The sequence below is a fragment of the Mobula hypostoma genome, chromosome 3 (genome assembly GCF_963921235.1).
Source record: "Mobula hypostoma chromosome 3, sMobHyp1.1, whole genome shotgun sequence".
Classification (NCBI taxonomy): domain Eukaryota; kingdom Metazoa; phylum Chordata; class Chondrichthyes; order Myliobatiformes; family Myliobatidae; genus Mobula; species Mobula hypostoma.
Window position 1 is genome coordinate 230,654,115 of NC_086099.1, and position 71,412 is coordinate 230,725,526.

The 71,412-nt window shown below is 45.2% G+C and overlaps 1 protein-coding gene across 2 annotated transcripts; it reads right to left on the reverse strand.

Moving 5' to 3' along the window:
- Positions 1 to 38,165: 38,165 nt before the first annotated feature.
- LOC134344613 (fucolectin-like) lies at positions 38,166 to 48,293 on the reverse strand. 2 transcript variants are annotated; one of them, XM_063044727.1, is made up of 5 exons: positions 48,077 to 48,293; positions 46,630 to 46,697; positions 45,788 to 46,070; positions 42,378 to 42,550; positions 38,166 to 38,640 (listed from the first exon to the last, which is right to left on the reverse strand). In XM_063044727.1, the coding sequence occupies exons 2-4, from the start codon at positions 46,694 to 46,696 to the stop codon at positions 42,391 to 42,393; spliced, it is 510 nt and encodes a 169-aa protein (XP_062900797.1). In that variant the 5' UTR covers position 46,697; positions 48,077 to 48,293; the 3' UTR covers positions 38,166 to 38,640; positions 42,378 to 42,390. The 2 variants fall into 2 exon arrangements, with proteins under 2 accessions (XP_062900797.1, XP_062900798.1); XM_063044728.1 differs by lacking the exon at positions 48,077 to 48,293 and adding an exon at positions 47,077 to 47,110.
- Positions 48,294 to 71,412: the final 23,119 nt, after the last annotated feature.

Genomic DNA, 71,412 nt, shown 5'->3' on the forward strand with positions numbered 1-71,412 from the left:
TCTACTAAAACCAAGACTTCGGCTAAAGACTCTCTCTGGACACCAATTCCACGCCCGCTACGGCCATAACGCTTCCCGACTCTGCCTCCGCGCCTGTGTTTAGCACTTGGGTTCGTACTACCGCCACGTCCTTGCACCATATGGAGCCTTTTCCTGTTGATCTGGCATAGTTCAAACTACCAGAGTGAAAGAAGTTACGGATAGCGAGTAGAAGGTAAGCACAATAGTCTGACACTACACCAAGCGATCACCCACTCGTTTATATCTCCATCTAAAGCCGGCTCCTCCAGGCACAAACCACTCTGTTTTACAAAAAAATATAATGCATATCTCCTTTAAGCGTTCTTGTCTAACAATGCGTATGCTCTAGTGCTTGCCATAATAGATGTGCCTGAAACTAGACGACACACATTGAAGTAAGTGCGAGCTGTTTTAGGTGAGTGTGGAGTAAAGGAATTTAGCTATCAACCCTCCCCATTTTTATTATATATACACACATAAGATTCTCCCAGGTCCACCCTCAGATGCTCAAATCCAGGAAAAACATCACAAATATGTCCATCTCCTCAACTCATATCCTGTAATCCAGGCCCCACCCCACACAAACACACACAATCTCTCTCATTCACTCTTTCTCACTCACATGCACTGTCTCACACACATAATCACTCTCACAGCCACACATACACATGAGTCACTCTCACACAGACACACACACTCAGTCACACACACAAGTACTCTCACACACACATTCTCTTCCACACACACACACCCTGACATGTTCACACTCACACTCAATCACACACAAACTCACCCTCACATATGCACACTCTATCCACCTTATGTATTTGCTGGAGGTTCTTGGGGAGCATGGGACTTGGACACAATATCTCACTGTATCCCTATGCTGCTAAGGATCTTGACATATTTTACTTTCTATTGGAACAGCCTGTAAGGGGTTTCTTCTTTTATGTTACTGCATATGTTAATCAAAATAGCTTCTTTGTTATGTTAAATGCTGATAACCTCTCTAGTTAGCAGATTGCTTGGGTTATATTATTGATAACAGTAAATGAACCAGTGGGTCTCCATGTTATTCTTTCTTGGGGTGATATGCTGTCTCATATGGCTGGGAACCAGGGGTTCCTGGCGGGGAGTTGGAGGAGAGACCGTGAGGACGACGGACGTACGGGAAGTGCTCCGGTTGATCACTTCGGATGGTCCCGAGCTGTGAGTCGAAGGGGTCAGTGTGGATCGCAGAGGGAAGAAAGGAGGTCCCGAGCTCCAACGTGTGCACGAAGAAATTGAACTTTGATAAGTCTGGCGCCTTTTCCATTCCTTATTGTATTGTACCTCTATTAATCTCATAGACTTAGTAATATCTATACAGTGTAATTGGTAAAATGTACAGTGTGTGCTGGCTGATGATTGATGTTTGTAGCCGAATCAGGTGGCATTTGTACAGGAACCGATGTAACCGGGAGACAAGGTGAGCGGCGGACGGGGTTTCCCCTAGATAAATACGAGCCAATATAGCTGAGCGTTACAGCCCAAAAGTGCAACATCTCAAACCAGCTCAGATTAATTTCCGTATTTCATTTCTACGCTCATATCCGTAACTGATCTAGAAAATAGAAAACCTACAGCACAATACAGGCCCTTTGGCCCACAAAGTTGTGCTGAACATGTCCCTTCCTTAGAAATTACTAGGCTTACCATAGCCCTCTAATTATCGAAGGTCCATATACATATCCAAAAGTCTCTTAAAATACCCTATTGTATTGTTGCTGGCAGTTCATTCCATGCACTCACCACCCTCTGTGGGGGGGTGGGGGGGAACTTACCCCTGACATCTCCTCTGTACCTTCTCCCCAACACATTAAACCTGTGTCCTCTTGTGGCAACCATTTCAGCCCTGGGAAAAAACCTCTGACTATCAACACCATCAATGCCCTCATCATTTTATACACCTCTATCAGGTCACCTCTCATCCTCCATCACTCCAAGGAGAAAAGACCGAGTTCACTCAACCTGTTTTCATAAGTCATGCTCCCCAATCCAGGCAACTTCCTTTTAAATCTGCTCTGCACCCTTTCTATGGCTTCCACAACCACTGAAGTAAGACCATGATCCAATGGTTTCCACTGGTAACTGGTAAATCTCCCAGTGTTGCCGCCGGATGTGCTTCCTCATAGCCACAGTAAATGGCTGCAGACAAATCAGGAGTTGCAGGAGCCTTGGGTCCTAAGTAACCAGGTTGACATGACTTTGAATACGGTACTCAAGGTGCTGTATCCAAATTCATGTAGTGTAAGAAATAAGGTGGATGATCTTGTTGCACTATTGCATATTACCAGGTGTGATGCTGTGGCCATCCCTGAATCATGGCTGAAAATTCATTATAGTTGAGAGCTGAATGTACAGGGTTACACGTTATATAGGAGGGATAGGAAGGTAGGCAGAGGGGTTGGTGTGGCTCTGCTGGTAAAGAATGGCATCAAATCAGTGGAAAGATGTGACATGATCAGAAGTGTTCCAAGGTTGTCAAGCCGAGGGGTGGTAGTGGGGACAAGCTCCCTCTACCTAAAAGTACTCCTCACAGCATGCACCTCAAATAGCCTCTGACAACTAAGTCCATCTCCTGGCCTTCTCCTGTGGCTTAGCCTCTAAGCCTGGCAGAACTGTTTCTACCGACAGGAGAAGGGGCGAAGGCGGGTCCTGGAGCCTTAAAAACCAGTGCTTCAGGTAGATGGAGCTCGTCAGCCTGGGAAGGCAGCCATCAAAGAGGGAAACTCTGATTTCAAACCTCTGCTGACTTGCGACCATACCCACTCATGGGAAAGGCTTCGGGAGTAAACCCTGAGGACAAATCCAGATCTGGAGTCCCTAAGGCAGTCCAACATTGCCTTCAGCATCGTTCTGGGAACTCCTGTGATGACACTGGTGCCAGGCTGTATCGGCCCTTGCCCTTCCTTTGGATGACATTGGTGTCGTGGAGAGGGGTGACTTGCAGCACGGGCAACTGTCGGTCATCCATACAACCTTGCCCAGGCCTGCACCCTGGAGAAGACACTCCAGTGTCGCCTCACCGCGACAGCACAACTAAGCAAGACTTTCCAGGCGCAGATCCATGGTCTCGCAAGACTAACAGGTGCCACCACCATGATCAGAAGATGTTGAATCCTTGTGGGTTGAGATAGGAAACTGTAAGGGTAAAAGGAAGTTGATGGCAGTTATATACAGGCCTCCCAACAGTGGCTGGGAGGTGGACCACAGGTTACAACAGGAAATAGAAAAGGCGAGTCAAAAGAGCAACGTTATGGTAGTCATGGGAGTTTTTAACATGCAGGTCAATTGGGAAAATTAGGTTGGTAATGGATCTCTAGAGTGAGATTGTTGAATACCTAAGAGATGGCTTTTTAGAGCAGTTTGTTGTTGAACCTACTAGGGGGTCAGCTAGACTAGATTGGGTGTTATGTAATGAACCAGAGGTGATAAGGGAGCTTAAAGTTTTATATTAAAAAAAAAACAACTTTGGAACCAGTGATCACAATATAATTATGTTCAACTTGAAATTTGATAGGGAGAAAGCAAAGTCCAATGTAGCAGTATTTCAGTGGAGTAAGGGAAATTAGTGGTAAGAGAGGAGTTGGCCAAAGTAAGTTGGAAAGAGCTGCTGGCAGGGATTTCAGCAAAGCAGCAATGGTGTGTGTTTCTGGGGTAAATGAGGAAGGTGCAGGACCTATGTATTGAAATAATGAAGAAATACTCAAATGGTAAGATAGTACAACCATGGCTCACAGGAAAAGTCAAAGCTATTCTAAAAGCAAAAGAAAGGGCATACAACAAAGCAAAAGACAGGATTGGGAGGTTTTAAAAAACCTGCAGAGAGCACCTAAATAAGTCATTAGAAGGAAAAGTTGAAACATAAAAGCAAGCTGTGAGGAAGGCCGGTCACTGACTACGGACGGCACATGGCTCACTTGGAAAAACACTCATCCCCAGCAGTAACAGTCACTGGGTCTGAACCAGAGCTGCTGCATGAAGCTGTCTCATAGAGGCGGCAGCAGCAACCTGCACAAGTGTGCTGATGGTGGAGGATACCATCTTTAATTGGATAATTGAGTTAATTAACTTTTGGTTAGTACAGGGGGAGGGGCTTGGTGGTTATAAGCCTCAGGTTACCAAGGCTTTGGGGTGTTAGTTTTCTTTTGTGTTTAGTCTGAGGGTGGCTATAGATAGATAGATAGATAGACAGACACAGACACAGAACCATTAGAAAATGAGGCTGGAGAAATAATAACGAGGACAAGGAGATGACTGATGAACTGAATGAGTATTTTGCATCAGTCTTCACTATGGATGTGTCAGTTGAACTGTCTTTTTGCGTGTCTCCCCCAGCTGTCAGTCTGTAGTTTTGTATTGCCATGTACTCCTGTCCCTGCTCCTGCTCTACTCCAGCCCCTGTATTACTGAGTACTGTCTCACCTGTTTCTCAGTATTACCTGTGTTGCTGCCACCTGTGTCTCATTGTGCTCCACCTATCATCTGCCTCTGTATTGTCAGTGTATGTCAGTCCTGTGTTTTCACCTGTTTGTTGCCAGATTCTGCTAGTGAATTTTCCTGAGCCTTTCCAGCAGTCGTATCTGTAGTCTGTCCGTCTGAAGTCCAACTCTACCTGCTTCCCAATTCTGGTTTTTGAATTTCTCTGAATGTTTTGATCTCTGCCGAAACTTTGATGCCGACTTTGTTGCCTGCCACCACCACACCCTCCCCCTCTTCTCTTCTCCCCCCCCGCCCCCCCCCCGGGATTTGCTACTCAGTAAATATCACAGTGCGCACAGTACTTAGTCTGCAATTGGGTCCATGCTTCAGCGTCCTGACAGGAAGACACCAGCAGTATGCCTGATGAAGGAACTGAATGGGCACAGTCTCTATTACAAAAGAGAAGGTGCTCAAAAAGCTAAAAGACCTAAAGAACTGCACCTTAGGGTTCTGGAAGAGGTACCGTTGGAGACTGTGATGGCATTAAAAATGATCTTTCAAAAATCATTGGACTCTGGAGTGTTCCAGAGGGCTGGAAAATTGTGAATGTCACTCCACTCTTTAAGAAAGGGAATTGTAGAACAGTTAGCCTGACCTCAGTAGTTGGGAAGATGGAGTCAATTGCTAAGGACGAGGTGATGGAGTACTTGGTAACATAGGACAAGATAATGCTGACTTTGTACTGTTTCCCCTCAGGGAAAATCCTACCTGACAAACCTGTTGGAATTCTTTGAGGAGATTACAAGTAGGATAGATGAGGGGATGCAGTGGATGTTCTATATTTCAGAAGGCCTTTGACAAGGTGCCACACATGAGGCTACTTGCCAAGTTAAGAGCCCATGGTATTACAGGAAAGTTACTAACATGATTAGAGCATTGGCTGATTGGCAGGAGGCAGTAAGTGAGAATGAAAGTTTCAATTTTTGCTTGGCTGCCAGTGACTAGTGACATTCCACAGGGGTTGGTGTTGGAATCATTTCTTTTTATGCTGTATATAAATGATTTGTATGATGAAATAGATGGCTTTGTTGCCGAGTTTAAGATGATATGAAGATTGGTGGAGGGGCAGGTAGTGTTGAGGAAACAGAAGGATACAGAAGGACAGATTAGGAGAATAGGCAAGAAAGTGCCAAATGAAATACAACGTTGGAAAATGCATGGTCATACACTTTCGTAGTAGAAATAAATGTGTGAACTGTTTTCTGAATGGGGAGAAAATCCAGGATTCTGAGATGCACAGGGACTTGGGAGTCCTTGTGCAGAATACCATGAATAATGTGCAGTTGAGTCTGTGGTGAGGAAGGCAAATGCCATGTTGGCATTTATTTCAATAAGTCCAGAATACAATAGCAAGGATGTGATGCTGAGGCACTGATGAGGTCTCACCTTGAGTATTGTGAACAGTTTTGGGCCCCTCATCTTAGAAAAGATGTGCTGGCATTGGAGAGGGTCCAGAGGAGGTTCACAAGGATTATTCCAGGAATGAAAGGGTTATCATACGAGAAACATTGGATGGCTCTGGGTCTGTACTCCATAAGACCATAAGACAAAGGAACAGAAGTAGGCCATTTGGCCCATTGAGTCTGCTCCACCATTTTATCATGAGCTGATCCATTTTGTCCTATTTAGACCCACTGCCCTGCCTTCTCACCATAACCTTTGATGCCCTGGCTACTCAGATACCTATCAATTTCTGCCTTAAATACGCCCAATGACTTTGCCTCCACTGCTGCCCGTGGCAACAAATTCCATAGATTCACCACCCTCTGACTAAAAAAATTTCTTCGCATTTCTGTTCTGAAAGGGCGCCCTTCAATCCTGAAGTCATGCCCTCTCGTACTAGACTTCCCCCATCACGGGAAACAACTTTGCCACGTCCACTCTGTCCATGCCTTTTAACATTTGAAATGTTTCTGAGGTCTCCCCTCATTCTTCTAAACTCCAAGGAATAGAGTCCAAGAGTGGACAAACGTTCCTCATACGTTAACCCTCTCATTCCCGGAATCACTCTCGTGAATCTTCTCCGCACCCTCTCCAATGTCAGCACATCCTTTCTTAAATAAGGAGACCAAAACTGCCCACAGTACTCCAAGTGAGGTCTCACCAGCGCCTTATAGAGCCTCAACATCACATCCCTGCTCCTATACTCTATTCCTCTAGAAATGAATGCCAACATTGCATTCGCCTTCTTCACTACTGACTCAACCTGGAGGTTAACTTTAAGGGTATCCTGTACGAGGACTCCCAAGTCCCGTTGCATCTCAGAACTTTGAATTCTTTCCACATTTAAATAATCTGCCCGTTTTTTTTTTCTGCCAAAGTGCATAACCATACACTTTCCAACATTGTACTTCATTTGCCACTTCTCTGCCCATTCTTCAAATCTATCCAAGTCTCTCTGCAGACTCTCCATTTCCTCAGCACTACCGGCCCCTCCAGCTATCTTCGTATCATCAGCAAACTTGGCCACAAAGCCATCTATTCCATAATCCAGATCGTTGATGTACACTGTAAAAAGAAGCGGCCCCAACACTGATCCCTGTGGATCACCACTGGTAACTGGCAGCCAACCAGAATAGGATCCCTTTATTCCCACTCTGTTTCCTGCCAATCAGCCAACGCTCTATCCACGTATGTAACATTCCCGTAATTCCATGGGCTCTTATCTTGTTAAGTAGCCTTATGTGTGGCACCTTGTCAAATGCCTTCTGAAAATCCAAATGTACAACATCCACTGCATCTCCCTTGTCTAGCCTACTGGTAATTTCCTCAAAAAATTGTAATAGGTTTGTCAGGCAGGATTTTCCTTTAAGGAATCCATGCTGAGTTCTGCCTATCTTGTCATATGCCTCCAGGTACTCTGTATCCTCATCCTTGGCAATCGACTCCAACAACTTTCCAACCACCGATGTCAAGCTAACAGGTCTATAATTTCCTCTTTGCTTCCTTGCCCCCTTCTTAAATAGTGGAGTGACATTTGCAATCTTCCAGTCTTCCGGAACCATGCCAGAATCTATCAACTTTTGAAAGATCATCGCTAATGCCTCCGCAATCTCCACAGCTACTTCCTTCAGAACACGAGGGTGCATTCCATCTGGTCCAGGAGATTTATCGACCTTTAGCCTATTCAGCTTCCTGAGTACTTTCGCTGTCATAATTGTGACTGCGCACACTTCTCTTCCCTGCCACCCTTGAGTGTCCGGTATCCTGCTGTCTTCCTCAGTGAAGACTGATGTAAAATCCTTCAGTTCCTCTGCCATCTCCTCATCTCCCATTACAATTTCTCCAGTATCATTTTCTATCGGTCCTATATCTACTCTCACCTGTCTTTTACTCTTTACATACTTGGAAAAAGCTTTTAGTATCCTCTTTGATATTATTTGCTAGTTTCCTTTCATAGTTAATCTTTTCTCTTAATGACCTTCTTGGCTTCCTTTTGTAAGGTTTTAAAGACTTCCCAATCCTGTCTTCCCACTAATTTTTGCTTCCTTGTATGCCCTCTCCTTTGCTTTGGCTTTGACTTCTCTTGTTAACCACGGATGCATCCTTTTTCCACTCGAAAATTTCTTCTTTTCTGGAATATACCTGTCTTGCACATTCTTCATTTTTTGCATAAACTCCAGCCACTGCTGCTCTGCCGTCTTTCCCACCAGTGTCTCTTTCCAGTCAACTTTGGCCAGTTTCTCTCTCATGCCACTGTAATTTCCTTTACTCCACTGAAATACTGACACATCAGATTTTGGCTTCTCTTTTTCTAATTTCACAGTGAACTCAATCATGTTATGATCACTGCCTCCTAAGGGTTCCTTCACCTCAATCTCTCCAATCACCTCCGGTTCATTACACAATACCCAATCCAGTACAGCCGATCCCCTAGTGGGCTCAACAACAAGCTGTTCTAAAAAGCCATCTCGCAGACATTCTACAAATTCTCTCGAGATCCAGTGCCGACCTGATTATTCCAATCTACTCGCATGTTAAAATCCCCCACAATTATCATAACACTACCATTCTGACAAGCCTTTTCTATTTCCAGTTGTAATTTGTAGTCCACATCCCTGCAGCTGTTTGGAGGCCTATAAATAACTGCCATCAGGGTCCTTTTACCCCTGATATTCCTTAGCTCAACCCATAAAGATTCTGCACCTTCTGATCCTATATCACCTCTTTCTAATGATTTAATATCATTTCCTACCAATAAAGCCATGCCTCTCCCTCTGCCTACCTTCCTATCCTTCTGATACACTGTGTATCTTTGGACGTTCAGCTCCCAGAGACATGCAAACTTTAGCCAGGTCTCAGTGATGGCCACAATATCATACCTGCCAATCTGTAGCTGTACAACAAGATCATCCACCTTATCCCTTATGCTGCGTGCATTTAAGTACAACACCTTAAGACCAGTATTTGATACTTTTTGCTTTGATTTCACTGCAACTTTATCGCACTTCAACTCATCCCAATGGCTACACATTTGCCCCATTACCTGCCTGTCTTTCCTGACATCTTTACTGCTCACTATCTTAGATTTATTTCTGTTATCCCCTTCCTCTGCTCTGTCATTCTGGTTCCCATCCCCCTGCCAAATTAGTTTAAACCCTCCCTAACAGCTCTATTAAACTTTCCCACCAGGATATTGGTCCCCTTCCGGTTCAGGTGTAACCTGTCCTTTTTGAACAGGTCATACTTTCCCCAGAAGAGATCCCAATTATCCAAGAATCTGAAGCCCTGCCCCCTACACCAGTCTCTCAGCCAGGCATTTATCTGCCTGATCCGAGTATTCTTGCCCTCGCTAGCACGTGGCACAGGTAGCAATCCCGAGATTACTACCCTGGAGGTCCTGCTTCTCAGCTTCCTTCCTAACTCCTGGAAATCTCTCTTCAGGACCTCCTCCTTTGTCCTATCTATGTCATTGGTACCAACATGTACCAAGACAAATGGCTGCTCACCCTCCCCCTTTAGAATATTCAGGACCCGATCCGAGACATCCCATACCCTGGAACCTGGGAGGCAACACACCACGCGGGTATCTCTGTCAGGCTCACAGAATCTCCTGTCTGTTCCCCTGACTATGGAATCCCCCACGACTACCACATTTCTCTTCTCCCTCCTTCTCTCCTGCACAACAGTGCCAGGCTCAGTGCCAGAGACCCGGTCACTGTGGGAGTCCCCCGTCAGGTCATCTCCCTCAACAGCATCCAGAACAAGATATTTGTTGCTGAGGGGGACAGCCACAGGGGTGCTCTCCACTATCTGGGCATTTCCCTTCCCTCTCTTGACAGTGACCCAGTGTTCTGACTCCTGTAGCCTAGGGATGATTACCTCCCTGTAGCTCCTGTCTATCACCTCTTCACTTTCCCTGATAAGCAGTAGGTCATCAAGCTGCAGCTCCAGATCCCTAACACAGTCTCTGAGGAGCTGTAACTCGGTGCACCTGGCGCAGATGTGGCCATCAGGGAGGCTGGAAGTCTCCCAGGATTCCCACATCTGACACCCTGAAGAAAGCACTAACCCTGCAGGCATGCTATCTAATTCTACAGAAATGAAACAAGAAAAATAAGTCTACTCACCCACTTCCTCGCCAAACAGACAAACTTTTTAAACCGTTAGCTGTGACAGCCCTGCTGTTCCTGTCTGTCTGGGCCGATTCACGAAAGGGGTGGCGGTGGGGCGGGGGGGAGGAGAGAAAAAAGAGTTGGCGCTATGCTCTAGCCTCTTCCCGTTTACTGCCCAAGCCCCTTGAAGCCAAAGCCCTACACTCTGCTACCGCTCACTCCGCTGCCCGCTCCGACAGCTGCCCACTGTATAGGGTGGTCTCCTTTTTAAGCTCTCTGCGTGGTCCTGCTGATGTCATGCGCCTGCGCAGTCTCGCCCTTCTTGCACTCGAAGAAGTTTTTAAAAAAACTGCCTTTCTTCACAATTCAGCTCCCACGACGCTCTGTAGTCCCGATCCAAAGGAGAGCTGTTGGTAGCAACCTGCCTTTTTAAACTCTCCGCGTGGTCCTGCTGACGTCACGCGCCTGCGCAGTCTCACTGGAATTCAGAAGGATGAGGAGGGATCTCGTTGAAACACTTTGACTGTTGAAAGGCCTAGACAGGGTAGATTTAGAAGGATGTTTCCCATGGTGGGAGAGATGAGGACAACAGGGCACAGCCTCAGGATAGAGGAGCGCCCATTCAAAACAAAGTTGTGGAGAAATTTCTTTAGCCGAAGGGTGGTGAATTTGTGGAATCTTTTGCCATATGCAGCTGTGGAGGCCAGGTCGTTGGATATATTTAAGGCATAGATTGATAGGCTTTTGACTGGAGATGGCATCAAATGCTATGGGGAGAAACCCGGTAACTGGAGTTGTGGAGGAGATCGAAACAACCGATCAGCCATGATTTAATGGTGGAGCAGATTCGATGGGCCTAATCCTGCTCTGATGTCTTTTGCTCCTACAGTTTATGATCTTACAAGGCAGCCCACTTGATTGGTACCCCTTCCACAAGCATAAAATCCCTCCGGCATCGATGAACAGTTGCAGCACTGTGCGCTATCTGCATCAAAGTTCCTAAGGGAGAACCTTCCAAACCCATGACTATCAACATCTAGAAGGACAAGAACACCAGATACTTGGGAATATTGTCACATGGAAATCCCCCTCCAAGTTACTCACCATCCAAACTTGGAAACATTACCATTCCTTCATTGTTGCTAGGTCAAAATCATGGAATTCCCTCCCTAACAGCACTGTGGGTGTCCTCTGCATTCTACATGTTTCCTCAACACTAATTTTCCACCAATCTTCGTACCATCTGCAAACTTGGCAACAAAGCCATCTATTTCATCATCTAAATCATTTATATACAGCAGAAAAAAGTGGTCCAAATACTGACCCCTGAGGAACACCACTATTCACTAAAGGATCCATTTATTCCCACCCACTGCCTTCTTACAATCAGCCAATGATCTAAGCATGTTAGCAATTTTCCTGTAATAACATGGGCTCTAAACTTGCTAACCTACCTCATGTGTAGCACCCTGTCAAAGGCTGTATGGAAGTCCAAATATACAACATCGACTGCATTCCCTTTCTCCATCTTACTTTTAATCTCCTCAAAGAATTCCAACGTGATCGCCAAGGAAGATATTCCCTTTAGGAAACCATGCTGACTTTGTCCAATGTTGTCCTGTGTCACCAAGTACTCATGACCTCGTCCTTAACACCTCAGAGACTGCAGGCGTTCAAGACAGCATCTCATCACCACCTTCTTGAGGACAACTAGGGACAGGCAATAAACAGGAAGTAACTTCATTTAAGATGCCAAGTTGGTAAATAATTTATGTAAAAAGTAGTTGATAATTAGAATTGCATTTTTTTTTAAGGCTCAAAACATTCGCGTCCATAAATCAAAACATTATACTGCATTTTCATGTCAGGTATTCAGAGGTGCTCTTAAATAGGCTTTGAACAGTGACGCGTCATTCCCTTATTTGTATTCAGACACAGCATGCAACATTATCTACACAAGCCATGGCTATTAATAAAACCATAAGACATAGAAGCATAATTGGACCATTTGGCCCATCGAGGTTGTTTCTCCACTCAACCATGGGTGATCTTTTTTTCCTCCTACTCAACCCCATTTACCGGCCATCTCCCCATACCCTTTGATGCCATGTCCATTCAAGAACCTATCCTTCTCTGCCTTGAGTACACTCAATAACCTGCCCTCAACAGCTACACGTGTCAACAAATTCCACAAATTCACCACCCTCTGGCTAAAGAAATTTCTCTGAATCTCTGTTTTGAATGGTCACCCCACTATCCTGAGGCTGTACTCTCTTGCCCTAGACTCTCTCACCATGGGAAACATCCTTTCCACAGCTACTCTGTCTGGACCTTTCAACATTTGAAAGGTTTCAATGAGATCCCACCCCCCCCCCACCCCATCCTACTAAATTCTAGCGAGTACAGATCGAGAGCCATCAAACATTCCTTGTGTGATAACCCTTTCATTCCTGGAATCATCCTTGTGAAACTCCTCTGGACCCTCTCCAATACCAGCACAACCCTTTTAAGATGAGGGCCTAAAACTGTTCACAGTACTCGAGGTGAGGCCTCAGCAGTGCCCAATGAAGCCTCAGCATCACTTCCTCGCTCTTGTATTCTGTACCTCTTAAAGTGAATGCTAACATTGTATTTGCCTTCCTCACCACTGACAAATCCTGGAAGTTAATCTTTGGAGTGTTCTGCACAAGGACTCCCAAGTCTTTTTTCATCTCAGGTTTTTGGATTTTCTCCCCATTTTGAAAATAGTCTGCACATTTATTTCTACTACCAAAGTGCATGACAAAATTGTTTCATTAGCCACTTTCCTGCCCATTCTCCTAATATAAAGCACTGGTGAGGCCTCACTTGGAGCATTGTGAGAAGTTTTGGGCCTCTTACCTTAGAAAGGATGTGCTGACACAGGAGAGGTTCATGAAAATGATGCCAGGCTTGGCATATGAAAAGTATTTGATGGCTCTGGGCCGGTCCTAATCTGTTGAAGTCCGTCCTTGTTCATACGAAGTTCACAGAGAAAGCAGTATTAACGTAACAATTGCAGCAACAATCAATACCACGGCAAGCACAAGATAGCAGAACACTGCTAAATTGTAGTGGAAAGCTGAAGGAGTGTGAAAATCAATGGCAAGGTAACAAATTTGTATAACTGAGAGCAAAGTTACTGGAAGTTGGCAGCAGTGCCAGGAAGGGGATGTGAAAGGGCTGACTGATTCAGAAGTCTGATAGCAATAGAGGCAAAAAAAAAATTGTTCTTTCATGCTCCTGTACCATCTTATGGTCTTATTGTCTTATAAACACAATGATGAAATGAGGAGGTTTTTCAAAGCTTTGGGGAGACTGTTAGAACATAGGACATAGAAAACCTACAGCACAGTATAGGCCCTTCAGCCCACAAAGTTGTGCTGAACATGTCCCCACCTTAGAAATTAGTAGGTTGACCCATAGCCCTCTATTTTACTAAGCTCTATGTACCTATCTAAATGTCTCTTAAAAGACCCAATCGTATCTGCCTCCACCACTGTTGCCGGCAGCCCATTCCACGCACTCACCACTCTCTGAGTAACAAACTTACTCCTGATATCTCCTCTGTACCTTCTCTGTAGCACCTTAAACCTGTGTCCTCTTGTGGCAACCATTTCAGCCCTGGGAAAAAGCCTCTGACTATCCACATGATCAATGCCTCTCATTATCTTGTACACCTCTATCAGGTCATCTCTCATCCTCTGTCGCTCCAAGGAGAAAAGGCCTAGTTCTCTCTACCTATTCTCAGAAGGCATGCTCCCCAATCCAGGCAACATCCTTGTAAATATCCTCTGCACCCTTTCTATGGTTTCCACATCCTTCCTGTAGTGAGGTGACTAGAACTGAGCACAATACTCCAAGGTGGGGTCTGACCGGGGTCCTATATAGCTGCAACATTACCTCTCGGCTCCTAAATTCAATTTTTGGATTAAATTAAGTGCTTGGAGTATTCTAAACAGTTTTACACCCCTTATCTCAGAGAAGATGTGCTGCATTGGAGAGGGTCTGGAAGAAGTTTGAGAAGGAAACCGGGAATGAAATGTTTACTGAAGGATTAGATTTTGATGGTTCTGAATCTGTACTCTGTGCAGTTTGGAAGAATGAAGGGGGTTCTCATTGAGATGTATCAAATATTGCAATGCTAGGATGGAGTGGGTGTGGTGAGCATGATTCATTTAGTGGAGGAACCCTTTTGAAAAGCACACCAGCTCAGAATAAAGGTGAAGGCAGGAGGACAGATGAGCGAGAGCTTGGTAAATCTGTGGAATTCATTGCCACCGCTTCATCAAGCTGTGGAGGCCTAGTAATTTGGCATACTTAAAGTGAAGGTTAATATCATTTTGATCAGTAAGGGTGTCAGAGGTTATGGGTAGAAGGAAGGAAAATGTGATTGAGATGCTTAATAAATCAACCATTATGGATTTACCAAGAAAGCCGATGGGCCGAATGGCCTAATTCTGCTCCCACATCTTGTGGTCTTGTGTAGAGACCCTGAAATTTGAAGCAGCTCACCAGTTCCACCACAGACCTGTCAATGAGCAGTTGTGTTTATTTTCCTGACTTTCTCTTCCTAAAGGCCACAGTCAGTTCCTTGGTGTTGCTTCATTGAGCACGAGAATACCAGTATGGCAGATCTCAGCCAGCTGACCTACCTCACCCCTGTATTCTTTCTCTATTGTGTGAAATCCGAAATTGCTTCATATGTCTGTAACAGGGTAGAGAATAAACAGGAAAAGATTGGGGTTCACTGGGGACCATAGTGCCAATCTCTGGGCCTGGTGGATGCAGGTGAAGTGTTAAATGATTACTTGCCTTTGCAGTCAGATAATCCGTGGTCAAGGACAGTGAACCTTTAGAATCGTAGAATAATACTGCACAGAAACTGGCCCCTTGGCCCATCATATCCATGCCAAACTTTTCCCCCCATCTGCACTGATCCCATTTACTTGCACGAGGACCATAATCCCCCATGATCCGCCTATTCAAGTATATATCGAAGCATCTATTAAGCACAGATTTAGCACAACTCCTCCGCTAGCACATGGATGTTATCATCCACTTTTTTTTTAAAAAAACAAAACCTTTTAAATTACCCCCTTAAACTGCTCTGAGACTTGTAAACTAATGAAATTTGATGCTCTTCCCATGAGAAAAAGTTTTGACAATCTACCCTATCTAGATTTCTCAATGTTATATATTGATTACTCATCAGCTTTGTTCGCGCCTGGGAAAACACATGCTGACACTTTTTTGGCATCTACATTCTTTCAGGCCCTAACGCAAACAAGAGAAAATCTGCAGATGCTGCAAATCTGAACAACAAGCCTGCTGACTTCCTCCAGCATTTTGTGCATGTCTCTTTTGTGCCCTGCCCTTTACTCTACAATATCCTGTCACTGAAGATTTCTCAGAAGGCATTGCATTAAGCTGGTTAGGATGCAATTTCATCTGCCAATGTTCTGTCCAAATTTCCACCTGATCTATACCCTGTTCAATTTTCCCTGCATACCATCTTCCAAATCACGTCCAAACTGTTGAAAGATATCGCAAACATCAAATGATCCAATACTGATCCTTATACTGCAGGACTAGTGTCAGTTTTCAAACTGAACAAAACATCCCTCCACCACCTAATACTGACTCCTTTCATAACCTAATTAGTAGTAGAATTAGTTAGCTGCCTATGCACCCTCAATCCCCTAACCTTCTGGACCAGCCAACCATCTGTTACCTTGTCAAACACCTTAACAAAATCTATAAAGACAACGTTTGCCATCCCGTATTCATCAGATTTCTTGATTGTCGCCTCAATTAATCGAAATTCGAAGGTCAATCGGGAGACCGTGCCCTAACACGAACAAGAGAAACTCTGCAGATGCTGCAAATCTGAGCAGACCTGCTGAGTTGCTCCAGCATTTTGTGTGTATCATTTGTGCCCTGCCCTTTACTCTACAATATCCTGTCACTGTACATGGCTGGAGTATCAAGGCTACTGAGTTTGTTGGGGAAGTTGAAGGCCCAGAGTCTGTGAGTTCAAGTTGACTGAAGGCTGGAGAAGGTTCGTCCTGGGTTGTACTGTATGTGTTTGTGGGTGGTGGAGTGGGAAAGATCGGGGTTTGTTTTGCTGTCGTTGACTTGTTGCTTATCGTGTGCTGATTTGTTGTGTCTTGTGTTCTGCCGAGCATTGTGGGCATCTTGGACAATGTCTCCCATCCACTACATAATGTACTGGGTGGGCACAGGAGTACATTCAGCCAGAGACTCATTCCACTGAGACGCAACACAGAGCGTCATAGGAAGTCATTCCTGCCTGTGGCCATTAAACTTTACAACTCCTCCCCTGGAGGGTCAGACACCTTGAGCCAATAGGCTGGTTCTGGACTTATTTCCTGGCATAATTTACATATTACTATTTATGGTTTTATTACTATTTATTATTTATGGAGCAACTGTAATGAAAATCCAATTTCCCCTGGGATCAATAATATGACTACTACTACTATGAGACCATAGAACATAGGAGGAAAAGTAGGCCATCTGGCCAATAAAGTCTGCTCTGCCAATCAATCTTGATCAACTTGTTATCTCTCTCAGCCCCATACCCCTACCTTCTCACTATAACTTTGACTAATAAAGTTACCATCAAGAAACTATCAACCTCTGCTTTAAATATATGCAATGACATGAGCTCCAGAGCTGCCCATGGAAATTAATTCCACAGATACACCACCCTCTACCTAAAGAAATTCCTCCTCATTTCGGTTCTAAAGGGCATGCTATGTTGGTGTCGAAAAATGTGGAGACACTTGCGTGATGCCCCCAACACATCCTTATCTTGTGGTTGTTGTTCACGCAAGCAGCACATTTTGCAGTATGTTTCGATATATATGTGATGAATAAATGAATTTGAATCTGAATCAATGCAAACTAGAAAAACAGGGCCCCTGGTTAATCTGTGCTGACTCTCCCTAATCAGTCCCCAACTCTCTAGACACACACAAGTCTCGTCCTTTAGCGTTTCCTCTATTATCTTCCATATCAGTACAGTAAGGCTCACCAGTCTGTAGCTACCTGGCTTATCACTGCTGCCCTTCTTGAATAAATGAGGGGCTTTGTTCTCCTCCAGATTCCTGGCACCTCATCATGGAAGATACAGTTGCAACAATTTATCAAGACCCAGATATCACCTGTGTCTTATTACCGCAGGGATAGATCTCATCCAGGCACAGGGAGTGATCCACAATTACGTGTTTTGTGAGCTCCAAAACTTCCTCCCTTTTTCCTTTCACTGGATGCCATTGCCCCAGCCCTGATCTGGCCTGCTTCAATGCCCTTCTCCTTCTCAATACTTATAGAATAGTTTGGGATTTTCCTTAATCCTACACCGGGCATATTTCATTTGCTTTTGTTGCCCTTTTAATCTCCTTCTTAAATACGCTCTGGAACCTGAATATTCCTCAAGGAACTGTCTTGACTGCAGCCACCTATAACCACAATGCTTCCTTTCCCGTTCTCATCAGAACTTAAATAAGCCTCATGAAACAGAAAGTAAGCAGATTTGAAGTTTTATATCAGCAGTCCCAGCCTTTTATAGGGCAGCAACTGAGTGCTCCATAGCTCCCAGATTGGGAACCCCTGATTTACTGTAAATAAAGGACTGAGGAAGAACACTTCAATGATATGAGGTTATGCAACTTAATTAAAAAAATAACTCAAACTTAGTAATTCAAAATTAATTGTATTATCAAAGTTCGTATACACCATTTACTACTCCGAGAGTTGGTGAAACAAAGAAGTGCAATAGATTTAATGAAGAACATCCAAGCTCAGACTGACAAGTTGAGATAATACAAAATGAAACAAGTGATAAACATAATAACGAGTAAATAAATAGACAGATAAATAAGTCGATCATGTTCAGATAACAAATTGAGTCCAATGTTGTTCAGTTATTAGTTCAGACTTCTGGTGAGTGAAGATGTCCATGCTGGTTTAGGAGCATGTTGACTGAAGAGCAATAACTGTTCAGGAAGAACAACAGTGCAACAAATAACTAAAATATCATAGGGCAAAGAGCTGATACACGACTCAGTGATGCCCACAGCAACCTACATGCCAATCCCTAACTGTGCTACAAGATCATCTACTTTATTCTGTACACTGCAGTATTCCAATATAACACCTTCAGTCCTGTATCGGTCACCCTTCTTGAGCTTTTCCCCCTCTGCACCACAGACTCATCCCACCGACTGCAATGTTGCCCTTTCATCTGCCTATCCTTCCTGAGAGTCTCACTGCACACTTCCTCTGCTCGAAAACCAACAGCCCTATCATCTGGTTCTCATCCTGCTGCCAAATTATTTTAAACCCTCACCAACAGCTCTAGCAATTCTGCCCACGAGGCTATCGGACCCCTCAGGTTCAGGTGTAACCCATCCTTTTTGTGCAGGTTATACCTTTCTCAGAAGTGATCCCACTGATCCAGAAATCTGAGGCCTGTCTCCCCGCACCACTTCCCCAGCCTCCCATTCATCTGTACTTTTGTTCTGCTCCTGCCCTGACTAACACTTCTTACTGGGAGTAATTCAGAGATACTACCTCAAGTTCTTCACAGCATTTTTCCTAAATCCCTATATTCACTGTACAGGACCTCTTCTTCCTCCAGTGGGCACCACAAACTCTGGCTGCTCACCCTCCCTCTTCAGCACCTTCTGTAGTTGTTCTGACAACTTGGACCCTAGAGCCTGGGAAGTTACGCAACATCCTGGCTTCTCTTTGGGGCTACAGAACGTCCTGTCTGTCCCCCTATCTATCGAGCCTCCTATCACTACTGCTCTGCCTGAATTTGCCCACTTGCATAGCAGTAACTTTTATTTCCCAACTGTGTACTTCTTGCCATGGCTGCAGAGGCTGGCATATGTGAGAAATATGCCATTTGTCTGTGTACCTGTCTTGTCACATTCTTGCAACAATGTACTTGTACCACTCAATATCTCTTTGTTGGGGTCATCTATTGTATCCAGTGCTCCTATTGTGGCTTCTTGAATATCGGAGAGCCCCGATGTTAATTGGAAGACCACTTCGCCAAGCACCTATGCTCCATTTCCCAGAAAAAAAGTGGAATTTCCCAGTGGCCACCTGTTTTAATTCCACTTCCTATTCTCATCCCACCATGTTTATCCATGGCCTCCTCTACTGTCTACTGTTCCGATGAGGTCACACTTAGATTGGAGGACCAACACCTTATATTCCATCTGGGTAGTCTCCAAGCGCCCAAACTGACGGCATGAACATTGATTGCTCGCAATGCACCCCCCCCCCCCCGTCCTCGTTCACCATTCCCCATCGCCTTTTCCCTCCCTCACCTTATCTGCTTGCCTGTCCATAGCCTCCCTCTGGTGCTCCTTCCCTTTTCTCTCTTCCATAGTCGTCTGCCCTCTGCAATTATCTTCCCCCTACTCCAGCCCTGTATCTTTTTCACCAATCAACTTCTCAACTTATTACTTCATCCCTCCCTATCCCATTTTCACTTAGTATTTCCTCCTCCCTTCCCTCCACCTTCTAACAACTCTGACTTCATCATTTTTCCTCCAGTCCTGCTGAAGGGTCTCAGCATGAAATGGTTGACTGTACTCTGTTCCATAGATGCTGCTGGCCTGCTGAATTCCTCCAGCATTTTGTGTGTACAACTTGAATTCTGTTCATTTTTGTCTCATGTATCAAGATACATTGGAAAGTTGTTTTTTTGTTCACCATCCAGACAGATAAGTTTTTTTACGTAAGAACTCAGAGGAATGACAAAGTGGGTCAGAATAACAATACTGAATATAATGTCCCAATTGCATAGAAAGTAGATTGTCGGTAAATGAGGTTCAGAAGCTACAATAAGGTGTGTGATCAAGAAGTTATCTTTATCACATAAACTCAAGCTCAAGATTGTTTAATGTTATTTGGATTACAGAAATGTGAAGGAGATTGAAATAATCTTTACTCTGGATTTGATGCAGCACAACCACAACAAATGCAATGAGATAATGATCATAGTAAAAATAAAAAAAAACACAATATAAATACGTGGGATAGCTGATATACTTAGACTGGTTGTATGTCCATAAAGTAACAGGAGTGTGGTGACTGACAGGAAATGAGGATGCGGTGGTCTTTTGGGGTGTGGAGGCCTGGATTATTGGGTGGAGATGATGGATTTAAATTGGCGGATTGATGTTTTTCTTTAATGGAAGCTTGTATGACGTATAGCTCCGGGGTTATGCTCCCAATGGTTTTTTCCTCTTTTTTTAGTTAGTAGGGTTTTTCTTCTTTTAGTTATTAGGGGCTTTTTTTCTTCTTTCAAAACTTATTCTTAACACTTTTTTCTTCTTTTTGTTGATATATTGCTTAGCTTTGATCAGTTATTTGCTAATTTAATTCTTCATTGTACATATTGACATATTGACTTGATTACCTTAATGTATTTTTTGTTGATCTTCAATAATTAATGAAAAAGATTTTAAAAATGAAATATTGGGTGGAGATGATGGTTAGCCTTACTGTTTGGGGTAAGTAACTGCTTTTGAGTCTGATGGTCTTACCTTGAATGCTACGTAGCCTCCACCCTGATGGGAGTGGGACAAACGGTCCATAAGCAGTGTGGGTGGATTTCTTCCTGCTGATAAGAGGACCAGTCTAGCCTCAAAAATCTAACTGGGACAGAAACAGTTTTTGAGAGCTTGGCTGCATGTGTTCTCAAGCTCAATTAAATCACTGATATATCACCAAGTCATAAAGCTATATAGCATGGAAACAGGTCCTATGGTCCATCTCGTCCATGCAACCAAGTTTCCAACATGGGCTTGTTCCTTTGTCCTGCATTTGGCCCATCGGCCCAGTTCCCTCATTTCCTATCCATACAGCTAGATAAGATGATAACTTTTTTGCTGACTATTGCAATAAATTCCACAGATTCACCACTCTCTGGCTTAAAAAAAACCCTCCTCTTCTCCATTCTAAAATGATGTTCCTTGATACTGAAAGTGCCTCTGATCCCTGACTCCTCCACCATAAGAAACAGGCTCTCCACATCCATTCTACTGAAACCATACAACATTTCATAGAGTTCAATGAGGCCACCTCTTGGTCTTCTGAGTTCCAGTGAGTAGAGGCCAGAGCCATCAAACGCTCTTCATATGACAAGCTGTTCAATCCTGGAATCATTTTTGTGAACCTCCTTTGAAACCCCTCTAATATCAGCACCTCCTTTCTAAGACAAGTGGTAATAATACTCCAAGCGAGGCCTCACCAGTGCTTTATAAAGCCTCCATATGATATCCCTTGTTTTTATATTCTAGTCCTCTCGAAATGAATGCTAACATCACATATTACTACTTCATCACTGACTCAACCTGCAGATTAACTTTTAGGTGATACTACAGGAGAACACACAAGTTCCTTTGCACATCAGATTTCTGAATTTTCTGTCCATTTAGAAAACAGGCTACGCTTTTACTTCTGCCAAAGTGCATGACCAAGCATTGTATATTGTATTTCACCTGCAACTCCATTCTCCTAATCTGTCTACGCCCTTCTGCAGGCTCTCTGCTCTGCCTTCCAAGTATTGTGGTAAACGTGACCTCAAAACCATTGATTCCATTGACATATAATGTAAAATGAAGTGGAACCAACACATGCACCTGTGAAATACCATATTCCGCTGCCAACCAACTGGGAAAGGTTCCCTTTGTTCCCACTCATTGCCTCCTGGCAATCAGTTTATGCGTCATCCTTGCTAGAATCTCTCTTGTAATACCTTGAGCTCTTAACTTGTCAAGCAGCCTCATGTGTACACCTCTTCTATCCTGCTTGGTTATTTCTTTAAAGAATTTCAACAAATTTTCAGCAAAAAATTTCCCTTAAGGAAACCATGCAGAATTTAGCCTATTTTAACATTTGCTTCCAAGTACCCCAAAGCCACATCTTGAACAATCGACTCTAGCATCTTCCCAAACACAGAGATCAGACTAACTGGCTTATTGTTTCCTTGATTCTGTCTCTTTTTTTTCAATAGTGGAGTGCCATTTATAATTTTCCATTCCTCCAGAATCATGAGAATCGATTGATTCTTGAGAGATCATTACTAATGCCTCCATAAAGGATCCCTGGCAGGGATTGACGGTGGATATGCAATGGCAAGCATTTAAAGGTTGCATAGATGAACTACAACAATTGTTCATCCCAGTTTGGCAAAAGAATAAATCAAGGAAGGTAGTGCACCCGTGGCTGACAAGAGAAATTAGGGATAGTATCAATTCCAAAGAAGAAGCATACGAATTAGCCAGAGAAAGTGGCTCACCTGAGGACTGGGAGAAATTCAGAGTTCAGCAGAGGAGGACAAAGGGCTTAATTAGGAAGGGGAAAAAAGATTATGAGAGAAAACTGGCAGGGAACATAAAAACAGACTGTAAAAGCTTTTATAGATATGTAAAAAGGAAAAGACTGGTAAAGACAAATGTAGGTCCCCTGCAGACAGAAACAGGTGAATTGATTATGGGGAGCAAGGACATGGCAGACCAATTGAATAATTACTTTGGTTCTGTCTTCACTAAGGAGGACATAAATAATCTTCCAGAAATAGTAAGGGACAGAGGGTCCAGTGAGATGGAGGAACTGAGCGAAATACATGTTAGTAGGGAAGTGGTGTTAGGTAAATTGAAGGGATTGAAGGCAGATAAATCCCCAGGGCCAGATGGTCTGCATCCCAGAGTGCTTAAGGAAGTGGCCCAAGAAATAGTGGATGCATTAGTGATAATTTTTCAAAACTCGTTAGATTCTGGACTAGTTCCTGAGGATTGGAGGGTGGCTAATGTAACCCCACTTTTTAAAAAAAAAAAAAAAAGAGGGAGAGAGAAACCGGGGAATTATAGACCGGTTAGTCTAATGTCGGTGGTGGGGAAACTGCTGGAGTCAGTTATCAAGGATGTGATAACAGCACATTTGGAAAGCAGTGAAATGATCGGACAAAGTCAGCATGGATTTGTGAAAGGAAAATTATGTCTGACGAATCTCATAGAATTTTTTGAGGATGTAACTAGTAGAGTGGATAGGGGAGAAACAGTGGATGTGGTATATTTGGATTTTCAAAAGGCTCTTGACAAGGTCCCACGCAGGAGATTAGTGTGCAAACTTAAAGCACACGGTATTGGGGGTAAGGTATTGGTGTGGGTGGAGAATTGGTTAGCAGACAGGAAGCAAAGAGTGGGAATAAACGGGACCTTTTCAGAATGGCAGGCGGTGACTAGTGGGGTACCGCAAGGCTCAGTGCTGGGACCCCAGTTGTTTACAATATATATTAATGACTTGGATGAGGGAATTAAATGCATCATCTCCAAGTTTGCAGATGACACGAAGCTGGGTGGCAGTGTTAGCAGTGAGGAGGATGCCAAGAGGATGCAGGGTGACTTGGATAGGTTAGGTGAGTGGGCAAATTCATGGCAGATGCAATTTAATATGGATAAATGTGAAGTTATCCACTTTGGTGGCAAAAATAGGAAAACAGATTATTATCTGAATGGTGGCCAATTAGGAAAAGGGGAGGTGCAACGAGACCTGGGTGTCATTATACACCAGTCATTGAAAGTGGGCATGCAGGTACAGCAGGCGGTGAAAAAGGCGAATGGTATGCTGGCATTTATAGCGAGAGGATTCGAGTACAGGAGCAGGGAGATACGACTGCAGTTGTACAAGGCCTTGGTGAGACCACACCTGGAGTATTGTGTGCAGTTTTGGTCCCCTAATCTGAGGAAAGACATCTTTGCCATAGAGGGAGTACAAAGAAGGTTCACCAGGTTGATTCCTGGGATGGCAGGACTTTCATATGAAGAAAGACTGGATGAATTGGGCTTGTACTCGTTGGAATTTAGAAGATTGAGGGGGGATCTGATTGAAACGTATAAGATCCTAAAGGGATTGGACAGGCTAGATGCAGGAAGATTGTTCCCGATGTTGGGGAAGTCCAGAACGAGGGGTCACAGTTTGAGGATAGAGGGGAAGCCTTTTAGGACCGAGATTAGGAAAAACTTCTTCACACAGAGTGGTGAATCTGTGGAATTCTCTGCCACAGGAAACTGTTGAGGCCAGTTCATTGGCTATATTTAAGAGGGAGTTAGATATGGCCCTTGTGGCTACGGGGGTCAGGGGGTATGGAGGGAAGGCTGCGGCGGGGTTCTGAGTTGGAGGATCAGCAACGATCATAATAAATGGCGGTGCAGGCTCGAAGGGTCGAATGGCCTACTCCTGCACCTATTTTCTATGTTTCTGTTTCTATAACCTCTTCAGTCACCTCTTACAGAACTCTGGGCTGTAGACCATCTGGTGCACGTGACCTAGCTACCTTTACATCTTTTAGTTTCCCTATTAATGGTAACTTCAAACAAAACTGCCCCTAACACCCTTGATCTTCTGGCGTACTGCTATGGTCTTCCACAGTGAAGGCTGATGTTAAATGCTTTTTTACTTTGTTCGCTTTTTCCTTGTCCTCCATTAGTACCTGTCCAGCGTCATTTTCCAGCAGTCCGATATCTACTCTCGCTTCTGTTTTACGCTTTTATATCTGAAGAAAATTCTGGTATCTTCTTTAATATTATTGTGCAGTTTACCTTCATATTCTACCTGTTGCTTCTTCATGATATTTTAGTTGCCTTCTGTTAGTTTATAAAAGCTTCCCAATCCTCTAACGCCCCAATTTTTTTGCTCCATTATGTGCACTCTGTTTGCCTTTTATTTGACTTTTGACTTCCCTTGTCAGCCACATTCCTGTCATCCCGCCTTTAGAATGCTTCTTTTTCTTTGGGATGTATTGCTCCCAGAAATTCTAGCCATTGTTGTTCTGTCATCGTCCCTGTTAGTGTTCCCTTCCAATCAATATTGGTTATCTCCTCTATCGTGCCTCTGTAATTCCCTTTACGCCACTGTATTACTGATACATCTGACTTCAGCTTCTTTCTCTCATTGTAATATGTGGACCACATTTTACCACTATTTTGGGGTCTGAATATAACTACCATAAAACCTTAAAATTTAGGAGCAGAATTAGGCCATTCAGCCCAACGAGTCTGCTCCACCATTACATCATAGCTAATCCCAGATCCCACTCCACCCTATACACCCTTTCCTTTGATGCCCTTACCAATCAGGAAACAATCAACTTCTGCTTTAAATACATTCACGAACTTGGCCTCCACTGCAATCTGTGGCAGAACATTCCATAGATTCACTACTCGCTGACTTTATATAAATTAAAAAAAAAAAAAAAATTCTTCCTTACCTCTGTTCTAACAGCTTGCCACTCAATTTTGAGGCTATGCTGGATACCTCCACCATAGGAAACATCTTCTCCACATCCACCTGATCTAGCCCTTTCAAGATTTGGTAGGTTTCAATGAGATCCCCCCGCATTCTTCTAAATTCCAGTGGGTACAGGCCCAAAGCTGCCAAATGCTCCTCGTATGTTAAACCCTTCATTCCCAGAATCATCCTTGAGTACCTCCTCTGGCTTCTCTCCAATGACAATGCATCTCTCTGAGATGTGGAGCCCAAAACTGTTGACAATACTCTAAGTGTACCATAAGTTTCTAGCTCTGACCACAACGATTCTACACCTTCCTGTCCAATGTCACCTTTATAATTTTTAATTTTATTTTTTACCAACAGAGCCATACTCCCCCTCTACCTTTCTGACTGTCCTTTTGATACAATGTATATCCTTGGACATTAGGGTTATGGTTATGATCTGCTCTGCCATTCAATCATTGACCAATTTATTATCTCTGAGCCCCATTCTTCTGCATTCTCTCTGGGAACTTTGACGTTCTGTTTAATCAAGAACCTATAAATTTCACTTTAATTATAGCCAATGACTTTGGCCTCCATTGCCATCTGTGGCAATGTATTCCACAGATTCACCACCCTCTGGCAAAATAAAGTCCTCCTAATCTCTGTTCTAAATGAACGTATTTCTATTCGGAGGCTGTGCTGTCTGGTCCAAGACGCCCCCACTATTGAAAGCATCCTCCACACATCCACTTTATCTTGGCCTTTCAATATTCGATAGATTTCAATGAGATCTCCCCTCCACATACTTCTAAACTGCAATGAGTGCAGGCCTGGAACTATTAAATGCTCCTCGTACATTAATTCTTTCATTACTACGATCATTCTTGTGAGTTTTTTTTTCTGGATTCACTTCAGTGCCAGCACAGCCTTTCTTAGATAAAGGGCCAAGACTGCTCGCTGTTCTCGGATAGTGTAAACGAGGGGTAACTCTGTGTCTAACCTGTGCTCCCTTTCCTGGAATATTCTCCAGAATAATGGGGAAATTTCTTGAAATCTCAATTTATTAGAGTCATGCAGCATAGAAAGAGGCTTTTTGGCACAACTCATCCATGCCAACTGTGTTTCCTAGAGAGTCTGTCCCATCTGCCCACCTGCCTGCATTCTTTAATTTATTGTATCTGCGCTGGGCATTTGACTTGAAGTTTCTAGGAATGCTGGACTGACCTGGGAATACGAACGTGTTTATGGATGGGAATGGCAGGGTTTCCAGCTGCCCCTGGACTTTGTTTCAGACAGAGTCCTACCGCTCTTCTGGTGGATGAGTAAAGGTCAACGTGGTATAGGTAACCATGAGGGAGCTTCTTGCTGTTTTAAAGATAGACAGTGTAGAATCTGCACCTTCAGCCCAAATTGCTCATGATGGCCAGGTAGTCTACATGTCCTAGACACGTATGTCCTTGCAATTGTCTCTTATTCATGTGCCTGTTGAATTGTATTTTATACATTGTAATTGTACCCAACTCTACAAGTTCTTCCAGAAGCTCGTTCTATGTACCCACCCATTTAATGTGTGGTAAAGATGTTTATCAGAATGTTTTCTCCTCTCATCATACATCTAAAACCTACAGTTTTACTTTTATTTGCCCTGGGGAAATTGTGCCTGTCATGATGTTGCACCATTATAAGTTCATGCCTCAGCCTGATGTGCTCCAGGGGAAATTATCCCACCCTATCCAGCCTCTGTTTGTAACTCAAGCCTTCTTCAATTCCAAGTAATATCTCGGTGAAACTGCCTGCTGCTTTTTCATCTTAAAGGCATGACGAGACATAGAAACGTAGAAACATAGAAACATAGAAAAATAGGTGTAGGAGTAGGCCATTCGGCCCTTCGATCCTGCACCACCATTTATTATGATCGTTGCTGATCCTCCAACTCAGAACCCTGCACCAGCCTTCCCTCCATACCCCTTGAGCCCCGTAGCCACAAGGGCCATATCTAACTCCCTCTTAAATATAGCCAATGAACTGGCCTCAACTGTTTCCTGTGGCAGAGAATTCCACAGATTCACCACTCTGTGTGAAGAAGTTTTTCTTAATCTCGGTCCTAAAAGGCTTCCCCTCTATCCTCTAACTGTGGCCCCTCGTTCTGGACTTCCCCAACATTGGGAACAATCTTCCTGCATCTAGCCTGTCCAATCCCTTTAGGATCTTGTACCTTTCAATCAGATCCCCCCTCAATCTTCTAAATTCCAACGAGTACAAGCCCAGTTCATCCAGTCTTTCTTCATATGAAAGTCCTGCCATCCCAGGAATCAATCTGGTGAACCTTCTTTGTATTCCCTCTATGGCAAGGATGTCTTTCCTCAGATTAGGGGACCAAAACTGCACACAATACTCCAGGTGTGGTCTCACCAAGGCCTTGTACAACTGCAGTCGTACCTCCCTGCTCCTGTACTCGAATCCTCTCGCTATAAATGCCAGCATACCATTCGCCTTTTTCACCGCCTGCTGTACCTGCATGCCCACTTTCAATGACTGGTGTATAATGACACCCAGGTCTCGTTGCAACTCCCCTTTTCCTAATTGGCCACCATTCAGATAATAATCTGTTTTCCTATTTTTGCCACCAAACTGGATAACTTCACATTTATCCACATTAAATTGCATCTGCCATGAATTTGCCCACTCACCCAACCTATCCAAGTCACCCTGCATCCTCTTGGCATCCTCCTCACTGCTAACACTGCCACCCAGCTTCGTGTCATCTGCAAACTTGGAGATGCTGCATTTAATTCCCTCATCCAAGTCATTAATATATATTGTAAACAACTGGGGTCCCAGCACTGAGCCTTGCGGTACCCCACTGGTCACCGCCTGCCATTCTGAAAAGGTCCCGTTTATTCCCACTCTTTGCTTCCTGTCTGCTAACCAATTCTCCACCCACACCAATACCTTACCCCCAATACCGTGTGCTTTAAGTTTGCACACTAATCTCCTGTGTGGGACCTTGTCAAAAGGCTTTTGAAAATCCAAATATACTACATCCACTGGTTCTCCCCTATCCACTCTACTAGTTAAATCCTCAAAAAAATTCTATGAGATTTGTCAGACATGAATTTCCTTTCACAAATCCATGCTGACTTTGTCCGATCATTTCACCGCTTTCCAAATGTGCTGTTATCACATCCTTGATAACTGACTCCAGCAGTTTCCCCACCACCGATGTTAGACTAACCAGTCTATAATTCCCTGATTTCTCTCTCCCTCCTTTTTTTAAAAAGTGGGGTTACATTAGCCACCCTCCAATCCTCAGGAACTAGTCCAGAATCTAATGAGTTTTGAAAAATTATCACTAATGCATCCACTATTTCTTGGGATCTTCTTTAAGCACTCTAGGATGCAGACCATCTGGCCCTGGGGATTTATCTGCCTTCAATCCCTTCAATTTACCTAACACCACTTCCCTACTAACATGTATTTTGCTCAGTTCCTCCATCTCACTGGACCCTCTGTCCCTTACTATTTCTGGAAGATTATTTATGTCCTCCTCAGTGAAGACAGAACCAAAGTAATTATTCAATTGGTCTGCCATGTCCTTGCTCCCCATAATCAATTCACCTGTTTCTGTCTGCAGGGGACCTACATTGGTCTTTACCAGTCTTTTGCTTTTTACATATCTATAAAAGCTTTTACAGTCCATTTTTATGTACCCTGCCAGTTTTCTCTCATAATCTTTTTTCCCCCTTCCTAATTAAGCCCTTTGTCCTCCTCTGCTGAACTCTGAATTTCTCCCAGTCCTCAGGTGAGCCACTTTCTCTGGCTAATTTGTATGCTTCTTCTTTGGAATTGATACTATCCCTAATTTCTCTTGTCAGCCACGGGTGCACTACCTTCCTTGATTTATTCTTTTGCCAAACTGGGATGAACAATTGTTGTAGTTCATCCATGCAACCTTTAAATGCTTGCCATTGCATATCCACTGTCAATCCTTTAAGTGTCATTTGCCAGTCTATCTTAGCTAATTCACGTCTCATACCTTCAAAGTTACCCCTCTAAGTTCAGAACCTTTGTTTCTGAATTAACTATGTCACTCTCCATCGTAATGAAGAATTCCACCATATTATAGTCACTCTTACCCAAGGGGCCTCTCACGACAAGATCGCTAATTAACCCTTCCTCATTGCTCAAAACCCAGTCCAGAATAGCCTGCTTTCTGGTTGGTTCCTCGATATGTTGGTTCAAAAATCTATCCTGCATACATTCCAAGAAATCCCCTTCCTCAGCACCTTTACCAATTTGGTTCACCCAATCTACATGTAGATTGAAGTCACCCATTATAACTGCTGTTCCTTTATTGCACACATTTCTAATTTCCTGTTTAATACCATCTCCGACCTCGCTACTACTGTTAGGTGGCCTGTACACAACTCCCACCAGCGTCTTCTGCCCCTTAGCGTTACGCAGCTCTACCCATATCGATTCCACATCTTCCCGGCTTATGTCCTTCCTTTCTATTGGGTTAATCTCTCCTTTAACCAGCAACGCCACCCCACCTCCCCTTCCTTCATGTCTATCCCTCCTGAATATTGAATATCCCTGAACGTTGAGCTCCCATCCCTGGTCACCCTGGAGCCATGTCTCTGTGATCCCAACTATATCATAATCATTAATAACAATCTGCACTTTCAATTCATCCACCTTATTACGAATGCTCCTTGCATTGACACACAAAGCCTTCGGGCGCTCTTTTACAACTCTCTTAGCCCTTATCCAATTATACTGAAACGTGGCCCTTTTTAATGCTTGCCCTGGATTTGTCAGCCTGCCACTTTTACTTTTCTCCTTAGTACTTTTTGCATCTACCCTCACTTTACACCCCTCTGTCTCTCTGCACTGGTTCCCATCCCCCTGTTGTGAACTAACCACCTCACGCCTAGCTTCTTTAATTTGATTCCCACTCCCCAACCATTCTAGTTTAAAGTCACCTCAGTAGCCCCCGCTAATCTCCCTGCCAGGATATTGGTCCCCCTAGGATTCAAGTGTAACCTGTCCTTTTTGTACAGGTCACTCCCGTGCCAAAAGAGGTCCCAATGATCCAAAAACTTGAATCCCTGCCCCCCGCTCCAATCCTTCAGCCACGCATTTATCCTCCACCTCATTGCATTCCTACTCTCACTGTCGCGTGGCACAGGCAGTAACCCCGAGATTACTACCTTTGCGGTCCTTTTTCTCAACTCCCTTCCTAGCTCCCTATATTCTCCTTTCAGGACCTCATCCCTTTTCCTACCTATGTCATTGGTACCTATATGTACCACGACCTCTGGCTCCTCACCCTCCCACTTCAGGATATCTTGGACACGATCAGAAATATCCCGGACCCTGGCACCAGGGATGCAAACTACCATCCAGGTTTCTGGACTGCGTCCACAGAATCGCCTATCTGACCCCCTTACTATCGAGTCCCCTATCACAACTGCCCTCCTCTTCCTTGCCCTACCCTTCTGAGCTACAGGGCCAGACTCTGTGCCGGAGGCACGGCCACTGTCGCTTCCCCCGGGTAAGCTGTCCCCCGCCAACAGTACTCAAACAGGAGTACCTATTGTCAAGGGGCACAGCCACCGGGGTACTCCCTATTACCTGACTCTTCCCCTTCACCCTCCTAATCGTGACCCACTTGTCTGCCTCCCGTGGCCCCAGCGTGACCACCTGCCTATAACTCCTCTCTATTAACTCCTCACTCTCCCTGACCAGACGAAGGTCATCGAGCTGCAGCTCCAGTTCCATAACGCGGTCCCTTAGGAGCTGCATCTCGATGCACTTGGTGCAGATGTAGACGTCCGGGAGGCTTGGAGACTCCAGGGCCTCCCACATCCCACACCGAGAACAGCAAACTGCCCTCACACTCATAATGCCCCCTCCTCAAATAACAACAGAAAATGAATGTCAAACCTTCCTCGCCTGGCCGCTTCTGCCTAAGCCCGGTGAGCCGAAGCCCTTAAGTCTTCACTCTGCTCCCCGCAAACTACACTGCCCGCTCTATGAGGCTCTGTTCCTTTTAAATCTGCCGCGCTGCTCAGCCCGATGTCACACGCCTGCGCAGTACCGCCTCTCAGAACGCTGTTGGAGAAAAAAAATAACGAAAACTTCAAAAATGTCTTTCTCGGCACTCCCACTCCGACTCTCAGACTCCTTCTTCGAATCAAACCCGAAGCAGGATGTCTCACAATACTCCAAATGTGGTTACACTGTTAACTTATGGTTGTGGTACTATGGCCAACTCCTGTGCTCTACACGCTGACTGGTGAAGGCAAGTGTGCCAAATACACTTCAACTATCATGTCTTCCTGTGATGTCACTATCAGGAACTATGTACCAGTACCTCTTACATTTCTGTGTGCTTTACGAGACTCTCCAAATCCCTATTTAGTGTCCAAGTCCTGCCGTATTTTAATGTACCAAACTGCAAGACTTCGCACTTATCCAAGTTAAATTCAAATGATTTAATCCAGAGGGTATGTTTTTAAGGTGAGTGTGGCAGGAATTTGTTGTTGGTTGTGGTGGCAGATAGAAATATGATGGAGGTGTTGAACAGGCTTTGAGAGAGTCACAGGAATGCGCAGAAAACAATAGAGAATGGACATTGTGTACGCAGAAGGAAAAACCTGAGTTGGGCATTTGATTACAACATTTTGTGCAGAAGGGTGTGCTTTACTGCTGTACAGTTCTCTGTTCTAAATGTCATCAGCCTTTCTTTGGCCCTTCTGCCCAGATGATCTCTCTACTGCTGCCATCTTCCATAATATTCTTCTCTGTCCATTGTGCAAAAGATTTTGCTGTTATTTGCAACTGCTAGCCATACCAACTGCATACTTATCCACATTATTAACATAGATGACCAACAACAGTGAAGGTAGCACTGATCCTATGCCTCTTGTCCGAAAAGCAATGCTAACTTCCTTCTGTCTCCATCCACAAAACAAGTTTTGTCTCTCTTTGGCTAGCTCATCCCAGATCCCATGTGATCTAATCTTCGAGACCATTCTTCAATGTGGGACTTGTAAAAAGCCTCGTTAAAATCTGGGTAGACAATGACAGCTGCCCTGTCCTCGTTCATTCGATTTGTCACTTCCACATGGCACTAAATCAAATTTGTGCCTGGGGTTTCTCATGTGCAAAGCCAGGGTGTCAATCCCAAATCAGTGCTCAATTTTTCCAGATACAAGTGGATTCTGACCCTCAGAATCCCCTCCATTAACATTACTAGCATAGAACATAAAACATGGAAATCTACAGCACATTACATGCCATTCGGCCCACAATGTTATGCCGACCATGTGACCTACTCCAGAAGCTGCCTAGAATTTCCTTACTGTATAGCCCTCTATTTTGCTAGGCTCCATGTACCTTTCCAAAAATCGCTTAAAAGACCCTATTGTATCTGCCTCTATCACTGTTGCTGGAAGCACATTCCACGCACCCACTGCTCTCTGTGTGAAAAGCTTACCTCTGACATCCCCCTTGTACCTACTTCCAAGCGCCATAAAAGTTTGCCCCCTTGTGTTAGCCAATTCAACCCTGGGAAAAAGCCTCTAAGAGCTCCCTAACATATCCTTGTAGGCAATTTTAAATGAAGATGCAATGTTTCTTACCCTCCAGCTTTCCTCTTATCCTCAGCCACCACCCCACCAGACTCCGTGTCCAGCACATAATTCTCAACTTCTGCCACCTCCAATGGGAACCTACCACCAAGCACAACTTTTCTTCCCCTCACTCACTTTCTGCTTGACAATCTGTAGTAGTGCAACAAGATCAACCACCTGCATTGAGATATCACACTTTGAGTGCTGTATTTGCTCCCCTTTTTGTTTCCGTATCCTTAATGCACTGACGCTCATCCTGCTGGCTGCAATTATGTCCTATCATCTACCTGCCCTTCCTGACAGTCTGACTGCATGCTATCTTTGTTTTTTCACCATCCATCCTATCCTGAGTCCCTTCACTCTGGTTGACATCCCCTGCCAAATTAGTTTATACCCTCCCCAACATCTCTAACAAACCTGCCTGTGAGAATATTGGTTGCCTCCGGGTTCAGGTGTAACCCGTCACTTTTGAACAGGTCACATCTCCTCCAGAAGAGATCCCAATTATTCAAGAACCTGAATCCCTGCCCCCTGCACCAGCTTCTCAGCCACGCATGAATTTGCCAAGTCATCCTGTTCCTACCCTCACTGACTCGCAGGACAGGCAGCAATCCAGAAATTACTACCCGGGAGCCCTGTTTCCCAGCTTTCTGCCGAGCTCTCTGAAATGTCTTTTCAGGATTTATTTGCTTTTCCTTTCTGTGCCATTGGTACCAATATATACCAAGATGCCTGGCTGCTCTCCAACCCTCTCCAAAATGTTGTGGATTAACGACGTGATGAGAGGTATCCTTGACCCTGGCTCCTGGGAAGTAACAGCCCATCCACATGTCCCGTTCATGTCTGCAGAATCTTCTTTCTGTTGATTCCCCCATCACTACTGCTCCTTTATTCTCCCTCTTTCCCTTCTGCACCATGGAGACATAATCAATGCCAGTGATCTGGTCTCTGTGGCATTCCCCTGGGAGGTCATCCCCCACAACAGTATCCAAAACAATATACTTATTATTGAGGGGAATGGCCACAGGGGTGCTCTGCACAAACTGCCTATCCACCTTTCCATTTCTCCTGACTGAGTTCCAGCTAATCGCCTCCTGCAACTTCGGTGTGACTACTTCCCTGTAACTTTGTCAATTATCTCCTCACTCTACTGTCCAAGCAGAAGGTCATCGAACTGCTGCTCCAGATCCCTAACACAGTCTTCAAGGAGCTGCAACTGAATGCACTTCATGTAGATGTAGTTCCCTGGGAGACCCTGGGTCCCTGAGGACTGCAATATCCAGCATGAAGAACACACAACAGCCATTGACTACACTAGGTACAGTAACAGAAGCTTACCCTGAGCCAAGGCCTCCTTTCAGCACAAGTCTCCTTTGAGCCAAAATCATGAGAACAGGTAGTACTAGGCTCAGACACTTTGGTATCACTTTAATAAAACACTTGAAAGGATCTCTTGTACATGAAAGATGACTTAAGATCTCTGTTTACTTCATCATGGCACTTTATTTGTCCCTCTGGACTGCACTTTCTCTGCAACAGTAACACTATATTCTGCAATGTGTTCTTCTACATGACCTCACTGTACATATGTATGGAATGATTTCTTTTGATGTAACAAAACAAATGGATTTTTCTTCACTGTACCTTTATATATTTAATAACGATAAATAAATTACCAAGCAGCACTTTGTTTCTAGTCGTGGGGTGTATGACAGGATAATTTAGAGCTGAGGTTCATGGCTTGCTACCATTAACCAAGGTGACCATTGTCCCAAGGGAGTTTCACACTGTTAATGATACCTGGACTCTGTGTTGGGACGGTGTAGAGAGAGGGGCTTCACTCTGTATATGATGGTGCAGAGAGAGGGAAGTCACATCTGTATATGATTCCGGGAATGTGTGTTGGGACTGTGAAGAGAGGGAAACATAGAAACATAGAAAACATATAGCACAATACAGGAACTTTGGCTCACAAGGTTGTGCCGAACTTGTCCGTAGTTATAAATTACAAGGTTTACCTATAGCCCTCCATTTTGCTAAGCTCCATGTACCTATCCAAAAGTCTCTGAAGAGACCCTATCGTATCCGCCTCCACCACCGTTGCCGGCAGCCCATTCCACGCACTCACCACTCTGTGTTTATAAAATAAAAATAACTTAACCCTGACATCTGTTCTGTACCTACTCCCCAGCACCCTAAACCTGTGCCGTCTTGTGAAAGCCATTTCAGCCCTGGGGAAAAAGCCTCTGACTATCCACACGATCAATGCCTCTCATCATCTTATACACCTCTATCAGGTCACCTCTCATCCTCTGTCGCTCCAAGGAGAAAAGGCCAAGATCACTCAACCTGTCTTCATAAAGCATGCCCCCCAGTCCAGGCAACAACCTTGTAAATCCCCTCTGCACCCTTTCTATGGTTTCCACATCCTTCCTGTAGAGAGGTGACCAGAATTGAGCACAGTACTCCAAGTGCAGTCTGACCAGGTTCCTATATAGCTGCAACATTACCTCTCAGCTCCTAAATTCAATTCCACGATTAATGGAGACCAATATACCGTATGCCTTCTTAGCCACAGAGTCAAACTGCGCAGCTGTTTTGAGCGTCCTATGGATTCGGACCCCAAGATCCCTCTGATCCTCCACACTGCTAAGAGTCTTACCATTAATACTTATTCTGCCATCATATTTGACCTACCAAAATGAACCACCTCACACTTATCAGGGTTGAAATCCATCTGCCACTCTGAGCCCAGTTTTGCATCCCATCAATGTCCCGCTGTAACCTCTGACAGCCCTCCACACTATCGACAACACCCCCAATCTTTGTGTCATCAGCAAACTTACGAAGCAATCCCTACACTTTCTCATCCAGGTCATTTGTAAAAATCACAAAGAGTAAGGGTCCCAGAACAGCTCCCTGAGGCACACCACTGGTCACCGGCCTCCATGCAGAATATGACACATCTACAGCTGCTTTTTGCCTTCTGTGGGCAAGCCAGTTCTGGATCCACAAAGCAATGTCCCCTTGGATCCCAGCCCTCCTTACTTTCTCTATAAGCCTTGCATGGGGTACCTTATCAAATGTCTTGCTAAAATTCATATACACTACATCTACTGCTCTTCTTTCATCAATGTGTTTAGTCACATCCTCACAAAATTCAGTCAGGCTCAGAAGGCACGACCTGCCTTTGACGAAGCCATGCTGACTATTCCTAATGAAATTATACCTCTCCAAATGTTCATAAATCCTGCCTCTTAGGATCTTCTACATCAGCTTTCCAACCACTGAAGTAAGACTCACTGGCCTATAATTTCCTGGACAATCGCTACTCCCTTTCTTGAATAAGGGAACAACATCTGCAACCCTCCAATCCTCCGGATCCTCTCCCCTCCCTATTGATGATGCAAAGATCCTCGCCAGAGGCTCAGCAATCCATTCCCTTGCATCACACAGTAGCCTCATCCAGTCCCAGGAACCATGGTGTACAAAGGCTGTTGAAAATCTAGTCAAGAAGAAAAGAAAAGCTTATGAAAGGTTCAAAAAACAAGGAAATGATAGGAATCTAAAAGATTATAAGGCTAGCAGGAAGGTGTTTAAGAATGAAACTAGGAGAGCCAGAAGGGGCCGTAAGAAGGCCATGGTGGAGAGAATTAAAGAAAACACCAAGGGATTCTACAAATATGTGAAGAACAAGAGGATAAGACGTGAGAGAAGAGGATCAATCAAGTGTGACAGTGGAAAAGTGTGTATGCCACGGGAGGAGATGGCAGAGGTACTTAATGAATACTTTGCTTCTGTATTTACTACGGAAAAGACCTTGGCAATTGTAGGGATGACTTACAGTGGACTGAAAAGTTTAGGCATGTAGATATTAAAAGAAAACGTGCTGGAGCTTTTGGAAAGCATCAAGTTGGATAAGTCACCTGGACAGGACGAGATGCACCCCAGGCTACCGTGGGAGGTGATGGAGGAGTTTACTGAGCCTCTGGCAATGATCTTTGCATCATCAATGAGGACGGGAGAGGTTCTGGAGGATCGGAGGGTTGCAGCTGTTGTTCAATATTCAAGAAAGGGAGTAGAAGTAGCCTAGAAAATTATAGACCAGTGAGTCTTTCTTCAGTGCTTGGTAAGTTAAGACCATAAGATGCAGGAGCAGAAGTAGGCCACCAGCCCATCAAGTCTGCTCCGCCATTCAATCATGGGCTGATCCAATTCTTCTAGTCATTCCCAGTCCCCTGCCTTCTCCACATACCCTTTGATGCACTGGCTAATCAATAACCTATATCTCTGCCTTAAATGCATCCAGTGACTTGACCTCTACAGCCGCTCGTGGCAAGAAACTTCACAGATTTACCACCCTCTGACTAAAGTAATTTCTCTGCACATCTGTTTTAAATGGATGTCCTTCAATTTTGAAGTCGTGCCCTCTTGTCCTGGACTCGCCTACCATGGGAAATAACTTTGCCATATCTAATCTGTTCAGGCCTTCTAACTTCCGGATTGTTTCTATCAAATCCCTCCCCACTCCCCATTCTCCTAAACACCAGAGAATACAGCTCAGGAGCTGCCAGACGTTCCTCATACAGTAACCCTTTCATTCCTGGAATCATTTTTGTGAATCTTCTCAAAACCCACTTCAATGTCAGTCTAACCTTTCTCAAATAAGGAGCCCAAAACTGCACACAATACTTCAATTGTGGTCTCACGGGTGCATAATAGAGCCTCAATATCACATCCCTGCTCTTATATTCTATACCTCCAGAAATGAATGCCAACATTGCATTCGCCTTCTTCACCACTGACTCAACCTGGAGGTTAACCTTTAGGGTATCCTGCACAAGGACTCCCCAGTCCCCTTGCCTCTCTGCATTTTGAATTTTCTCCCCATCTAAATAATACTCTGTCCGTTTATAGTGCCCATGCCCAAAACATCTAGGGTATTACCGCCCAATTACTGAACAACTTCCCTGCAACAGAGGTCTCCGCCATCTCTGTCACCACCACCCACCGCACTGGTTGGTTAACGTTCCATGATTGGAGCACAAGGAGAGACGAGCTCAAGACAGTGTTTGCAGAACAGTTTCGCTGTTTTATTTAGACAAGGGGATTATACACATGCTCAGAATGAAGGAGGACCGGCGCAGGCTGCAGGAGGTGACCCGAACACCAGACATCGGTCGGACACAAAGGCTGCGAAGATCTCGGAGTGATCCCGGCCTGGACGGACGGGAGGTTTGACAGTCCAACGGCTTTCCCAACGAAACATTGCAGGACAAGCAGCGCAGTGGCAGACAAGACTCCCTCTATCCCGCACTGCTCAGGCGTTGAGTGTACCCGTGCCCGCTCTCTGCCCGTTCCCAGATGTCGTGTTTTTTCTGGTCTCTCCAGCCTCACGCCAACAACCGCCTCACATTCACTCTAGGCTGGGCTACAGAATCCCCGGTCGGCAAACGTGAAAACTGCTGCGCGAAGCAGGGTTGGACCGGCATGTCCCAGGACACTGAGCGGGATCCGCCTGGGTCGGTCGCACAAGCCGGAAGCGCAGGATCATTCTAGAATGAGAAGCACAGTTAATGTCAGACGTTCCTGCTACATTAGGTGCAGCGCAATGGGTACTTGGTTATAGAGCATCGTCCTTGCAAGGAAGTACAAACCAATGATTGGTTACAATTCTAAACAGAGAAAAGAGTTAGAGGTGAAGAACGCAGGACTGAAGGTGCTATTTTTAATTGCCCGTAGCATTCGGAATAATGTGTATATCATTACAGATTGGTTGGGATGACATTGTGGACATCACTGAGTCGTGGCTGAAAGAAGACTATAGCTGGGAGCTTAACATCAAAGGATATACTTTGTATCAAAAGGACAGGCAGGAAGAAATGGCCGGTGGTGATATGGCTCTATCGGCAAGAGATGGCATTCCATCTTTAGAAAGAGGTGACATAGGTTCAGAGAATATTGATTTTCTGTGGGTGGAGTTAAGAGACTGCAAGGGTGCAAAAAAACATTATAGAATCATATACAGGATGCTAAAATTTTTCAGTTATATAAAGAATAAAAGGGAGATGAGAGTTGTTATTAGACCACTGGAAAATGATGCTGGTGAGGTAATAATGGGGGACAAAAAATGGTAGATGAACTTAACAAGTACTTTGTTTCAATCTTTACTGTGGAAAACACAAGCTGTATGCCAGAGGTCAGTCAGTGTCAAGGAGTAGGAGTGAGTGCCATTGCTATTACAAAAGAAAAAGTGCCGGGCAAACTAAGCGTTCTTAAGGTGGACAAATCATCTGGGCCAGATGGACTACGGCCCAGAGTCCTGAATGATGTTGCTGAAGAGATAACGGATGCATTGGTCATGATCTTTCAAGAATCACTTGATTCTGGTGTGGTCCCGGATGAATGAAATCTCATTCCACGCTTTAAGAATGGAGAAAGGCAAAAGAAAGGAAATTATAGGCCAGTTAGCCTAACCTCAAAGTTGGAAAAGCATTGGAGTCTATTTTTAAGGAAGAAGTTTCAGAGTATTTGGAGACTAATGATAAAATAAGTCAAAGTCAACATGGTTTTTGTGAAGGGAAATCTTGCCTGTCAACTCTGTTAGAACTTTTTGAGGAAGGAACAAGCAGGATGGACAAAGGAGAGGCAGTGAATGTCATTTACTTAGATTTTCAGAAGGCATTTGATAAGGTGCCTCACATGAGGCTGCTTAACAAGGTAAAATCCTATGGCGTTACAGGAAAGATAGCGGAATGGCTGACAGGCAGGAGGCAGTGAACGAGAATAAAAGGGACCTTTTTTGGTTGGCTACCAGTGACTAGTGGTGTTCCTCGGAGGTCTGTATTGGGATTGCTGCTTTTCACATTGTTTGTCATTAATTTGATGATGGTAATGATGGCTTTGTGTCAAAGTTTGAGTGTGACACGATGAAAGGTGGAGAGGACAGATACTGCTATGGAAGCATTATGAGTACAGCAGGACTTGGAAGAATGGGCAGAAAATTGGCAGATGGAATACAGTGTTGGGAAATGTATGATCATGCATTTTGGTAAAAGGAACAATAGTGCAGACTGTTTTCTAAATTGAGATTTAATTTTGAACCGGTGTGCAAGGGGACTTTGGAGTCCTCGTGCAAGATTCCCCAGAAGGTTAATTTGCAGGTTCAGTCTGTGCTAAAGAAGGCAAATGCAATGTTGGCAATTGTTGCAAGGGGAGTAGAATACAAAAACAAGGAGATAATGCTGGAGCTTTATAAGACACTGGTCAGGCTGCACTTGGGAGTACTGTCAACAGTTTTGAGCCCCACATGTCAGAAAGGATATTGGAGAGAGTCCAGAGGAGGTTCATGAGAGTGATTCCTGGAATGAAGGGGTTTACATAAGCGGTGCTCTTGGCAGCTTTGGGCCTGTACTCACTGGAATTTAGAAGAATGCGTAGGGATCTCATTGAAACCTACCAAATGTTGAAAGGGCGAGATAAGGTGAATATGAAGAGGATGTTTCCCTCAGCAATTGGACCTTGGACTTTCTGACTAACAGACCCCAACCTGTTAAGTTAACCTCTTCTCCTCCATCTCACTCTGAACACCGGCGTGCCTCAAGGCTGTGTGCTGAGCCCTCTTCTGTACTTGCTTTTCACCTATGACTGTGTTCCTGAACATGGTCTTTTCTCCATAATCAAGTTCGCAGACAACACCACGGTGGTTGGCCTGATCAGACGAGATGATGAGACGGCCTACAGGGACGAGGTCCAGCACCTGGCCGCGTAATGTGCCGATAACAACCTGGCCCTTAGCACCCAGAAAAGTAAGAAGATTATTGTGGACTTCAGGCATGCTAGGAGCCAAACTCATGTCCCCATCTACATCAACTGAGCTGCAGTGGCGCTTGTATCAAGCTTCAGATTTCCTTGGTGTCCACATTTCTGATTATCTCACCTGATCCCTGAACTCCATCCTGATCAAAAAGGCACAACAGCGCCTTTATTTCCTGCGGAGCATCAAGAAAGCTCACCTCTGTCCCAGGATACTGACAGACTTTTACCGCTGTACCATTGAGAGCATACTCACCAACTGCATCTCAGTGTGGTATGGCAATTGTCCCGTATAGGACCGCAAAGCACTCCAGCGGGTGTTGAAAACTGGCCAGCGGATTATCGGTGCTCAATTGCCCACCATTGAGAACATCTACCATAAGTACTGCCTGGACGGGGCGAAAAGCATTATCAGTGATGCATCCCACCCTAACCATGGACTTTTTACTCTCCTCCCATCCGGTAGGTGCTACAGGAGCCTCCACTCCCACACCAGCAGGCACAGGAAGAGCTTCTTCCCTGAGACTGTGACCCTGCTGAACCTCTCATCACAGCGCTAAGCAGTATTGCATCCGTATTGTACTGTCTCAGTACTTTTATATTTGTGTGCTGTAGCACCTACTTTTTATTCGCAGTTATTTTGTAAATAACACTATTCTTTTGCTCTTCTGGTCAGATAGTAACTGCATTTCATTGGTTTTGTATCTGTACTCAGCACAATGACAATAAAGTTGAATCTAATCTGATCTAAAAATGTTTCATCTCGTGCGGTATCCAGAACTAGAGGGTACAGCCTCAAAATTGAGGGGTCACATTTTAGAACAGAATTAAGGAGGAATTTTTTTACCCAGAGAGTAGTGAATCTGTGGAATGCTCTGCCACAGACTGCGCTGGAGGTCAGGTCGGCGGAAGTTGATAGATTTCTAATTGGTCGGGGCATCGGGATATGCTGAAGGGGCAGGTGTATGAGGTTAAATGGGATCCGATATCAGCAATGATGAACTGACAGAGCGAACTCAATGGACTGAATGGCCTAATGACTTATGTTCCTATGTCTTATGTTCTTATGGTCATCCCCACCACCCCAACCCCTCATTCCTCTGGTTACCGCGATGGAACCAGGTTCTCCGCAGTTCCCACGGTGTCCTCAACACGTTCAGAACTAGGACCACCGGCTCGGGATACATAGGATACAAGGAACTCGAGTTGGCGGGGGAAGAGGGGAAAGGAGTGGGGTTTGTGATGCTGACTGTGGGAAGGTGGCTATGAAAGGTGGCCGACCACCTCTAACGCAGCAGGTCTCCGCAATTAAGAAGCATTTTGTGACAGACTTAGGTTCGATACTGGAGTGGAGAGAGGATGGACAGGAAGAGAGCTGGCAGGAAGTATGGGGGGGGAGTGCGAGAGGAGGGGAATGGTGTGAGGGACAGTGAAGTGATTACTACAATGGGAATGAGGGTGAATGATCTGTACTCACATCATGAGCTGGATCAATGGGGCTCGTGCACCCCGAATGCCTCCACCTCACACAGAGTGAGGGAGCTCCGACGCCTCGGCAGGAAGATGTTTATGTACCGACCGTGAACACCAGCAGGTTTGCAGTAAAATTTAACAGTCCGTCCGGAGGGCATGGAGTTAATCCTTGCACATCTGAGAGATGAGGGATGGGGAAGATGGAGAGGGAGAAAGTGGGAAAGGGAAAGAGGGACAGACAGAGGGGAAGAGAAAGAAAGGAGAGAGAGTATGTGATAGAGGGAGGGGGAGAGAGAGATTGACATTAGATGAATCCGGCACATTGCCAGGGTAGAGGATAAAAGAGGACTTGAATCACAGCAGACTTCAAACTCCAACAATAAGTTACACAGCTCAGTCCTTAATTGAGCAACTCCCTGTTCTGTTCAAACTCCCCACCCCAGCCTTCTCCGTTCTCCATGGAGGATACAACTGCATAGGGGGAGAGTCTGTCGCCAGCACACAGCACGGAAACCGGCCCTTCGGCCCAACTCCTCCATGCCGGTAATTTTGCCCACGGGAGCTAGTCTTATTTGTCTCCATTTGACCCATTTCGCGCTAATCTTGCCTGTGTACCTTACTGAAAATCTTTTAAATGCAGCACATGCATTAACCTCTATCACTTCATAGAACATTGAACGTAGAAGAGTACAGCAGAGAAACGGGCCATTCGGCCTACAATGTTATACTGAACCAGCTAAAAAGCAAATCAAACACTAATCCCTCCTACTTACACTGATGTATTTGCCTCTAACACTATACCAGACAGTGCATTCCAAGCTCTGAGTAAAAAAAAAACTTACCCATCATATTCCCTTTGAACCTACACTCTCTCTCCTTCAATGCACACTCTCTGGTATTAGACATTTCAACCCTGGGAAACAAATACTTTCTGGCCACTCGATCTATGCCTCTCACAATCCTGTAAATTTCTGTCAGATCTCCACACAGCCTCCCACACTCCAGAGAAAAGAAACCCAGTTCCAGCCTCCCCAGATAGCATTTCCCCTCTAAACCAGGCAACATCCTGGCTGCCTGCATCGGTGGTGGAGGTGGATACGATAGGATCTTTTAAGACACTCCTAGATAGGTACATGGAGCTTGGAAAAATAGAGGGCTATGGGTAAGCCTAGGTAATTTCTAAGGTGAGGACATGTTCGGCACAGCTTTGTGGGCCAAAGGGCCTGTATTGAGCTGTAGGTTTTCTATGTTCTGTGTTCTATCCAGGCAAACCTCTTCTGCACACTCTCCAAAACCTCAACATCCTTCCCGTAGTGGGGCAACCAGAACTTTGCCCACTACTGCAGATGTGATCGAACCAGAACTTTATAAAGTTGCAAAATAACCTCCTGACCATTGCATTCAATGATTCGACAAATTAAACCAAGCATTCCATAAGCCTTTTAAATCACTTTATCGACCTGAGTAGCCACTTTCAATGAGATTCCAAGATCTTTCTACTCAGCAACATTGATTTTGCTCTTAACAGTGTACTGTCTCCTTGCACTTGCCCTACTGGCCTGCAACACCTCTCATTTAAACTCCATTTGCCAATTCTCAGCCATATCTGAAGTTAATCTATATTGTGCTGTATTCTTTGCCAGTCTGCTACATTATCTACAAGTCCACCAATCATTGTATCATCTGCAAATATACTATCCAACCCAACTACATATTCATCCAGGTCACAAACAGCAGAGGTCCCAGCACAGATCCCTGAGGAACTCCATGGACTTCCAGCTCAATTAAGTCCCTTCAACCACTCCCTTCTGTCTTCTATGCATAAGCCAGTTCTGAATGCAAACATCCAATTCTCCACTGACACCCTGTATCTTACTCTTCTGGTTTGCCTCCCATGAGGGACTTCGTCAAACGTCCTGCTAAAATCCACGTAGACGACATCCACTGCCTACCCTCATCAATCCGCCTCGTCACCTTGACGAAAAACTCAACCAAATTGCCACGAACAAACTCAAGCTGGCTCTCCCTAATTAGACCATGGGTTTCCAAATGCTCACATAGCCTACCCCTAAGAATTTTCTCCAGCAGTTTCGCTACAACTGACGTGAGACTCGTCAGACTGCAGTTCACAGGATTTCCCCATGTTCCTTCTTAAATAGTGGAACAACATTAGCCACTCACCAGTCCTTCGGGACCTCTCCGATGGCTAAAGCGGACACAAAGATACTGATCAAAGGCCCAGCAATCTCGTCTCTTGCCTCCTTCAATAACCTGGGGTAAATCCCATCAGGCCCCAAGGACTTATCCACCTTCATAGTCATTAGGAGGCCCAACACTTCCTCCTTCTTGACCTCTAAACGCCCTGGCATATTTATACACCCAGCACTGATCTCCTGGTCCTCCACATCCTTTTCATTGAAAATGCTGAAGCAAAGTCCTCATTAATTACCCCACTCACATTCCCCCTCCAACCAATGAAAAGTCAGTCACTTGGCCAGGCTCATTAACCAACACCATCTTCTCTCATTGGACCGTCCACATATTGATTTAAGAAACCTTCCTGGATACACTTAACAAATTCAGCTCCATCTAACCCTCTTTCACTAAGACGGTCCCAGTATGTATTAGGGAAGTTGAAATCCCCCAGGACAAGAACCTTATTATTTTTTTAACATTTCTTTAATCTGATTATATATTTGTTCCTCAATGTCCCGGTGGCTATGAGGGGGTCTGTTGTACAATCCCATCATTTTCTCCAGCAGTTCTGTCCATTTTCCTTCTGTGAGAAAAGGTTACGCCTGGATATCCTTAAAAATTGCCCTCTCACCTCAAAAACTTGCCCTATGGTTTCCCACCATCCTACACTGTGCGAAACACCGTGACTATTTGGGTTATCTACACCCTGCATGAGTGCATATACCAGTATAAGGTTACTAATATTGAAAGTAAAATAAAGTCGATGTGGAGAGGATGTTTCCTATACTCCGGGAGTCAAAAACTAGAGGGCACAGCCTCAGAACCGAGGGACGTCCATTTAGAACAGAGATGAGAAGGAATTTCTTTAGCCGGAGTGTAGTCAATCTCTGAAATTCATTGCCACAGATGGCCGTCGAGGCAAGGTCACTCGGTATATTTGAGGACAGGTTGATAGGTTCTTGATTAGTCAGGGTGTCAAAGGTTACGGGGAGAAGGTAGGGGAATGGAGTTCAGAGGGAAAGAAAACAGCCATGATGGAATGCTGGACAGAGTCAACAGCCGAACGGCCTCATTCTGCTCCAATATTGTATGATTTTACTCCAGGCTTCCTTCACTCTGGGGGGAAACATATAATCTGTTGTGATGGGCGGGAGGTGCAAGTCGGCTGTGGATGTAGGAAGGGCTGGCCTATGGAGGGACAGCTCCTCTCTCACTCACAGGGTGTTCCGGTTGCCTTCGTACCGCAGCGAATCCCCGATCCGGATCTCGGCCCCGTTGAGCCTACCGTATCTCCGCGACCTGGCGCTGGTGATGCTGACCACGTAAATGCGGTAATGATTTACCAGATCGACCCTCCACCACGGGCGGGATTGCCGTCTGGTACGGCTGCAGGAAGAGTGACGAAACCGACTGTCCTTGTTTCCATCGATGGCGTTGCTCGCGTCTGCGAAGTGCGCGCAGGTGGTCGACTGGGTCGCCCGAACTCCAGCGATTACATTTTCTGCGACACAAGTCTCACATTAAATATGACATAGACAGGCCATCGGTTGCAGGTCACAATGTGAGAACGTCTGGACACGTAATCCCAGCCTGAGACACAGAGTAAAAGCTCTCTGCATCTCACAGCTTTTAATGTCCGAACTCCCCATTGCATCGTGCCATCTCCAAATCTTGAGATGTTACGAATAGTTCCCTGCAATAAACCACAGAACTTACGGCAGTACAGAGCAGGAACAGACACTTCGGCCTGCGATGACGTGCCTGCTTCCACTACTACGCCAAGTTACCCATTCAAGGCACTTACACTCTCTTTGTAAAAAAAAATGTATTTAATCTTTCCCCCTTTTCCCTAACTAAAAAGCGAGCCCTCTGCAGTTTAACATTTCTACCCTGGTGAAAAGATCCGGGCAGTCTACCCTATCTATGACTCGACTCTCATACTTTTGCAAACCTCTATCATATCTCCATTCGGATTCCGAGACTCGAGGGAGAAGAAGCCAAGTTTGTCCAACCTTTCCTGGTAATTCATCAACTCTAATCCAGACAGCGGAAGATCTTACCTTGTGATTTAGTGCAGAGAATTACCGCACAGAGAGTACCGAACAGCAGCAGGAAACAGGACTTCATCCTATAGGAATCCAGAGATAGCTTGTGATTGACAGAGAGGACAGTCATAGTTGTACAGTATTGGAACAGACCCTTCGGCCCAGCTTACCCATGCTGACCAAGTTATCTACTTGAAGTAGAGGCATGAAATAATACTGAACGGAACAGGCCTTCAGACCAATTGGCCCATGCTGCAACGTCCTGCCTGTTATTCCCGATACTCCTGTCCATCCATAACCCTCTAAGCCCCTCCCAAATGTACCTGTCCAAATGTCTCTTAAGTGTCGCATTTGGACCAGCCTCGACCTCGACCTCGTCCTCTAGCAGTTCATTCCGATAATCGCTACCCTCTATGGAAAGAAGTTACCTCTCAGGTCTTCTTTAAATCTCTCCCTTCTTACCTTGCATTCGTGCTGTCTGCTTTTGAACTCCAAGGTCCTGTGGAAAAGAATGTGACTGCCCAGCTTATCGATACGCATTATGGTTTTATAACGTTCTGTGAGGTCACCCCTCATTTTCCTGTGCTCAACGGAATACAGATCCAATGAGCCCAGCCTCTCCCTACACATGGGACCCTATAGTCCAGGTAGCATCCATGTGCACCTTCTCCAGTTTGACAATGACCTTCCTATAGGTGGGTGATCAGAACGGTGCTCAATACTCCAAGTTAGTCCCATTTCCCAACTTTGACTTGGATCTCTCTAAACCTTGCCACTCCACGCACCTGTCCAGTTGTCACTGCACCTGTCTCCAATATAGATGGCAAAGGGTGCCGGGGCTGAAATTAAGTCGGCCCCAAATTTGTAGAATTAAGTAGCGAACTAGGGGCAGAATGTGCGCATCCTGCTCCAAGCTTCATACACAGGTCCCAGGAGCCCGTTACCGCTTAGAATGTGAATGATCCTCATAATCTGCCGGCTGGTTCCTTTGTGGGACTACGAGACTGCAAGACATACCATAGGGACAGAACTAAATCATTCGGGCGAACAAGTCTGCTCCGTCATTCCATCATGGTCGGGTTATTATCCTTTGCAACCCCATTCTCTCGGCTTCTCCCCAGAATCTTTGCTGATCAAGAACTTATCAACCTCTGTTTTAAATATAACCAATGACTTGGCCTCCTTAGCCGTCTTTGGCAATGAATTCCACAGATTCACCACCATCTGGCTAAAGAAATTCCTCCAAATCTCTGATCTAAAGGGATGTCCCTCTATTCTGAGGCTGGGCTGCTGTCTGCGCGTCCTGGTCACCGAGTATTTCTCCTCTGGAGAATTCCCTCTCTCTCTCTGCAAAATCAGCCCCCCAGTTCCCCAGTCACTCCACTCATACACTGGGTCCTTACAGCTGAGCGTCCACTTGCAGTTGTGAACGACTCTGTAAAAATGTTCACCCTTTAATTACCTGGATAATGGTATTGCTCAGATTGGATTTCTGGAGAGCGGAACCCCCCGTAAATCTCCACCGGAGCTGAAGAATTCTCCTTTGATCACAGTTTATATCGAGTCAGCCCAGGGACGGTTCAGTGCCCCGCTGGTCAAATGGCGGCTAGAACAAGCTTTCCATTGGCTGAACGATAATGCTATTTTGTCAGCTTTGGGCTACTGAAACATTGAGTAAAAGTCACACGGAAAGAGAGGGGAAGTGCAGACTTTTGCGACCGTTACTCGCCCAGAGTGAGGAAAGAGAAACCGGTCGATTGGAAGGGGGAAGTATGGAGAGGGTGGATGCTCAGTTTCCCCTCACCCCGCGGTTCCCGAGGGGATAATTTCATTTTACTTCACTCGACCTATTGCTGAGCTGTTCCCACAACCTATCGACTCTCTTTCAAAAACACCTCCTCTCATACTCTCTACATTAATTGTTAATTATTATTATTGTTGTATTTTTATTTTTCTCAGCTCAAGCTGGTAAAATCCGAAGTATCGGCATGCAGAGCCAAGAACACTCATTTCCCAATTGCTAGGAACTTTCAGACGATTCTAGAGGTGTTTGTAATTGTGGCTTTCTGGAAACTTACATAAGTATTGTTGTGTAGGTCTAATTGTTTAATGCTATTGTATAGTGTCTTAGAGATGATATCCGTTGTAGATATAACTATTGCGACAATGAATACCCTGCTCATGTTCAATAGTCTTTCAATTTCCTATTTTAATTCAGCATATTACTAGTGTTTTTCACTTATTGATTTCTGTATGTTGTGTGTGTTTGGAATGGCGATACAGTATGTATTAAGTAAATTGTTATTGCTTGTTTATCCTGTAATGAATCCCATGGTTACTATGGATTTTCCTATCTGTAATAACGGATCAGTCGTAATATAATTTGTAAGGCTCTGACTCTGAAACCGGATCAGACTTGTATTCATAGCAAAGTATTGTTTCTATTATGAGCTTGTATTTTAAAACAAGATTTTGGTGGATGATGGTCGCCACTTGATTGCGCTTCTAAGTAAGCAGGTTGAGTTAAACTGCTACAGGATCCTTCAGGGTGTTGGATTGTTTCTGGTTTCTGTTACTATTTTCTGCATTTATCGTTTTGAATTTGTTGGTCTTTTATTATGTATATTTGATATTTTTTGTGCTAACTACCTGGTTCTGTAATGCCACAAGGAACCCTTCTGTATCTGGGAAGAGGGTTCTAACTCTGAGCCAGGCGTTCGTTTGACACTTTCTTGTCAACGTTTAGTCTGCTTAGGTCATAGGGATGTCTAATATGGAGGTTTATGCTCTTCCATTGGTTAACTTTTTCTTCAACAGTGATAATTTCTTCATGTTTTTCTGGGCTGTGCTTTCATTTCGTATAGTAGTGTGTACATATCAGAATTACATATGCTCGTATGGAGTTCTTGTTGATGAAAATATATCCTTAGAAGTTTCATCTGACTGTTGTGTGTGTTTTATGTTTGTTATTCCTTGCTATTATTATTATTTCGTTTATTCTTTTTGTATTTGTTAGAAATTTGCTTGAGTCTTTTATGACGTAACAAATCCCTTCAAAGTCTTAATGAAGTAGTCCAGCACGTGTCCTCTCTTCCTGATTGCATCAAAGTATTGGGCGTGCAGAGATCCTCTGAGACATTCTGTCTCATCGAGAGTCTGCTGCCCACCTCTTCCAGACCCCCACACCATCTTATCTTTGCTGTTGGCCTTCACAGAAGTTCAAAGTTTAAAGTAAACTTATTATCAAAATGCATATATATCACCATTTACAACCCTGAGATTCTTTTAATTGTGGGCACTCACATTAAATACAAGAGCACTTTGTGTCACAATGGGGCGCTGGGAACGGACCCAAATGCGAGACACAGACACTGAAGTACAAGGAACAGGACTTGACTAGAGTTGGGACGTGACAGGATACAGGCAAGGAGCAGGGACAAGAACGCAGACTTGGGCTAGACCAGGACTAGAAACCATGGACTAAGAGACAAGGCTTGGACTCCGAGCCCGAGACTGGACAAGGACCCAGAACATGGTTCTTGCTTCAGGCTCGGACCCCAGAACTAGGCAAGGACATGACATGGCTTCAGGACAGGACGTGGCTGGGGTCTGGAGGCCTGAGCTTGGAGTCTTTGCTCTTGAGGCTTGAGGCTGGGGCCTTGGGTCTTGAGCTTGGCTGCGGGATCTTCGAGGCTGGGGTTCTTGGAGCTTGGCTGTGGGATCTTCGAGGCTTGGGTTCTTGGAGGAACTCCTGGGCAGGATGCGGAACTTCACCCCCTCGGAGGCAAGGACAGGGAGGGACAGACCCAACCTCAGGGTAATGGCAAATGGCCTGCTTACCCGACGGAGGCAAGGGACAGGTAGGGACAGAACCAACCGCAGGGTAACGGCAATTACGGCCTGGCTTACTCAGCGGAGGCAAGGACAGGAAAGGAGCTCAATCCAGGGTGGTTCTGAGTCTCCGGGCAGCCAGCAACCTTGGCTGGCTACAGAAACGGCCGAATCCATACCACGATGACTACTCCGACGAGTGGCAACATGGCTCCATGAAGCGGTGGTCCTCCAACCAGGCCTAGACATCATGAATGGTTTCACTGGCTTTCCATCAGCAGGTTTCTCCAAGGGGGACTGACAAGACAAACCAGCAGCCCACAGTCAACCCCTAGGCTACTTATATTCCATCGCCCCAAGATGGGAATCAGGTGCCTACGCTTAACTCAAACAAACGAGGGATAGCTGGAAGACCCGGAGTCCTGAGTCCACGGACCACACCGTGAACCGGAATGCGGACTTGACGGACCGGACCATGACACTTTGATTGGTTCTATCATAGCCTGGTATCGAGCCTCAAAAGCACAGGATCTAAAGAGGCTGCCGAAGGTTGCAGATTAAGTCAGCCCTATCATGGACACATGGTTCCTGGGATGGCAGGACTTTCATATGATGAAAGACTGGATGAACGAGGCTTATACTCGTTGGAATTTAGAAGATTGAGGGGGGATCTGATTGAAACGTATAAAATCCTAAAGGGATTGGACAGGCTAGATGCAGGAAGATTGTTCCCAATGTTGGGGAAGTGCAGAACGAGGGTTCACGGTTTGAGGATGAAGGGGAAGCCTTTTAGGACCGAGATTAGGAAAAACTTCTTCACACAGAGAGTGGTGAATCTGTGGAATTCTCTGCCACAGGAAACAGTTGAGGCCAGTTCATTGGCTGTATTTAAGAGGGAGTTAGATATGGCCCTTGTGGCTAGGGGGATCAGAGGGTATGGAGGGAAGGCTGGTACAGGGTTCTGAGTTGGATGATCAGCCATTATCATACTGAGTGGCGGTGCAGGCTCGAAGGGCCGAATGGCCTACTCCTGCACCTATTTTCTATGTTTGTATGTTTCTATGATTGAGGACATCTTCAAGAGATGATTCCTCAAGAAGGAGGCATCATTATTAAGGTCCTCAACATCTGGAACATTCCCTCTCTTATTACTACCATCAGAAGCCTGAAGATGCGCAATATTTCGGAAACAGCCTCTTCCCCTCCGCCGATCTTTGAACAGTCGGTAAACCCATGGACACTACCTCACTACTCCACTTTTGTACTATTTAAAACCATAAGACACAGGACCAGAATTAGGCCATTCGGTCCATCCACTATGCCCCTCTATTTCATCATGCTGATCCAGTTCGTGCTCAACTCCATTTTTTAACTTGTTCCCCATAACCGTTCATGCTTTGACTAATCAAAACCTATCATCCTCTGCCTGAAGAGCACCCAGTAACCTGGCATCCAGAACCGCCTGTGGCAACAAATTCCACAGGAGACAGACAAGTGGGTCAAAGTCAGGAGAGGGAAGGGGAAGAGTCAGGTACTAGAAAGTACCCCTGTGGCTGTACCCCTTGACAATAAGTACTCCTGTTTGAGTACTGTTGGGGGGGACAGCCTACCTGGGGGAAGCAACAGTGGCCGTGCCTCTGGCTCAGACTCCGTCCCTGTGGCTCAGAAGGGTAGGGAAAGGAATAGGAAGGCAGTAGTGACAGGGGACTCTATAGTTAAGGGGTCAGACAGGCGATTCTGTAGACGCAGGAAAGAAACTCGGATGGTAGTTTACCTCCCAGGTGCCAAGGTCCGGGATGTTTCAAATCGCGTATACGATATCCTGCAGTGGGAGGGAGAACAGCCGGAGGTCGTGATATATATTGGTACCAATGACATAGATAGGAAAAGGGAAGAGGTCCTGAAAAAGACTACAGGGAGTTAGGAAGGAAGTTGAGAAGCAGGACCGCAAAGGTAGTAATCTCGGGATTACTGCCTGTGCCATGCGACAGTGAGAGTAGGAATGGAATGAGGTGGAGGATAAATGCGTGGCTGAGGGATTGGAGCAGGGGGCAGGGATTCAGATTTCTGGATCATTGGGAGCTCTTTTGGGGCAGGTGTGACCTGTACAAAAAGGACGGGTTGCACTTGAATCCCAGGGGGACCAATATCCTGGCGGGGGAGGTTTGCTAAGGCTACTGGGGAGAGTTTAAACTAGAATTGTTGGGGGGTGGGAACGGAACTGAAGAGACTGGGGAAGAGGCGTTTGGCTCACAAATACAGAAAGCTTGGAGACAGTGTGTGAGGGAGGATCGGCAGCTGATAGAGAACGAACGCACTCAGACTGATGGTTTGAGATGTGTCTGTTTTAATGCAAGGAGTATTGTGAACAAAGCAGATGAGCTGAGAGCGTGGATCAGTACTTGGAGAAATGATGTCGTGGCCATTACAGGGACTTGGACGGCTCAGGCACAGAAATGGTTACTTCAAGTGCCGGGTTTTAGTTGTTTGAGAAAGGACAGGGAAGGAGGCAAAAGAGTTGGGGGGCGTGGCACTGTTGATCAGAGATAATGTCACGGCTGCGGAAAAGGTGGACGTCATGGAGGGATCGTCATTCTGTGGCTGGAGATTAGGAACAGGAAGGGGTCAATAACTTTAGTGTGTGTTTTTTATAGGCCACCCAACAGCAACAGGGATATCGAGGAGCAGAGAGGGAAACAGATCCTGGAAAGGTGTAATAATAACAGGGTTGTCGTGATAGGAGATTTTAATTAGCCAAATATTGATTGGCATCTCCCTGGAGCAAGGGGTTTAGATGGGGTGGAGTTTGTTAGGTGTGTTCAGGAAGGTTTCTTGAAACAATATGTAGATAAGCCTGCAAGAGGAGAGGATGTACTTGATCTGGTATTGGGAAATGAACCTGGTCAAGTGTCAGATCTCTCAGTGATAGTGATCATAATTCTATCTCCTTTACAATAGCATTGGAGGGAGATAGGAACAAACAAGTTAGAAAAGCGGTTCATTGGAGTAAGGGGAATTTTGAGGCAATCAGGCAGCAAATTGGAAGCTTAAATTGGGAACAGATGTTCTCAGGGAAAAGTACGGAAGAAATGTGGGAAATGTTCAGGGGAAATTTGTGTGGATTTCTGCATAGGTACTTTCCAATGAGACAGGGAAGTTATGGTAGGGTACAGGAACTGTGGTGTACAAAGGCTGTAATAAATCTAGTCAAGAAGAAAAGAAAAGCTTACAAAATGTTCAGAGAGCTGGGTAATGTTAGAGATCTAGAAGATTATGAGGCGAACAGGAAGGAGCTCAGAAAGGAAATTAGGAGAGGCAGAAGGGGCGATGAAAAGGCCTTGGCGGGCAGGATTAAGGAAAACCCCAAGACATTCTACAAGTACGTGAAGAGCAAGACGATAAGACATGAAAGAATAGGACCTATCAAGTGTGACGGTGGGGAAGTGTGTATGGAAGCGGAGGAAACCGCAGAGGTACTTAATGAATACTTTACTTCAATATTCACCATGGAAAAGGATCTTGTTGATTGTAGTGCTGGCTTGCAGCGGGCTGAAAAGCTTGAGCATGTAGATATTAAGAAAGAGGATGTGCTAGAGCTTTTGGAAAGCATCAAGCTGGATAAGTCGACGGAACCAGATGAGATGTACCCCAGGCTACTGTGGGAACCAATAGAGGAGATTGCTGAGCCTCTGGTGATTATGTTTCAATCATCAGTGGGGACGGAAGAGGTTCCAGAGGATTGGAGGGTTGCGGATGTTGTTCCATTATTCAAGAAAGGGAGTAGAGTTAGCAAAGGAAATTATAACCCAGTGAGTCTTCCTTCAGTGGTTCGTAAGACAATGGAGAAGATCCTGAGAGACAGGATTTATGAACATTTGGAGAGGTATAATATGATTAGGAATAGTCAGCATGGCTTTGTCAATGGCAGGTCGTGCATTACGAGTCTGATTGAATTTTTTCAGAATGTGACTATACACATTGATGAAGGAAGAGCAGGAAATATAGCGTATATGGATTTCAGCAAGGCATTTGATAAGGCACCCCATGCAAGGCTTATTGAGAAAATAAGGAGGCATGGGATCCAAGGGGACATTGCATTGTGGATCCAGAACAGCTTGCCCACAAAAGGCAAAGAGTGGTTGTAGACAGGTCATATTCTGCATGGAGGTCGGTAACCAGCGATCTGTTCTGGGACCCTCACTCTTAGTGATTTTTATAAATGACCTGTATGAGGAAGTGGAGGGATAGGATAGTAAGTTTGCTGATGACACAAAGGTTGCAGGTGCTGTGGATAGTGTGGAGGTTACAGCGGGACATTGATAGGATGAAATACTGGGCTGAGAAGTGGCAGATGGAGTTCAACCCAGATAAGTCTGAAGTGGTTCATTTTGGTAGGTCAAATATGATGACCGAATATAGTATTAATAGTAAGACTCTTGGCAGTGTGGAGGATCAGAGGGATCTTGGGGTCCGAATCCATAGGACGCTCAAAACAGCTGCGCAGTTTGACTCTGTGGCTAAGAAGGCATACGGTATATTGGTCTCCATTAATCGTGGAATTGAATTTAGGAGCCGAGAGGTAATGTTGCAACTATACAGGACCCTGGTCAGACCCCACTTGGAGTACTGTGCTCAGTTCTGGTCGCCTCACTACAGGAAGGATGTGGAAGCCATATAAAGGATGAAGATGAGATCTACAAGTATGTTGCCCGGATTGGCAGCATGCATTATGAAAACAGGTTGTGTGAACTCTGCCTTTTCTCCTTGGAGCGACGGAGGATGAGAGGTGACCTGATAGAGGTGTATAAGATGATGAGAGGCATTGATCGTTTTGATAGTCAGAGGTTTTTTCCCAGGGCTGAAATGGTTGCCACAAGAGGACACATGTTTAAGGTGCTGGGGAGAAGGTACAGAAGAGATGGCAGGTGTAAGTTTTTTCTTATGCAGAGAGCGGTGAGTGCGTGGAATGGGCTGCCAGCAACGGTGGTGGAGGCGGATAAGATAGGGTCTTTTAAGAGAATTTTGGATAGGTACATGGAGTTTAGAAAAATAGAGGGTTATGGGTAAGCCTAGTAATTTGTAAGGTAGGGACATGTTCAGCACAACTTTGTGGACCGAAGGGCCTGTATTGTGCTGCAGGTTTTCTATGTTTCTATTCCAGATCCTGCAGGGACCAGAGGAGATCAAAATTCAAGTTCAAGTTTATTGTTGTTAGAGCCACATGTGCCCATGTTATAAATAACATGAAAATCAACCTTTGCCAGCAACAGTAGCACAGAACATTACGAACGCAGCAAACATAAATTAACATGCAATAATAACAGGGTTGTCATGCTGGGAGATTTTAATTTCCCCAATATTGACCAGCATCTCCCTAGAGCAAGTGGTTTAGGTGGGGTGGAATATGTTAGGTATGGTCAGCAAGGTTTCTTGACACAATATGTAGAGAAGCTTACAAGAGGAGAGGCTGTATTTGATCTGGTATAGGGAATTGACCTGGTCAGGTGTCAGGTCTTTCAGTGGGAGAGCATTTTGGAGAAACTGATTACAATTCTATTGCCTTCATCAGAGAGGGATAGGAGCAGAAAAGGAAAGGGTTTAATTGGAGTAAAGAGAAACATGAAGCTATAAAAAGGAACTTGGAAGCATAAATTGGGACAAGTGTTCTCAGGGAAATGTTCGGCAAAAATATGGCAAATACTCAGGGGATATTTGTGTGCCGTTCTGCATAGATACGTTCCAATGAGACAGGGAAAGGGTGGGATGGTACAGGAACCATGGTGTACAAAGGCTGTTGAAAATCTAGTCAAGGAGAAAAGAAAAGCTTATGAAACGTTCAAAAAACAAGGCAATGATAGCGATCCAGAAAATTATAAGGCTAGCAGGAAGGAGTTTAAGAATGAAATTAGGAGAGCCAGAAGGGGCCATGAGAAGGCCTTGGCGGACAGGATTAAGGAAAATCCCAAGGCATTCTACAAGTATGTGAAGAGCAAGTGGGTAAGACGTGAGCGAATAGGACCAATCAAATGTGACAGTGGGAAAGTGTGTGTGGAACCGGAGGAGACAGCAGAGCTATTTAATGAATACTTTGCTTCAGTATTCAGTACAGAAAAGGATCTTGGCGATTGTAGGGATGATTTACAGTGGATTGAAAAGCTTGAGCATGTAGATATTAAGGAAGAGGATGCGCTGGAGCTTTTGGAAAGCATCAAGCTGGATAAGTCACCTGCACCGGACGAGATGTACCCCAGGCTACCGTGGGAGGAGATGGAGGAATTCACTGAGCCTCTGACAATGATGCTTGCATCATCAATGAGGACGGGAGAGGTTCCGGAGGATTAGAGGGTTGCGGCTGTTGTTCAATATTCACGAAAGGGAGTAGAGGTAGCCCAGGAAATTATAGACCAATGAGTGTTACTTCAGTGCTTGGTAAGTTAAGACCATAAGATATGGCAGCAGAAGTAGGCAATTCAGCCCATCAAGTCTGCTCTGCCATTCGATCATGGGCTGATCCAATTCCCCCAGTAATTCCCAGTCCCCTGCCTTCTCCACATACCCTTTGATGCACTGGCTAATAAATAACCTATATCTCTGCCTTAAATGCACCCAGTGACTTGACCTCTACAGCCGCTCATGGCAAAAAATTCCACAGATTTACCAGCCTCTGACTGAAGTAATTTCTCTGCATCTCTGCTTTAAATGGACGTCCTTCAATTCTGAAGTCATGCCCTCTTGTCCTGGACTCACCTACCATGGGAAATAACTTTGCCATATCTAATCTGTTCAGGCCTTCTAACTTTCAGATTGTTCCTATGAAATCTCTCACACCCCCCACCGCCCCCCCCCGCCATTCTCCTAAACACCAGGGAATACAGCCCAAGAGCTGCCAGATGTTCCTCATACAGTAACCCTTTCATTCCTGGAATCATTTTCGTGAATCTTCTCTAAACCCACTTCAATGTCAGTCTAACCTTTCTCAAATAAGGAGCCCAAAACTGCACACAATGCTTCAATTGTAGTCTCACGGGTGCATAATAGAGCCTCAATATCACATCGCTGCTCTTATATTCCATACCTGTAGAAATGAGTGCCAACATTGCATTCACCTTCTTCACCACCGACTCAACCTGGAGGTTAACCTTTGGGGTATCCTGCACAAGGACTTCCAAGTCCCCTTGCCTCTTTGCATTTTGAATTTTCTCCCCATCTAAATAATACTCTGCCCGTTTATAGTGCATGACCATTGTATTTTATTTGCCACTTTTTTTCCCATTCCCCTAAACTATCTTTGTCTCTCTGCAGGCTCTCTGTTTCCTCAACACTACCTGCTCCTCCATTTATCTTTGTATCATCGACAAATTTAGCCACAACCCCATTAATACCGTAGTCCAAATCACAGGCATACATCGTAAAAAGCAGCGGTCCCAACACCTACCCCTGTGAAACTCCACTGGTAACCAGTGACCAGCCAGAATAGGATCCCTTTATTCCCACTCTCTGTTTTCTGCCAATCAGCCAATGCTCCACCCATGCTAGTAACTTCCCTGTAATTCCATGGGATCTTACCTTGCTAAGCAGCCTCATGTGCGGCACCTTGTCAAAGGCCTTCTTGAATTATAAGTATGCCACATCTACTACGTTTCCTTTGTCTACCCTGCTTGTAATTTCCCCAAAAAATTGCAGTAGGATAGTCTTGCAGAATTTTCCTTTCAGGAAACCATGCTGGCTTTGGCCTATCTTGTCATGTGCCTCCAGGTACTCCATAATCTCATCCCCAAAAATCGATTCCAACAACTTCCCAACCATTGATGTCAGGCTAACAGGTCTATAGTTTCCTTTCTCCTGCCTCCCACCCTTCTTAAATAGCAGTGTATTTTTTGCAACTTTCCAGTCTTCCGGTACACTCTCAGAATTTATCGTTTCTTGAAAGATCATTGTTACTGCCTCCGCAATCTCTCCAGCTACTTCCTTCAGAACCCAAGGGTGCATTGCATCAGGTCCAGGAGATTTATCCACCCTCAGACCATTAACCTTCCTGAGCACCTTCTCAGTCGTAATTTTCACTGCACATACTTCACTTCCCTGACACTCTTGAATGTCCGGTATACTGCAGATGTCTTCCACTGTGAAGACTGATGCAAAATACGCATTCAGTTCCCCTGCCATCTCTGTGCCTCTCACTACCATATATCTCCAGCGCCATTTTCTATTGGTCCTATATCTACCACCAACTCTCTTTTACCCTTCATACACTTAAAAAAGCTTTTTGTTTCTTCTTTTCATAATTGGTCGCCAGCTTCCTTTCATAATTCATCTTTTCCATATAATCATCTAACAATTACAGCACGGAAACAGGCCATCTCGGCCCATCTAGTCCATGCCGAACTCTTACTCTCACCTAGTCCCACCGACCTGCACTCAGCCCATAACCCTCCATTCCTTTCCTGTCCATATAGCTATCCAATTTTACTTTAAGTCATAATATTAAACCTGCCTCTACCACATCTTCTGGAAGCTCGTTCCACACAGCTACCACTCTCTGAGTAAAGAAGTTCCCCCTCATGTTACCCCTAAACTTTTGCCCCCTAACTCTCAACTCATGTCCTCTTGCTTGAATCGCCCCAACTCTCAATGGAAAAAGCCTATCCATGTTAACTCTATCTATCCCCCTCATAATTTTAAATACCTCTATTAAGTCCACCCTTCAATCTTCTATGCTCCAAAGAATAAAGACCCAACTTGTTCAACCTTTCTCTGTAATTTAGGTGCTGAAATCCAGGTAATATTCTGGTAAATCTTCTCTGTACGCTCTCTATTTTGTTGACATCTTTCCTATAATTCGGTGACCAGAACTGTACCTAATACTCCAAATTTGGCCTTACCAATGCCTTGTACAATTTTAACATTACATCCCAACTCCGATACTCAATGCTCTGATTTATAAAGGCCAGCATACCAAAAGCTTTCTTCACCACCCTATCCACATGAGACTCCACCTTCAGGGAACTATGCACCATTATTCATAGATCCTTCTGTTCTACTGCATTCTTCAATGCCCTACCATTTACTATGTATGTCCTATTTTGATTAGTCCGACCAAAATGTAGCACCTCACATTTATCAGCATTAAACTCCATCTGCCATCTTTCAGCCCATTCTTCTAACTAGCCTAAATCTCTCTGCAAGCTTTGAAAACCTACTTCAGTATCCACAACGCCATCTATCTGAGTATCATCTGCATACTTACTAATCCAATTTACCACCCCATCATCCAGATCATTAATGTATATGACAAACAACATTGGACCCAGTACAGATCCCTGAGACACACCACTAGTCACTGGCCTCCAATCTGACAAACAGTTATCCACCACCACTCTCTGGCGTCTCCCATCCAGCCACTGCTGAATCCATTTTACTACTTCAATATTAATACCTAACGATTGAACCTTCCAAACTAACCTTCCATGTAGAACCTTCTCAAAGGCCTTACTGAAGTCCATATAGACAAGATCCGCCACTTTACCCTCATCAACTTTCCTAGTAACCTCTTCAAAACATTCAATAAGATTTGTCAAACATGACCTTCCACGCACAAATCCATGTTGACTGTCCCTAATCAGATCCTGTCTGTCCAGGTGATTATATATACCATCTCTAAGAATACTTTCCATCAAATGACCCACCACTGACGTCAAACTCACAGGCCGATAATTCACAACACGCTGGAGGAACTCAGCAGGTCGGGCAGCATCCATGGAAAAGATCGGTCGACGTTTCGGGCTGGAACCCTTCATCAGGACACCACACCTGCTGAATTCCTCCAGCGTGTTGTGATTGTTGCTTTGACCCCAGCATCTCTAGATTATTTTGTGTTTACAGGCCGATAATTGCTAGGTTTACTCTTAGAACCCTTTTTAAACAATGGAACATCATGAGCAATAGGCCAATCCTCCGGCACCATCCCCGTTTCTAATGACATTTGAAATATTTCTGTCAGAGCCCCTGCTATTTCTGCACTAATTTCCCTCAAGATCCTAGGAAATATCCTGTCAGGACCCGGAGACTTATCGACTTTTATATTTCATAAAAGCGCCAGTACTTCCTCTTCTTTAATCATCATAGTTTCCATAAATTCCTTACCTATTTCCTTTACCTTATACAATTCAATATCCTTCTTCTCAGTGAATACCAAAGAAAACAAATTGCTCAAAATCTCCCCCATCACTTCTGGTTCCACACATAGCTGTCCACTCTGATTCTCTAAGAGACAAACTTTATCCCTCACTATCCTTTTGCTATTGATATAACTGTCGAAACCCTTTGAATTTATTTTCACCTTACTTGCCAAAGCAACATCGTATCTTCTTTTAGCTTTTCTAATTTCTTTCTTAAAATTCTTTTTACATTCTTTATATTCCTCGAGCACCTCATTTACTGCACGCTGCCTATATTTATTGTAGGTATCTCTCTTTTTCCGAACCAAGTTTCCAATATCCCTTGAAAACCATGGCTCTCTCTAACGTTTAACCTTTCCTTTCCTTTCCCTTCCCTTCCCTTCCCTTCCCTTCCCTTCCCACCTACGCCACTCTTATGACAGAACATGCCTCTCCGAGCGTGTGAAATCAGCTCCAGAGGATGAGATAAATAGAGAGATGCAACAGCCAGGAAGGTGGTTCTGGACCGTTTCATGGGAAGCGGAGAGCATGACAAAGCACAAAAGCCATGGTCATCCACTCCAACCAATGGAGATCCCATTTGTGACTACTCCTACCGCTGGGGTTGATCCAAAGTGTGGAACTGCACCATGCAACAGCCTTTTCACTTTAATAACTCTCCCAAACAAATCTCCTATCATTGTCGAACACAAGGGACAAACACCCTCATGCCTGACAGCAGAGAGCATGGCCGGGATGGCATGGGTTCCTGATGATGGATGTCACTGTCCGGGAACATCCGGTCTTCTGTTTGTCCAGGATAGTGGGGAGAGTTGCACCCTTGATGGAACTGGCTGACTCTGCCACTCTCCGTAGCCTCTTGCATTCCTGTGCACGGGAGCCTCCATACCAGGCCGTGATACTCGAGGACTCAGTCGTCAGGGGAACAGACAGGAGATTCTGGGGATGTGAACAGGACACGTGGATGCTATGTTGTCTCCCAGGTGCCTCAGGGATGTCTCAGATCGCGTCCACCACATTTTGGTGAGGGAGCGGGAGCAGCCAGATGTCTTGGTACCAATGACATAGGAAGGAAAAGCAATGAGATCCTGAAAAGAGAATTTAGAAACATAGAAAACCTACAGCACAATACAGGCTATTCAGCCCACAATGCTGTGCGAACATGTACAATTTAAAGAGCTAGGTAGAAAGCTGAGAAGCAGGGCCTACTGGGTAGTAATTTCTGATTTGCTGTCTGTGTCACACGACAGTGAGGTTAGAAACAGGATGATTTGGCAGATAAATGCATGTCTGAGAAGTTGGTGCAGGGGCAGGGCTTCAAATTCTTGGATCATTGGGATCTCTTCTGGGGGAGGTATGACCTGCACAAAAGTGAAGGTTTGCACCTGAACCCGAGCGGGTCCAATATTCTCACGGGCAGGTGTGTTTTGAACTGTTGGGGAGGGTTTAAACTAACCTGGCAGGGGTTGGGAGCTGGAGTGAAGGGATGGGACTCAGGCTAGGACAGATGGTAAAAAAGTTAAGATAAGAGGTGGGGGGTTATATGGGAGGCAGGGTTTGAGGGTCCGCACAACAATGTGGACCAAAGGGCCAGTACTGTGCTGTACTATTCTATAGTGTGTAGTCAGATTGTCAGGAAGGGCAGGCGGGTGATGAGACTTAGTTGCAGCCAGCAGGCTGAGTATCAAAACAGATGCAGAATCAGAAAGGAGAGCAAATACGGTACTCAAGATGTTGTATTTAAATGTGCGTAGTATAAGAAATAAACTGAGTGATCTTGTTCCACTATTACAGATTGTCAGGTATGATATTCTGGCCATCACTGAATCATGGCTGAAGGATGGTTGTAGTTGGGAGCTGAATGCCCAGTCAGAGGGATAGGAAGGTAGGCAGAAGGGGTGGTGTGTCTCTACTTGTAAAGAATGGCATCAAATCAGTAGAAAGATGTGACATAGGATGGGATGATGTTGAATCCTTGTGGGTTGAGTTAAGAAACTGCAGGGGTAAAAGGATATGGATGGCAGTTATATACAGTGGCTGGGAGGGGGGCCACTGATTACAACAGGAAATAGAAAAGGCGAGTCAAAGGGGCAATGTTATGATCGTCTTGGGTGATTTCAACATGCAGGTCAATTTGGGAAAGTTAGGTTGGTAATGGATCTCAAGAGAGTGAGTTTGTTTAATGCCTATGAGAAGGCTTTTTAGAGCACTTTGTTGTTGGGTCTACTAGGGGATCAGCTATACTGGATTAGTTGTTTAAGTAATGAACCAGAGGCGATTAGGGAGCTTAAGGTAAAAGAACCCTCAATATGATGAGTTCAGCTTGAAATTTGATAGGGAGAATGCAAACTCTGATGTAGCAGTATTTCAGTGGAGTAAGGCAAATGACAGTGGTATGAGAGAGGAGTTGGCCAAAGTGAATTGGAAGGAGCTGCTGGCAGGGATGTCAGCAGAGCTGCAATATTCTGCATTTCTGGGGAAAATGAGGAAGGTGCCAGACGTGTATTACAAAAGTGAGGAAATATTCAAATGGTAAAATAGTGCAGCCATGGCTGACAAGGGAAATCAAAGCTATTATGGAAGCAAAAGAAAGGGCAGACAACAAAGCAAAAATTAGTGGGAAGATAGAGAGCTGAGAAGTTGTTAAAAACCTACAGAGAGCAACTAAAAGAATCATTAGAAGGGAAAAGATGAAATATGAAAGCAAGCTACCTAATAATATCAAAGTGGATAGTAAAAGTTTTTTCAGGTATGTTAAAAATAAAAGAGAAGCGACAGTGGATATAGGACCGCTAGAAAATGAGACAGAAGAAATAACAACGGGAGACAAGGAGATGGCTGATGAACAGAATGAGTACTTCGCATCAGCCTTCACTGTGGAAGACACTAGCAGTACGCCTGATGTTATAGCCTGTGAAATCACGTACCACTAGGCTCATGCCAGCTTCTATCCTGCAGTCATGACAACTGAACAGTTCCCTTGTATGATATGAAGAACTCTTGGCCTCATGATCTACGTTATCGTGCAGCTCGCACCTTACTGCAAACCTGCACTGCATTGTCTCTGTAAATGTAACTCCACATTCTGCACTCTCGTCTTTGATTCCTTTGTTCTGCAGAAGCCTGAAGGCACACATTCAGCGATTTAGGAACAGCTTCTTCCCCTCTGCCATCCGGTTCCTAAATGGACATTGAATCTTTGGACACTACCTCACTTTTTTAAATATACAGTATTTCTGTTTTTGCACTTCTTTTAATCTATTCAATATACGTAATCGATTTACTTGTTTATTTATTATTTTATGTTATTTATTATTTTTTCTCTCTACTAGATTATGTATTGCATTGAACTGCTGCTGCTAAGTTAACAAATTTCACGCCCCCTGCCGGTGATAATAAACCCAATTCTGAGTCAGATTCTCAATCTGACAATTGTGTGGATGGGATGCAAAACAATGCTTTCCGCTGTACCTCAGTACGTCTGACAATTATCAACCAACTTACCACTGTAACAGTATAGAAGGTTTCTGCCGGCAACTGTGCAAGGTGGAGGGGCGGGGTGATGGGGGGACATATTTGTGAGGCAGGGGGAAATCTCTGCGAACCAGTAAACATCTGATGGGCTGGAATGGCCTTTCCTGTGCCACGGATGAGTTTTCGGAAGTGCTGTACGACAAGCACATCATCATTTCTGTGGTACGGAGATCAGAACGGTCCGCTCTCCCCCAGGCACGGACGCAGAACGGCAGTGCTGGAGCCTCCCACTTCCACTGTGCATGCCACCTGCAGTGAAGGTTTGGAAAATTAAGACGGGGTGAGGTGATCTGTCTTGTGTAAACAGTGGAAGCTACATCTGGTGTTCATCGGATCTCAGGTCACGCAAAACAGAAAGAGGTCGTTCGGCCTACAATGACTACTCATGCTTACTAGCACTCCGACTGTTACTTTCTGCGCCTCACGATTCTAGAGCTTCTGAACGTTTTACTTAAACGTTGTGAATCATGGCCTCTGCTACCTCATCCAGATTCCAAATCCACTTCAGGAGGAACTGTTTCTTCTTCAAATCCCTTCCAAATCTTCCCCAGAATGTGAACCTGTGCTCTCTGATGTGAAAATGTTCCCTACTATCCAACCTTTCTGTGCCCCATAGACGTTTGTAAATCTCCACCAGGACCACTCAGCATCTTCCACTTCATGGACAACGAGCCTTTCCTGTCCAGTTTCTAATAAGAAAGAGGTGACATCCTGCTAAATCTCAACGATATACCACACCCTTTCTCCGAGTCATAGGCCTCAACACCTCCTCGTGCAACTGGGTCTTGGAATTTCCCATTTGCAGACGCCAGTAAGTTTGGATGAGCAACAACATCTCCTCCACAATCTCCATCAGCGTAAGTGTGCCACAAGGCTGTGTTGTTAGCCCCCTGCTCTAGTCCCTTTACACTTATGACTGCTGGGCTGAGCACAGCTCCAAGGCTACATTCGTTAATGTCATAAGGAGGCGCACTGGAGCGGACCCAAATGCAAATCACAGACACTGAAGTACTAGGAACAGGACTTGACTAGAGAGCTGGGACAAGAATACAGACTTGGGCTAGGACATTGGCTAGGCAAGCGGGACCAGGACAAAGAACTGGGAACTAGGAGCCTGGGCTTGGACTCCGAGCCAGAGACTGGACAAGGACCCAGAACCTGGGTCTTTACTTGGGCTCGGACCCGGAAACTAGGCGAGGACATGACGTGCCTTCAGGACTGGACACGGCTTGGGTTCCCCGAGGCGAGGACGTGACGGGGCTTGGGTTCAGACTCCGAGCCAGAGTCTGGACAAGGACCCAGAAGCTGGGTCTTGACTTGGGCTCAGACTCCGGAACTAGGCGAAGACATGACGTTTTCTTGGGAAACAGAAACCTCGGAACACAAAGCTGGAAGCCTTGACTTGGTCGAGTGGGAGACAGGAATGCAGGGACATGGAACACAGAGCCGGGACCCCTCCTTGGAAACAGGACGTAGGGCCGGAACTCATACACAGAATGCTAAACATGACGAGACAGTTTCCAACGCTAGGTAGCAGCAAACGGCCGGACCTACTTAGCGAAGGCGTGGACACAGAGACGGTTCAAAACAACGATAGACAGTTCCTTATCTTGCTCCGGCGGTTGAACTTGACAGCGGTGTAGCGAGGGTTACAAGCGAGGCAAGGCGAGGCAAGGCTTCAGACACCGGTTGCAGGGCAAGATTTCAGGAGGAAGGGGCAGAGAAGGGATTCAGACAGAGGGTTTGGACAGGAGCAATCCAGCAACTGAAAGTGAACCAAGGAGCTATTTATGTAGCCAGCCCAAAATGTGAATCAGCTGCCTCAATTAGAGACCCAAGAGAAAAGAAGGAAAACCAGAAAATTTGGAATAAGGAACGATGGACCGGACCGTGAAGTGGAATCCAGACTTCACGGACCAGACCATGACAGTTTATTGTCGTAGACCACGGAGCTCATTGCTGCCTTCTGGAGGAGCAACCCAGAGGTACATGAGCCAGACTTCATCAGGGGATCACAGTTGGAGAGGGTCAGCAACCTTAAATCCCTCTGCATTACCATTTCATTGTATCTGTCCTGAGTTCAGCGCGTAAGTTGCTTTATGAAGGAAACACAGCAGTGACTATTTTCTCAGATATTTGCCAAGACTTGACATGTCATTTAAAATTTTGACAAATTTCTATACATGTGCGGTTTGTACTGTATATTGACTGACTGCATCACAGCCTGGTACGGAAACCAACAATGCTTTTGTACGGAAAATCCTACAAAAAGTAATAAATACAGCTCAGTCCATCACGGTTAAAGTGTCCCCCGCTCTCCCCCCCCATCCCCCACCACTCACCACTGATCAGGTCTACATGGAGCACTGTCGGAAGAAAACAGCATCCATCATCAAGGACCACACCATCCAAGTCGTGCTCTCTTCTCCCTGCTGTCATCAGGGCCAATACCACCAGGTTCAAGAGCCTCAGGGTCCACACCACAAGGTTTAGGAGCCTCAGGGCCCGCACCACCAGGTTCAGGAGCCACAGGGGCCATACCACCACGTTCAGGAGCCTCAGAACCCACACCACCAGGTTCAAGAACCTTAGGACCCACACCAGCACGTTCTGGAGCCTCAGGGCCCGCACCACCAGGTTCAGGAGCCTCAGGGCCCAGACCACCAAGTTCAGGTACAATTATTACCTCTCAGCCATCAGGCTCTTCTACCAAAGGTCATAGCTTCACTCTTCACTCATTCCATCACTGAACTGTTCCCACAGTTCTTGGCTTACTTTCAAAGACTTGGCCTTTTCTCCTTGGAGCGACAGAGGATGAGAGGTGACCTGATAGAGGCATATAAGATGATGAGGAGCATTGATCATGTGGATAGTCAGAGGCTATTTCCCAGGACAGAAATGGCTAACACCAGAGGGCACAGTTTTAAGGTGCTTGGAAAAATATACAGAGGAGATGTCTGGGACATGTTTTTCAATGCAGAGAGTGGTGAGTGCATTGAATGGGCTGCCGGGCTGCCGGCGATAGTGGAGGCGGATACGATAGGGTCTTTTAAGAGACTCCTGAATGGATACATGGAGCTTAGAAAAATCGAGGGCTATGGGTAAACCTAGGCGATTTCTAAAATGAGTACATGTTCAGCATGGCATTGGGGGCCGAAGGGTGAGCGGGTGCAGAAGAGGTTAGCAGGATGCTCCCTGGATTAGAGGGCCTGTGCTATACAGAAAGGTTGGATAAACTCGGCTTGTTTTCTCTGGAGCAGCGGCAGCTGAGGGGAGATCTGATAGAAGTTTGTAAGATTATAAGAGGCACAGATGGAGTAGACAGATAATATCTTTATTCACACAGTTGAAATATCTAATACTAGATGTGAGAGGTGGTCATTTCAAAGGAGATGTAAGGGGCAAGTTTCTTTTTTTAACATAGAGAGTGATGGATGTCTGTAATGTGCTACCTGGGCGGGAGGTGCAGGCAGAAACATTGGGGATTGTTATTAGAGCTTGAGATATGCCTATGAATGCGAGGGAAATGGGTGGATATTTCGTAGGCGGGTGTATTAGTTTAGTAAACCATCAGATTATTAATTTCATTTTGTTCGGCACAACATTGTAGCAGAAGGGGCTGTGCTGTTCCAGGGGAAGAGTCGCCGTTCCACATTGCACAAACCACGGCCATGCTAACGGTTTGCTTGTTGAGTCATCAGACCCTTTCCCAATTGTCACTTGGGAGACTCATCCTGCCGGAGGTAAAGCAGAAGTTTCCCAACACAAGCGCTTGCTGATTCAATAGTAGATTCTTCCCCTGTGGAAGTTTGGACATGTGAGCCTCACCCCCAACTGCTGAATCCACAACAGGAGCCAGAGGGGCAGGGGCGGGACTACGGGAGGGCCTGTAGTAGTCATAGTCATAGTCATAGTCACAGTCATAGTCATACTTTATTGATCCCTGGGGAAATTGGTTTTCATTACAGTTGCGCCATAAATAATTAAACAGTAACAAAACCATAAACAAATAAATAATAATATGTAAATTATGCCAGGAAGTAAGTCCAGGACCAGCTTATTGGCTCAGGGTGTCTGACCCTCCAAGGGAGGAGTTGTAAAGTTTGATGGCCACAGGCAGGAATGACTTCCTATGACGCTCAGTGTTGCATCTTGGTGGAATGAGTCTGGGTGAATGTACTCCTGTGCCCAACCAGTATATTTTGTAGTGGATGGGAGACATTGTCCAAGATGGCATGCAACTTGGACAGCATCCTCTTTTCAGACACCACCATCAGAGTCCAGTTCCATCCCCACAACACCAGTGTGGGCGTGGCAGAAATGAGGGCGTCGCGTTACGAGACGGCCATGCTGAGGGAGCGTCAGACTGTGTGAAGGGCGATCCTGTGTGGGAGAATGTACTGAGAAAGTGTCACACTGTGGGAGGGGAGATACTGAGGGAATGTCGCAACGTAAAAGGATAGGATCCCATTGTGGGTGAGGCGGTACTGATAGAGCACTGCACTGTGGGGATGGGGGCAGTACTAAGGGAGCCTTATGCTGTTGGTCGTTGGTGTTACGCTGTGGGGTGATCCCATCGGCCACAAACTCGAGAGCAAACCATGAAGTTGTCGAGGCAAATGGCAGACAATTCAATTCAGTGAAGAGCAAATCGATGCATTTTTTAGTAGACAAACCAAGTCAGGATTTGCACAGTAAATGACGGGTGCTGTCAAACATGGATGCCGATGGGTACAGATACATGGTTTCTGATTGTGGAGACACTGGTGAACAAAGTGGTGCAGAAGGCGTTTAGCATGCTGACATTCACCACTCAGGACACTGGAGAATAGAAAGCTGAGGGGAACCTTTAGGATGTTTTTAAATCGTGAGGGGCAGAGACAGGGCGAGTAGTCGCAGACCTTTCCCCATGGTAAGGATTGTAAACCTGGAGGGTGAAGGTTTAAGGTGAGAGGGGAGCGGTTTGAAGGGGACCTGAGCAGTGGGATTTTAGCACAGAGGCTCGTGGTCTTGTGGAACGAGCTGCTAGTGAACGTGCGAGAAGCGGGTACAATTACAACATTTACAAGACACTTGGACAGGTATGTGGATAGCAAAGCTTTAGAGGGACACAAGTCAGACACATACAGTTGGGACGAGCTCCGATAGGTATCTTGGTCGCCAAGGACGAGCAGGAGCGGGGGTCTGTTTCCGTGCAGGATGATTCTGCCCCCTCGCAGGGTGAAGTTGTTTGGCCTGCTGCGGACCCTTCCCCTGCACCCAGACACGTAAGACATGCTGGGCAGCTGCTCTGTCCCACGAGGACCCATTCAACACATTCATTCTGTACCAGCTCTGAGTAGGGCAAAGACTCCCCCTCCCGGCGGAGAGGATTAGGGCGAATCCAAGAACATATACTGGGTACACGGGAAAAGCTGCTCCCATGAGGGACAGACGCTGGGGCGACCGGCGGGACCCTCTGCTTGGGGTCAAAGATGGAATATGACAACGATCTGGAAATACACTGGAGGCATTCGGTAAGGTGGGTCGATAGGCCCAGATATGGATGGATACAGCCCAGCCCATCACAGGCAAAACCCTGCCAACCGCTGAGCACAAGAAAGCAGCGTCCGTCATCAAGGACCCCACCACCCAGGCCACGCTCTCTTCCAGCCACATTGGGCAAAGACTTAGTTCCTCTAGCACCGGGTTCAGAAACAGTTATCATCCCTCAACCATCAGACTCCTGAACCAAGGTGGATTACTTCACTCACCTCAACACTAACTGAATCCACACCTACAAACTCACTTTCAAGCCTCTACGTCTCATGTTCTCGATATTTTTTCTTGTTATTTGTAGGCTGTTTTGCGGTCTTTGTTTATTTTTGCCTTTCATAAATTCTTTTAAATGTTTTCGCTTTGCTGTGAATGCCTGCAAGAAATTGGAACTGAAGGCAGTACATTGCAACATTTACGTACTTTGATGATGACCTCGCTTTGACTTTGAGTGGGGCAGGCTAGTGATGGGGAGACGAAAGCCGAGGCTCGGCTCGGGAGACAGTGAAACAGCACGGCCGGTGACCCTCAGATGCCGAAAAGATATAAATGTTCCGGGCGGAATTAAAGGCAGGAGTGCAAACATCAAAGACCGGTGGTATTCCCAAGGGAATTACATACGCCTTATGGAAATGTCGCTGTGAGAATAAGGAAGTTCAGCCTTGCGCTCCTCCCATGGCCAGAAAACCTTCGGGCTGGACTGAGGTTGAGAAAATGATTCCCAATAGGGGCATAGCGCCGATTTAGTGACCCGGCCCTGTTACAACTCGTTGCCCCAACATAACAGACAGCACACTGCATATATTCAGGATTTATATTTATGAATATTAACTTAACTAAAGGGTTAGTAAAGAAAAGAAAGGGGAAAAAACCAAAAGGGCCCATTATAATTAAACAGTCAAGTGTGCGCAGGTTGGCGCTCAGCTCTTCCAAAAGTCATATTTACCGATCCTGAGTAGACTCTGGCACCTGGCTCCATCGAATCATGTCCCCACTGGGTTGAATCCTACGACTGGTTCTCTCCAGCGTCTTGTCTCTCCACCACTCGCCGAACAAAGACAAAGGTGTCAGACACAAAAAAAAACCCTGCTCCTCCAACCTTCTCTCCTGATTGGATGGTTCACACCCCTCAGCACCCGTTATATCCAACAAAAACCCAACACTACTTCTACAGAAAGGCTATTACATGAGCCCCCTACAATGTCAGCTGTGAAACCTTTACCAGGACGTTACACCTGCATATCGGTGAGATTCGATGCCGTTTCGACCAGCACCTACGCTCCGTCCATCAGAAGAAATGGGATCATCCAGTGGCCAACTATTTCAATTCCACTTCCCATTCCCATTCAATCCATGGTCTCCTCTACTGTCGTGATGAGGCCACACTCAGGCTGGAAGAACAACACCTTATATCCGACTGGGTAGCCTCCAGCCTGATGGCATGAATTTCCGGTAATGCCCCCCTCCCCCATCATTCCCCATCCCATTTTCCCTCTCTGACCTCCTTACCACCCATCGCCTCCTTCTGGTGCTCCTCCTCCCTTTTCTTCTCCCATGTCCTTCTGTTCTTCTCCACTGGACTCCCCCTTTTCCAGCTCTCTATCTCTTTCACCAATCAACTTCACAGCTCCTTACTTCATCCCTCCCCTTCCGGTTTCACCTATCAGCCTGTGCTTCTCCTCACCTTTTAAATCTACTCATCTTTTTTTCTCCAGTCCTG

Excerpts from the sequence above, each read along its gene's own strand:
- LOC134344613 (XM_063044727.1), bottom strand. The coding sequence starts at position 46,696 with ATGAAGTCCTGTTTCCTGCTGCTGTTCGGTACTCTCTGTGCGGTAATT. Across the intron at positions 46,071-46,629 it reads TCTCTGCACTAAATCACAAG|AAAATGTAATCGCTGGAGTT; the intron begins GTAAGATCTTCC and ends CTTGTGTCGCAG. Across the intron at positions 42,551-45,787 it reads GAAGGCAACCGGAACACCCT|ATGTGCAAGGATTAACTCCA; the intron begins GTGAGTGAGAGA and ends CTCATCTCTCAG.